Genomic DNA, 72,089 nt, shown 5'->3' with positions numbered 1-72,089 from the left:
TGTCATTCATGAAATAGGAACGTCCATATGATAATGAGGATTTTTTAATTCATTGGAAATAGAAATTTGTCCTTTTGTTAATATACATTTATTTAAGTCAGTTGTGTTATATTATATTTTGTAAGATATCTTACTGAGAAGATGTGTGTCTCTTGGCTTACTCATAATTAGGAGGGCATTGCACAATGCAATTGCCTGTCCAGATGACATGAATAAAAATTCTGTTTATAGGAGATCTTCTAAAAAGGCATCTGAGGGTTTTAAAAAGTATCCTGCATAGTGTCTTTAATATTTCCCAAACCAAAATAACTATTTTTGTTTCATTCAAGAGCTTGACAGAGGAGGGAAGAGTTGTATTTATTAGGTAAAAATCTCAGTTGGAATAGAACCAAGTTAATTTCTCTAAGCAAAAATTACTTTTCACATTATTCATTTTAATTTTCTGTTTACAGTCCCCAGTTTTTGAAAAAGAAAGTGAACAACTAATCCTACTTATGCTCTAGGGGAAATTAGAGAAAAGTGTAACTCCCCAGCAATATATTTTATTGGTTTTGTTTAGTTACACAGTACCCACATAAAGGGTAAAGGAGCAAATGGCTTCCACATTGTTGGCATAATGAGAAGTGAGGGAAAAAACTATGAATTTGAATTAAAAGGGCCAGGGTTCAACTCCCTCTTCCTCTATGTGTTATCTTATGACCTTGGATATGTCAACTTAAACTGTCTTGACCTATTTTCCAATTCATAAAATAAACTTATCAATATAATTGGTGTCTAAGGATGTTTCTAGTTGAGTTGAATTTTTATTAATTTACACTTGTGATCATGAAAAGTTATTTCCATTTCAGGGATTTGGAGATGGAAGGAGAAGTGCCATAGTAATGAGAATAAGGGAACTTTACCTGAAATAAAAAATGTGTTATTGTGTTAAGAAGCCTGAAAAAGTTGAGTGAAGAACATTATATATAAAATAAAGAATGTCTTATATTATCCTAGAAGCAGATGATGTGGGGGAATGGAAAAATGTGACAAATGCTATATATGTGCAATAAGCAAGATTTGACAGTTGATTGGATATGGAGAAGGAAAGGATCAAGGGAGAATGAGAAATGAAGAATTACTGTTAAACTCTTTTTCAGGAATGTGTTCAAAAAAACCTAGGAAGATTTATATGAACTGATGTGAAGTGAAGTGAACAAAACCAGTAGAACACTGTACAGAGTGCCAGCAATATCCTAATGATGACTAATTGTGAAAGATTTAGCTACTCTGAACAATATGATAATGCAAAATAATTCTGAAGGACTCATGATGAAAAATGCTATTCACCTTCATAGAGAGAATTGATGAATTCTGAATGCAGATTGAAGTATAATTTTTTCCACTTACTTAATTTTTCTTGTTTGTTTTGCAAAATGACTAATGTGGAAATACATTTTGCAGGTCTTCACATGCATAATTACTATCATATTTCTTGCATTTTTAATGGGTAGGGGAGGAGCAAGAGAGAAGGACAGAATTTAGAACTATTTTTATTTTAATGAATGTCCAAAAAAATGCAAAATGGCAAATGTTGGGGATGACGTGAGAAAACTGAAACAGTGATGCATTGCTCATGGAGTTGTACACTGATCCAATCCTTCTGAAAAAGTTAGAAATTATACCTAAGAGGCTATAAAACTTTGCATGTCATTTTATTCAATAATACAGAATTTTTAAAAATGGGGGAAAAAACCTATTTGTACAAAAATAACAGCTTTTTTGTGGTGGCAAAAAATTGAAAAATGATGGATCGCTCATCGATTGGGGAATGACAGAATAAGTTGTGGTATATGATTGTAATGGAATATTATTGTGCTATGAAAAATGATAAGCAGAATGATTTCAGATAAAGTTTGGAAAGACTTACATGAACTAATGCAAAGTGGAGTGAGTAGAATTAGAAGAAGACCATACACAGTAATAACAATATTGTACAATGAAGGATTGTGAATGATTTAGCTATTCTCTGTAACAAAATAATCCAAAACAATCCCAAAGGACTTATCATGAAAAACGTTTTCTGTCTCCGGAGAAAGAACTAATATTGTTTGAATATATACTGAAGCATTCTCTCTCTCTCTCTCTCTCTCTCTCTCTCTCGCTCTCGCTCTTGCTCTCTTCTCCCTCCCTCTCTCCCTCCTTCCTTCCCTCCTTCCCTTCTTTCTTCCTTCCTTTCTCTCTTCATTCCTTCCTTCCTTTCTCTCTTCCTTCCTTCCTTCCTTCCTCACTCCCTCCCTTCCTTCCTCTTTTTTCTTTCTTTCTTTCTTTCTTTCTTTCTTTCTTTCTTTCTTTCTTTCTTTCTTTCCTTGTTTCATTCCTTTCTTTCTTTCATGTGATTTGTTGCATAAAGGAATTAACATGAAAATATTTTACATGATTATATTTGTATAACAGATCATTTATCATCAAGGAGGAAAAGGAAGGATAGAGTTTGTAACTCAAAAAATTTAAAAAGAAAAGTTAAAAATTGTTTTTACAATTAATTGGGAAAATGAAATATTTTTTAAAGGAAATGAAAAACCACAGGGACTTCTTGTCCCAGCCAAAACAAAATTGATGTCGAAATAAATAAAACATAACCTTTTTAAAAATAAAAGAACTCCTCTTCAATCCATACATTATAATAAAGGTTTGAAAACTGAATAACAACCTAGGATTGATAGATGCAAGGGACAACCATTTCTTCTCAGTCCTAAAAACAATTTAAGACTTTCAATATTTAAAGACTTAATTTACATATAGGAATAACTAAAGGTAAATAAAAAATCTAGAGACAGTGAAAGGACCAGAGATTGTAAGAGCTAAATAGAAGGACTAGAAATATTCCATTACCTTTCTTGGGATGTAAGGAGCCAAGATAAAAGAGGTAGGAGGCACAGGAAGCAATAGTTAAAATGAGACACTGAGAGGAATTGCAATGAAGGGAGAGATATAGTTAGGTCAGTGGGACAAAAAAAACATTTTAGAAGCTTGTATTGGAGCTATTAGTTATATTAATCTTTTCAATGATTGAAGGAATTTCTAGAGGGGGGAAGTCTACTCTGTCCCCAACTTTGCCTCTCCAAGTATGTCCAACAATGGACAATATATTATACTTTCCTCATTATTAAATATTTCCTGAACCTTCAAATAAAAAGAAGCAACAAGGCATGCTGAAAGTGTCAGATCTCTATAGAGATTTTGCTAAGGATTGCTTCTCAATCGTAATGATTGTATCAATAACTTAGAGAAAATATTTACTGAATGAAAGAGAGACCACTTTGTTGATTTCTGGGAGAAATGCTAGATAAAATGAGAGAGCTCTTCATATGCTATGTTGATGAAAGGAGAACTGAATCTTGGTGCACACAAAGCCATCTGATATTCTTGTTTTCAGCTAGCATCTATGACCTGAGAGGATATCTTTCAAAGGTTCCTGGTTGCCTTCCATTGTACTCCATTTTTTTAAAAAGAGAAGCAGAGGAGTGAAGGTAAGTTTTGCATTTGGTTGTTTGACCTCTGAAGAAAAAGTTTAACTTTGATAAAAGTTTGTGAAAGAAAACTGAATCTTGTTGAAACGTGAGCTCGATAGGTTGTCTTCAATACTAGAAAACAAAATGGGAAGCTTTTTCATTTTCATATTTGAATGAACTGCTTGTTATTCTGAACAAATACAAATGTAATTATATTTATAATGTACATCTATGAATATATACATTTATGCCTTCATGTGCATATGCATATGTGAATGTATGAATAAGAATAGATATTTTCTTGAAATAATTAATATTTTCTCACCATATTTTAATTTTTAATTAATATCTATTTTATCTTTTTCTGACATTTCTTTTAGGGGAAAAGGGAATTCATAAGCCATGTCACTAATATGTCCGTGGTGCAGAGTCAAAATAGTGTTACAGTCAGGAACTCACCTGAATTATCTCACATTCTTCCTCAAACAACTTTAAAATAATGTCTTAAAAATGAAATAATAATAGAAAAAATTATGATGAAACAATTTTCCAATCCAAGACCAGTTAGGGATTGGTAGGAAACGTGTCACAATACTTACATGAATAAAATATATAAATACCTGATAAATGAATTGCACATAGGATTTTTTAAAAATAGAAAAAGAGTGAATGATTCTGGGAAGATGAGGTAAGTCAGCAAATTTCAAGCTCTCTAGGTTCAGGAGAGAGAACTTCTGTTGATTAGGAATGCCAGGTCTAACTGTGTTATAGAGAGTCCACCCTGGGTGAGATGGAATCAGCATGCTTAGTGAGGACAGAAGCAATGGAATGGGGCACACTTGCAGCACTTGTGAGAAGGTAGAGTTTTTGGTTTAGGGTTCCAGGTCAGAGGGGAAAGCTGAAATTGAGCTAGAGGCATCATCACCCCTTTCAAAAATTAGAGGTGCTTAAACTAATAGTTCTTATTAAAACACACACACACACACACACACACACACACACATACACAATAAACTGGAAAAAAGTAAGAACCCAACCATAGAAACTTTCAAAAGGGAATAAGGAAGACCAGGGTTCATCTTCAGAGAAGGACAGTGTAGTGTAGAAAAAAAAATTTTTTTTCTTCCTCTAAGAGTTAAATGGCTTCTTAGTCAGAAAGAATTTATAGAAGTACTCAGAAAAGACTTTAAAAATCAAGTGTGAGAAATTGGGGAAAAATTTAAATAAAAGCCATCAAAAAAAACCCAATAAGATTATTGGGAAAAAAAGTTAACCAATTAGAAAAGGAGATAAAAATTTTAAAATAAGAAAATAATTCTTGAAAATGATAATTAAGCAAGGAAAAGTTAGGGAAGTTATAAGAGGCGAAGAAATGACAAAACAAAATATAAAGAATGAAAAAAATAGAACATAAGTAAAACATTTTATAAGAAAAATAATAGATCCAGAGAACAGATCAAAAAGAGAAAATGTAAAAATAATTGTACTACCTAATAACTGTGACAAAAAAATTAATCTTCACACAATATTGCAAGAAATAATCAATGAAAATTATTCTGGAGTGATATAACAGGAGGGAAAAGTAGAAATATTAAAAATTCACTGATCACCACCTCAAAGAGACTCTTTGGGAACAACACATAGGAGTATTATTGCCAAATTTTGAAATCCTAGTTCAAAGAGAAAATTTGCAAGAACAAAACCAAAAAAATACAAAAATATTCAAATATGCTGAAGCTACAATTAGAATTGCACAGGGCTTATGAACAGCCACAATAAAAGACCACAAATCCTGGAATAGTAGATAATGACAATCAAAAGAACTCTGTCTGAGACCAAAAAATATAATATCCAGCAAAATTATTCATAATATTTCATTTAAAGAAATGGACATTCAATGAACTTGCAGATTTTCAGGATTTTGTCTCAACTAAACCTGAACATAACAGCAAATTTAACATATAAGAGCCAATATCAAAGATTAATTTCAAGGAACTTTTAACATGGACAAATCATTTATGTGTTGTATACCATATATTAGAGACTGATTATCGTAATTGGATAGCTCAAAAGAAAGATTGGAGCTGAGTTGAGCATGATCTGATTCTAAAAAAAAAATAATGTCTAAGAAAACTTATAAATAGTAATTATGTTATACAGATAAAGTACAGAGAAAGAACTAATACAGAGGTATTAGTGGAGGGAGGAGGGCTGTTAGTTCTGAAAACCTGCTCACATTCAGGAATGGGTTAAATAGGTACTAATATTACAGACACACACTCACACACACACACACACACACACACACACACACACACACCATGAAAGGTATAGCATCCTCCAAAATCTATAAAAAATTAAGGAAGGCGGGAATAAGATAAAATAGCAATAGGGTAAAGAAGGAAGGAAGGGTACAGAGAGGAAAGATAAAGGAGGGATCCATGGATGCGGGGAGATTAAGTAACAAGTTAAGGAGCAGAATTAAATTAGAAGAGTTAGCAGGGATAGAAAAGAAGAGACTTATAGAAACATTCCAAGAAGGATCAAGAGTAGAATTTATTAGAAAAAAAAAATAGAGCTAGTAATCATTGATCTTAGACAAACTCAAACTTATAGATTCAATAAAGAGAGAAATCTACATTACATGACACTATATTAATATTATTTTAGATTCATGTTTACATATGGGTAAATGCATAAGCATATATATGTATGTGTTTATATATAATATTGTGTGTCTGTGTGTGTGTATGAGTATGTGAGGGTATGTATTCATGTAAGTCTAGGTATGCATATATATATAGGTGGATCTGTGGGTGGGTATGAATATATATGTATATATGTGTAACTATATATGCAAATATGTATGTACATGTTCACACATATATATTTAATATAGCCTTCTTGGGGTAGATGGGAAGATGAAAGGGCAAAAAAAGAATAAAGCAAAAAATGCACAGCAGAAAACAAAAGAAAATATATACATTTATGAATATATCTTCTATTAGTATATATGCTTTCTTTATTATTTTTAATACTAGCTTTTTATTTTCAAAATGCATGCAAAGATAGTTTTCAACATTCACCCCCACAAAATTTTGTGTTCCAAATCCCTCTTCCTCCTTTCTTCCACCCCTCTCCCTAGATAGCAAGCAATCAATATATGCTAAACATGTAGAATTCTTCTGACATTTCGTCATTTATCATTCTACACAAGAAAAATCAGAATAAAAAGGAAAAAAAAATGAGAAAGAAAACAAAAAACAAGCAAACAACAACAGAAAGTGAAAATACTATGTTGTGATCCACATTCATTCCTCATAGTCTTCTCTCTAGGTGTAAATAGCTGTCTCCATCACCAGATCATTGGAACTAGCCTGAATCACCTCATCTCTGAAAAGAGCCACATCCATCATAATTGATCATGGCATTATCTTGTTGTTGCTGGGTACAACATTCTCTTGGTTCTATTTAATTCACTTAGCTTCACTTCATGTAAGTCTCTCCATGTCTTTCTGAAATCATTCTGTTGATTGTTTCTTATAGAAAAATAGTATTACACAAACACACACACAGGGAGATATGTATGTATGTGTGTGTATATATATATATTCTTTTTTGAAATAAAATTATTATTATATATTTTGAATCCCCTCTGATGTTCTGCTGAGTACATGGCAATATTTATTTTAGTTTTTTTTCCTTTTATTTCTTTTTTAAATTCTGTTTTTTTTTTTTAAATGGGTAAAGGAATTTCCACTAAATGATATGTAAATCTAGGTATTTCAGCAGGAAAAAAAAATAAAACTTGTTATGTGTACTGAAGGTCAATAAATAGGAAGAAAACAATTGGCTGGAAAAAAATAGAAAAGAAAAAATTAAAAATTCTTAAACACCAAGTAGGAAGTCCTGAAAATCAAAGGAGAGACTAAAATCAAAGGAAAGATTACCAATTCTGTATTTCCATCCATCCTATTTTGTCCCCTGCATATACTTTTGTTCTCTCTTTCCACCCTGTTTTTAGTAGTGTGTTTTTTTACTCATCTCACCCACTATCTTATCTCCTATCACTTCTTTCCCCTTCTCTTAGTATATTTTTAAACCCACTCCACCCCCTACCTTATCTTCTATTAAAGGTTTCCCCTTCTTTTAGCCTTTCCCCCTAGTGTTCCTGCCCTCCTTTCTATCCTGTCCTCCATTTTCTTTTCCTCTTTTTTCTCCTACTTCTTTATAGGATTAGATAAATTTCTATATACAGCTGTATAATTAACTCATTCCCTCTTAAAGGAAAACTGATGAGATCTAGTCTCATGACCCTCCTTTTTTTCTCTTGATTGTATCTCTTTTGTATCTCCTCATGTGAACTAATTATACCATTATATCTCCTTTTTCCTTTTTTCCAAAGACAGACCCTTTTCCACCCCATAATGCTTTTTAATCTGATGTCATCACATCAGAATCCATTCCTCAGTCTGTCTGTCCCAGTGACAGATACAATTCCCAAAGTTACATATGTGTTTTCTCATGTAAAAACATAAACAGTTTAACCTTTAAATCACACATATATATATGATATATATATATATATATGTATATATATATATATCATATATATGTCCTCTTTACCTTTCTATGCTTCTCTTCTGTCCTGTTTTTAAATTTTCTGTTTAAATCTGGTTTTTTTTTTTTTCTATAGAAATGTTTGAAAGTCTCTTACTTCGTTGAAGCTCCATGTCTTCCCCTGAAAGATGATGCTGAGTCTCACTGACTAGTTAATTCTTGGTTGTAACCCTAGATCCTTTGCCTTCTGGAATACAGTATTGCTGACCTTTCTATCCTTTATTGTAAAAGCTGCCAGATCCCAGGTAATCCTGACAGCTGCTCCTTGTTATCTGAATGATTTTTATCTGTGCTGAGCCATGACTGAGGGCCTTAGATGCTGATTTGCTGTGACTAAGACCTTCTCACCGTCTTTCCCACAGTCTGTCTGAGATGCCTGAACACCCTTTTCACCCAGTGAGACTAATCTTTCTTGAAGCTTTTCCAGTCCATCTTCAGCTGGAGAGGAGTATCATTTTCTCAGACTCTGTTCGATGGTTTCATGTGGTGTTTTGAGGGAAACTGGGACAGATGGAGCAGCCATTTTAGACTCCAGCTCTGGAATTCTGGGTGGCAATTCTTAATCAAAAATGCCTAATGGGGTTTATTCAGGTATGTCATGAGTAACCTGATTCATTTTCAGTCTTTGGTCACTATTGATCCCTTTGTCTTCTTGCACACTCTCTTATCCATGTGTTCATGACATTATACTTTCCTGATTCTCTTCCTATCTCCTCAGTCTCCTTTGCTGCTGCTTCATTCAGATCATGCCCACTAATGGTAGGTGTCCTCCAAGACTTTGCCCTGAACCCTCTTCTCTCATCATTCTATGCTGTCTCACCTGGTATTCTCACCAAATTCCATGAGTTAAATCATCATTTCTATGAGGATAATTCTAAAACACACACACTCACAGATAGAGACACAGAGAAGAGAGACAGAGAGGCAGAAACAGAGACAGAGACACTGAGAGACAGAAAGAGAGAGACAGAGAAAAACAAAGACAGAGAGACAGAGAGAGTGAGAGAGACAGAGAGAGAGAGAGAGAGAGAGAGAGAGAGAGAGAGAGAGAGAGAGAGAGAGAGAGAGAGAGAGAGAGAGGAGAGAGATTTGTCTTACTCTTTGCTGAGCTAGAGTCAGTCATCTTCAAATGCCTTCTGGATAGCTCCAAATAGACATCCTGTAGGTATTTCAAACTCAACATATGAAAACAAAACTCACTTTTCCCTTCCAAATGCTCCTTTTCTCTAAATTCCCTATTAACAAGTTTGTCTGGATTACCACCATACTCTCAGTCACCCAATCTGTACATCCTCACATTTACATATTCAATCCCTTGCTAAATCTTTTTTGTTTTTCCCTTAGCAATTTCTCTCAACATATGCCTCCTCTGCATTCATTCAGACACAACTATATCTCCATCCCTCATGATCTTTTACCTTAGCTATTCAAATAGCCTTCTAACTAATTTTTGGAGCATTTAAATGGCACAGTGAATTGAGCACAAAACCTGGAGTTAGGAGAGGGCAGTTGTTCAATTGTTTCAACAGAGTCATGTCCCATTTCTTGGGACTCTATTTGCTTTGCTGTTGTTTGTTTGTTTGTTTGTTTTTTTTAGCAGAAATATTGGAGTGGTTTGAAGAGAAGACTTAGAAAAATATGGTTAAGGGACCTGCACAGCTCACAGGGTTAGTAGAAAGCCAGATGTGAATGTGTATCTTCCTGACTCCAGTCTCAGAACACTGTCCACTGTGCTACCTGCTGTGAGGCTCTGAGCAAATCACTTAATCTCTGCTTGCCTCAGTTTTTTATTCTATATAGTGAGCATAATTATAAACTTGCCCTGCCCTCCCATTCCTCCCCCACACCCTCTGGTTGTTGTGGAGATCAAAAGACAATATTTTTAATTATTTGACACAGTGTTTGGCACAAAATAAACACTGCAGAAATATTACTTATTATTTCCTCTAGATAATACACTTTAGTCCATTTTTCTCTAATCTGTCAAGATTTTTTTTTTCAAAACTGTACAACTGGCACATTAATTCTTGCTCACTTAATACTAGTAGTTCCCTATTACTTTTAGCACCAAACATAAATTAATTTCCTTGATATTTAAAATTCTTTATAATCTTGTTCCTTCCTATATTTGTGGCTTTTTTATTTCTTACTTTAGTCAATATTAAAGCAAGATATAGCTTAAATAACTTGCTTGCAATTCTTCATTTGTAGTACACTAAAAATCTCTCTACTATCTCTGTGCCTTTTCATATGCTTAGTCCTGCCTGAAATGTTCTCTTGTTCTCTCCTCCTCCTTCCTCCTCCTCTTCCTCCTCTTCTTCCTCCTCCTCCTCCTCCTCCAAATCCTCCTCCTCCTCTTCCTCCTCTTCCTCCTCTTCTTCCTCCTCCTCCTCCTCCTTCTCTTCTTCTTCTTCTTCTTCTTCTTCTTCTTCTCTTCTTCTTCTTCTTCTTCTTCTTCTTCTTCTTCTTCTTCTTCTCTCTTTCTGTTTCTCTCTATCTGCCTCTCTTTATCTGTCTCTTTCATTGTCTCTCTCTCTGTCTCTGTCTCTGTCTATTTCTGTCTCTCTGTCTCTGTCTCTCTCTCTTTGTGTCCACATGTGTATATACACATGTGTACATATATGTATATGTGTATATATATTTGTGTGTGTGTGTGTGTGTATATATATATATATGCCATTAATTTGTACATAGTCATGCAATAAAGGTCTCTAACCTCTATATAAGAATTCCTAGAAGCTACACATTGACTTTGTTTTTAAATTGAATATTATCTATTTTTATTTATTTTGTTAAATATCTCCAATTACTTTATAATCTGGTTCAGAAAACACTCAGGAGTATTAGGATTCACATGTTTAATACCTCTGTTATATCTTATTACAATCTGAACTCCTTCAGGACAGAAGCCATATGCTCATGTTTTTACCTATCATTGTAACCCAAGTGCTTAGCACAATCCCTAGCAAATAAAAATGCTTAATAAATTCTTGTTTATTAATTAAATGACTGATAATCTGGCTTAAGGAGAAGTTCGTGGGACCAGAAGTCCTGGCTGCCCTTGGCTTTCCATGTCATTTCCTTAGAACACCCTTAAAAAGTCTATTCAAACAAGTATGAAAAGCAATAGTTTCTTGAGCTCAGTAGTTTGTTCACCAGTTTCAATGAGAAGATGTCTTAAATAATGTACCAAGAGAAGAGAAATGGGCTGCATTTTAGTTTTTAAAAAACATCATTGCAGAAACCACAGTGCTATCTCTGACCTGGCAGATTCTTCAACTTGTGTACATTGTATTTATTAACACCAAAAATCAGTTGTCTTTGAGGAAAAGAAAGACAAGATAATTTATTAATGTTCCACTATGTCAGAAACAAACCAAAATCAGAATCACTACTGAAACAACTGATGTATCCCTGTTTTATGCTAAATATAGTACCCTCTTATAAACTTAAAAAAAAATATTCTTCTACATCCCTTAATTATTCCAAGTCAACACTTGGGCCATTCAGACACCTGAGTATGGAACTGTTTTGTGAAGGTTCCTAGCACAAGCTCCTCATGCCAATAAAATCACAGAAGCAATCTTTTATATATATATATATATATATATATATATATTTAAGTTTAGTAATTCAGATAAAGTTATAAAGACTTATATGAACTGATACAAAATAAAATAAGCAGAAATAAGAATATGAAAAGGGGACATTATATTAGAAATGAAAAGGAAATTGGGTGATGCAGTATCATTATAATGATAAAGCTAGGCCTGAGAGAAGAGCTGAGAAAATGCATCTCTTCTTTGATTGCAAAGCTGGGGAACTCTAGTTGTAGAATATTTCATAGACTATTTCACAACTGATATAATATATACATACACACATATATACATATCTGTATATGCATGAATATATACAAAATATTAATTAAAAAGATAAGGTCAGTAGAGAGGGGATTAGATAAGATAATATCCAATATTATATGCGCTATCCATGCAAAGGGCTTCTTTAAAAATAAATACTTTAAAACCTTATAATAATAGTGCTGCTTTTATTAATCTAAGAAACAATTGTTATCTGAATTTAATGATTAATGATAATTATGATATGTATGCAGATATTAGTGAAAGTACTTGAACTAAATCCACGATTCATATTTGATTCCTTTTTATTTTTTAAATGTTTTTATTTCATTTTTTCTCAATTATATGTAAAACTATTTTTAACAGTCATGGTTTTATAATTTTTGAGTTCTATATTCCTCCCCTCCCACTCTGGAGAAATCAAGCAATTTGATTTAGATCATACATGCAGTCCTAGGAAAAAATATTTTCATATTAGCTATGTTACGAAAGAGAACACAAATCAAAAAGGAGGGGAAGGAAGGAAAGAAAGCAAAGAATATGATTTTATCTGTATGCAGACTCCAGTACTTCTTTCTCTGGAAGTGAACAGTATTTTCAGTATTGTCTTGTATCATTGCTGTACTAAAAATAGCTAAGTCATTTACTACTATATATATATTTGTATATATTATACCTAATTTGTCACTCCTCAAAAGTGTTTTGCTTATGATCATAGTTTCTCCTAATCTATCCTCTCTTTTATCAGCTGCTCCCCTTCTCTTATGCCCTTACCCTTCTACTTCTCTGCAGTATAAAATAGATGTCTATTACTAACTGAATGAGTATGTTTTTACCTCTTAGTCAATTTTGATAAAACTAAATTAGGTTAAAACCTTGGCTGCCATAGTTTGGAAGAAACTAGCTATAAACCAACATCTCACAATATATACCAAGATGAGATTAAAATGAATCCATGAATTCTGATAATCACAAAATATTGCTATTGCTATGTAAAGGGATCTCCTGTCTCTGTTGACTTCACTTTGCATTAGTTCCTGTAAGTTTCTCTAGGTTTTATTCTGAAACCATCTTATTTGTTCTTTCTTATACCACAACAGTATTCCATCATATCATCATTTAAGTCTAAATCATGGATTCATTTTAATCTCATCTTGGTATATATTGTGAGATGTTGGTTTATAGCTAGTTTCTTCCAAACTATGGCAGCCAAGGTTTTACCCTAATTTAGTTTTATCAAAATTGACTAAGAGGTAAAAACATACTCATTCAGTTAGTAATAGACATCTATTTTATACTGCAGAGAAGTAGAAGGGTAAGGGCATAAGAGAAGGGGAGCAGCTGATAAAAGAGAGGATAGATTAGGAGAAACTATGATCATAAGCAAAACACTTTTGAGGAGTGACAAATTAGGTATAATATATATATATATATATATATATACATATATATATATATATATATTAGTAAATGACTTAGTTATCTAGATTTTGATGATTGCAAAGGCCCAAGCTTTTTACTACTGAGAGAAAGGTATATTCTTTTCTATTCCAATTCGATTTTCTTTAGAGAGCTGTCATATCTAACGTTTCCATAATTCTATTCACCTTCTTAACTTTTTGTTTAATTTTTGGTTAGATTTATCTAATTCTGAGAGTAGAAAGTTGAAATCCTCCACTAATACATTTTTATTGTCTATTTCCTTTTGTTATTAATTCAATTTCTTCAAAATTTTAGACCATTGTCAAAGGATATGAACAGACAATTCTCAGACGAAGAAATTAAAACTATTCTGTTTTTTAAGGATTATTCATCTTCATTGAATTTTTGTGTCTCTATTAACATTTAGTCAATTCTGTTTTTTTTAATTGTTATTTCCTTCAGTATCATGCTCCTTTTACCAAGATATTGACATTCTTCTCATAATTTTCTTGAAACAATATCATTTCTTTTTCCCATTTTTCATTTATGTCTCATTTAATTTTTAAAATATTTCTTGAGCTTTTTCGATTACTCTTTTTTAGCTTATATGTTATATGTTTATATGTTTATTTCAAAGTTTTACATTTTGTTGCTTTGTTGCTTATTTATATTATAATATAAAACAGTTGCAAGATATAGTGCTATTTTCTTTCCTTAACAGGAGACAACCCCCTACCCTTTCTTCAGTGATAAACCACAAGTTTTGTCTACTTTGGAACTCATAGTTGCAGTAAAAATGACCAGGCTTCTGCTCCCTCTGTAGCTGCAAGTGTCAGGGTCTTAGTGATTCTTTTTTAGGGGAGAAGGAGAGAGGGACTACAGCACAGAACTTTGGGCAGTGCAACAGGGTCCTGAAAGCAGTCTCAGAAAAGAGTTTGCTATAATTTCTTTCTTACCATTTGTCCAACTCTTCTATCATTTGTGTGCTAAGAGTTTAGGAAGTTGCTGCCCTGTTTATTTAACTGTCCAATAGTTGCAATATGTGTTGTGCTTCCAGGGCACACTAAACACCAAAATGAGACAGAACTTCCATACCAACCTCCTAAATTGTTATAGGCTGGAAAATTGTTTCACCCTGGCCCTTTTCCCCGTTCCTACTCCACAATTTGTTATTATAAAGTAGTTTGGAGGTGAATTTGGGAAAGTAAAAGTGAGATCCTGTTACTTTGCCATCTTGGCTGTGTCTACAAACCCTAGTCCCTTTTTAAGCTAGCATCTAGGTAGATGTAGTTTGAGGTATAGAACACTGGTCAGAGAATGAAAATAATAATCAAATTGTCTTGGATTGGTTGCTTGGGCTAAGAAAAGGGAGGACTTGACTCCCTAAGTATTACCTAAGAGGTATTACCTAAGATACCGCAGGCTATCAACAATGTTTAATTTTTATTGTTCAAGCATCCTGGATTTGAATTTTCACTTAGCTTTATATTACTGGGTAAATCATCTCATCTCTCAGGACTTCACTATCCTCATCTATAAAATGAGGGAGTTAGAAGATAACCCTTAAGTTTCCTCTCAGCTCTCATTATCAATCAATCTATAAATCACCAGTCTCACACTCGTGATCAGACCCTACCCTAGAGGTATTATAATTGCTTGACTTTACCTTTTGACAGTTTCCATGTTCCAAAGTGCCCAAGTGCCTACTGGTCTGCACCTCTTCATTACTGGGCAATTAAACAAGGCTCCAAATATCACACATGGAAGCAATTCAGATGGCTGTCGCAGCAGAATGATTTATGGAGTAATGCACTGCTGCTCAAACAGGCCCTCATTTGCATGAGAAAAGGGCAAATTGATCTATCACCACTTCATTTTCAGGGGATTGTTTTCCTTGAGCGCTACTCTTGGTTTGAATTACTCATGTAAAAATATTTCCTGTAAGTGTACCTCTTGATGCTTTAAAGATGTACATATTTTCAAGTCATGACAAAGCTCTATCAGAAGGAAAAAAAAAGCCTGGGGAAGAAATATTTGGCACAACTTGTTTGAGTTTAACAAGTAAGATACTGTGGGTATCTGTCAAAATCTCATTTCTGAACCTGGTTTCTAGAGAGGTAGCATTTAGAGGGATAGAGAAATGAACTAGATTTGCAGTGAGAGAGGAAAGAGAATCTAGTCCTGGCTCTATTCTTTCTGCCAATGTGATCCTGACTTACTTATCCAACTTCAGCTCTCAGTTTCCTCCCTTGCAAAGTAAGGAATTATCTTGTATAATTTCTATGGATCTATACAAATCTAAATTCTAGTATGTTAATCTATGTGTCATGAAAAAAAGATGAGGTGAGAGAGAAAGGAGAGAAAAAGGAAGGAAAAAAGGAAGATAATAACTAGAACAATAGTCAGATAGATGATAGATATATAAATATTGCACAAGGCTCATTTTGTAGTAATACTATTTTTAAAAAATAAATCTAGGTACTGGATCTTTGGTCTCTGTCTCACACCCTTAAATTTTAGCTCATCAGTTCAGTGATATTCCACTTTTTTACCCTTGACTCATTCCCTAAAGCCCTTCTCCTACTCCTTTTTTACTGCAATCTTTCTCAACTCGATCATTTCCAATATCTCTCTTCTGTACTCATATTCCCAAACTGCAAAACATTGCTAGAATAAGCCAGATCCCATTTGGTTGTGTCCACCATAAATTCATATCAAATAATTACAAAAGGGATGTCAATGCTTCCTAGATTGACTTTCTGTCTCTCTCACATCAATGGCTTTCATTAACCTCTTCAGTGTCAGTTATGTGACACAGTGAATAGAATATTGTGTCTGAAGTCAGGAAAAATTGAATTTAAATTTAGCCAGAGACATTTGCTAGGTAGGTAATTTAACTTATCTCCCTCAGTTTCCTCAACTGTAAAATTGAAATAATAATGGTGCCTTCCTCCCAAATTTTGAGGAATAAGTGACATAATTTACCTTATCTAGCATAATAATCAGTGTTTAAAATGTACTTTTTTCCTTCCTTATATCAAACCTCCCATGGCAATTTTTCAGCAGATACCTTAAATTCCTATTATATTGAGAAAATAAAAACTATTTCCCATGTATTATCTCATTTCCTAAAATTCCATATAAGCTTTAGCCTTTCTTTCACTTTTTTCATTCCTATTGCTATGAAATAGGTCACCTGATCCTTGACAAAGGCATCCCCTCCATTCAATTCCATGCTTCGCATCTGATAACGTCTCCTCTATAGGAGATTGCCACATTGATCCTTTTCTCCCTCATATTTATTATGTTCCTATTTACTAGCTCTTTAGTCAGTGCCTAAAAGTATACTCAAGTCTACTTCACATTTTTAAAAGCTTATTTGGCTCTTCCATTCTTTAAACACTTTTCCTACAGTTTCCTTTCCTTTCACTATCAAACCTCCAGAAAGAATCTTCCTCATTCGCTCTAATTTCTGACTATCCCTTGCAACGTAACAACTAAACTACAACTCATTTTGCCAAGATTAGACACAAACTCTTGTTAAATTCAATTATGTTTTCTGAGTCCTCATTCTATCTGATCTTTAAGCACCATGTGATATTTATACTCCCCCCCCCCACCCCCGATCAATCTCTCTTCCTTTAGGTAGATGTCATGAAACTCTTTTTTTCTTGGTTTCCTTGCTATTATTTTTTGCCTGTTCCCTCTCCTTTGATGAATCTTTCTCAGTCATCATTTTATATGCACATCATAAAGTCATAGGATTTTGGACTTGGGAGGGACCTCAGACCTAAAATTTAATATAAATTTTAGCCTAAAAGAAATACTTGCTATAATATAATTGAGAAGTCTTTAATTAACCCCTGATTGAAGAGATCCAATGAGGGAGAGAGTACCACCATCTGAATGAGTTATTTTGTATAACTTTATTTGTTAGAATATTTTGTATTTTTTTTTATTATTATTTTGGAAGAGGTTTTGCGGGGTTCAGTTTGGTTTCATTGTAGGTGCTTGCTTTTGCTTATATTACTTTCAGTTTCCTGGCATTAATCCTAAATTTGACTCTGCAACTTCTACAATTTTGTTGTGAGGATCAAGTTAGATCATTTTAAAGTGCTTAGAAAAGTGCCGCTACATAACAAGCATTACATAAATATTATTATTGCTGCTATTATGATGGTTGCTGTCTAGGGTCAAATAAAATACAACAAATTCTTCTATATTATAGTCTTGTAAGCACTACAAGATAGATTCTTCTTGAGTCTTCTCCAAATTCAACATCCTTGATTTCTTTCATACTATAATAAACACTCAAAGATTTTGTTATCCTGATGTTCTTCAGGAGAAACATCAAAGATGCCAAAGTGATTCAGTGCATCTCAGGAATCACCAGTTGTTTAAACCTTTGTCTTGCTACTAGACTTTGATGACTCTGGAAGAAATCATGAGATGGGTAACTTTGTGCAACTTAATCTCACTTGATTCCAGTTCATAAATGAATAAATAAATTACCTTCATGATTCTACTGTTCTCTTCAGAAAGAAAGGATAAACAACAAACAAATAGTAAAGTCATTACCTGTCTTGCTCTTATTCCTGGCATCTACATTTCACTTTTTTGTAACTCAAGATCTTGTTCACTATTTTGACTTTCATATTACTCTGCTAACTTGTGTTCTCCTAAAATCTTTAAATTACTTTTTTTCAGACAAACTGTTGCTCAACCATTCCCCTCCTTAACATTTCTGGCTTATATTTTCTGGGTCATCATTTCAAAAGGAAATTGATTCATGGGGAGAATTCTGGGAAAATGGTGGAATAGTGTGGTGAGCTTTTTCTTCTCAAAACGCAGCCAGGTGATAAAAGTTTAGATCTTTTATTGTCCCAATATAGCCTGGTTAGCTTAGAGCCCTATCTCTCTGCTTGGTTCCAAGAGCTCTCTCCAAATGTCACCAAATCCAAAGGTCTGGTCCTTCAGCCTCTGCCTCAGTTTTCTTCAGCCTCCAGCCAGCTCCAACTCTTCATGTCATTCCGCTGAAATCTCGACTTGTAGCATCTTCACTCTCCGAAGAACACTTCTGCCACCAGCCAGCCAAGTGGAAAATATTCTGCCTTGCCTCGGAGAGAGGGCTTCTGGCGTAACTCTACTGAAATCTGACCGAGAGCTTCTGTCTGTTTCTTTTATCCAAGAGGGAGGAATTGTGGGATACGAGAGAGAGGGATTATGGGTTTTCTCCCATAGTGCTCTCTGGCCCAACGAGCTTCAAGGGAGGTGTGAACTCATTGAACTTAGTTCTACTTAGTACCTTGTTTCAGGTTCTGCCCAAAACATCTTCTTGTAAGATTAGATCAACTCTAATTAGTTAGCAGTTAGTAAGGATTCCAACATCTCCCCCTTTCTTTTGTTTTAAAACATAGGGGGTTTCTGAAGGGGTACACATAAATCCATCAATATGGGCCAGAACTTTGTAACAGATATACATGGTATACATAAATCCATCAATATGGGAGGCATTATACATAATTTACAAAAGCACACAGCAATATAACACAGGCTAGTGGTAATGTAACAAATAACATGAATCAACATGAAAATTTAACTACTGCAAAAGTCTCATCAACAATCTTTCATCTCAAGAAATCCAATGATTCTTGCAATTGCTTAAAATACATAAGCACATAGTAATATAACACAGGCTAGTAGTAATGTAACAACATAAATCGACCTGAAAATTTACAAATGTCCATAAGTCCTAGAAATAGTCCATAAGGAATCCATTGTCCATTAGTTCATGTGCCAGGAATCTAATAATTCCTGTAAGCTCTGAAGTACTGCAAAAAGTCTCATCAACAATTTTTCATCTCAGGGAACCCAATGATTTCTGAAGATTTTAAGAATCCTTTTGACAGTCTCATTGTCAGCCATCTGATTCTTTCTTCATCTGTGGAAATATAAGCAGATCCTCTTCCCCAAGCACTTAACCTATCTAATTCTCTTCTATTTACCACTTTTGGGATTTCTCCTCATCATCTGGTAATTACATTGGAGCTGTTTGCATTGGATATTGTCTTGTTGTCTTAAAAGGCCTGTATTCTTCCCAACTGTAATCCTGATTGCTTTTCTGTTGGTTGATGACATCAGAGTTCTGAATTTCTAAAGTCTCTCTGGGTGTAACCTCAGCTGCTATCATGCCCCACCTGTCCTTTGATTGATACTTTGGAGCTGGGCCCTGCCTCTCATTCCTCTGGGTCAATATACATTTAGAGGCCCAATGAAAGCCTCGGTTACATTTTGGACATGGGGTTTTGGGTTTTCTCTCACCCTGTCTTCTCACTCTATCTCCATATCTACAATGAGCTCTCAAATGTCCAATTTTTCCGCACTGAAAACATCGACGAGTTTCTCTAGAATTCCTCTGCCAAGAAGGACCTTGTCTTTCCAAGTTCACCATAGTCTGGGCATAATAAGCATTTGTGCCCACTGTGGCACAGTGTCTAATGATTTCTTCTAAAGGAGCATTTTTGTCTAGCCCCCATATAATTCTTTTGCAAACCTCATTGGCATTTTCCTTAGCCAAATGTTTAGTCATTATTTCTGTTGCTGCATTGTCTCCAATGGTTCTTATTACAGCTGTTTGTAAACGTCCCACAAAATCTGCAAAAGGTTCATTGAGACCTTGCTCTATTTTTGTGAAAGCATTATTTCCATCTTTCTGTCCAGGGAGAGAATTCCAAGCTTTTCTGAACTCTCTGCATACTGACCTTCACCAGCTAGTTGGTCAAAAGTGATTTGTACAACAGCTCCTTTTTGCCTATTGCGTCCCAAATTAAAAGGAGTGTATTTTTTCTCTTTTTGACCTGAGAAGTTGAGCTCTTCAATCACAGGATATGCATTTATAAAATCAGATATATCTTCTCCTTCATTTTTTGCTTTAATTAATGCTTTTTCTAATCTTGTCAAATTCTGCTTTACAGGAGAAGCTGACTGTGTTTCTGTCTCTCTCCCTCCCCCTTGTTCTACCCATGAAGGGTTAATTGTGGGGGGAGGGTCATGAGATGTGGAATCACCTAATTCCTCCTTCTGTGAAGTATCATACTCAGAATTGTAATTAACTCCATTCTCATCTGATTTGTCCTCCTTTTCACCTAGTAAAGTTGGCACTTCCTCCTGTACTTTCCTTTTCATCATTCTATCACTTAAATAACTTCTTATAGCCAATTGTATTACATTATATGTATTAATTATTGAGTTAGGCCCATTTTTATCATAGAATTGACAAAGATCCTCTCCAACCAATTTCCATTCATTTAGATCTAATTCCTTATCAAGAGAGAAACAAGGACATATGTCCTTTACAGTTTGTAAAAGTTCATTGATTTGCTGTAAACTTATAATTAAACCTTGGCTTTCCATAACTTTGACAATGCTCTCTAAACATTTTCCTTGAACAGAAACAGACTGTTTTCTAAATATCTGTCCCATCTTAGATGAAATTCTACTTTAACTCTTCTAACAAAATTTCTTTGTTGCACTCACCCTAATTTCTGGGTTGAAGTTTTTTCCATTGGATCAGGATCAGAGGCTTTTCCACTTGAATCAGGATCGGAGCTTTTCCACTGAAATCCACTGAGGGGTCTGTTTGTCCCACGTTCAGGGCGCCAAAGTGTGGTGAGCTTTTTCTTCTCAAAACGCAGCCAGGTGATAAAAGTTCAGATCTTTTATTGTCCCAATATAGCCTGGTTAGCTTAGAGCCCTATCTCTCTGCTTGGTTCCAAGAGCTCTCTCCGAATGTCACCAAATCCAAAGGTCTGGTCCTTCAGCCTCTGCCTCAGTTTTCTTCAGCCTCCAGCCAGCTCCAACTCTTCATGTCATTCCGCTGAAATCTCGACTTGTAGCATCTTCACTCTCCGAAGAACACTTCTGCCACCAGCCAGCCAAGTGGAATATGCCTTGCCTGGGAGAGAGGGCTTCTGGCGTAACTCTACTGAAATCTGACCGAGAGCTTCTGTCTGTTTCTTTTATCCAAGAGGGAGGAATTGTGGGATACGAGAGAGAGGGATTATGGGTTTTCTCCCATAGTGCTCTCTGGCCCAACGAGCTTCAAGGGAGGTGTGAACTCATTGAACTTAGTTCTACTTAGTACCTTGTTTCAGGTTCTGCCCAAAACATCTTCTTGTAAGATTAGATCAACTCTAATTAGTTAGCAGTTAGTAAGGATTCCAACAGAATAGGTTAGTAAATTTCAAGCTCTTCCGATTTCCCCCACAAATAGAAAAATTTGCAACTCAGGGTGAAGATTGATTAGTGAAAAATCAGGAAGATTTGGGGTAGAACAGGGGTCCTCCAGATACAACCTGAAAAAAATCTGAAGAAAGACCTGGGATCAAGATTAACTTGTGTAAAATGGACATACTTCCAGGTTAGCTTGGTAGAAATACCAAGGGGGGATGAAAGGGAGAAAAAAAAAGAATAAAGTTAAAAAAAAAAAAAAAAGATCTGCAGCAGAGAACAAAGTAATAATTTACCAATAAGTAAAGAAAATATAGACATTCATGAATATAATTTCTTCTACTAATATATAGATATAGATTTAGTTATAGATATAATTATAGATACAGATATACTTTCTTGAGCTAGTATTTGTTATATATTTGAATCCTCCCTGATGTTCTGCTGGGCATGTAATAAGGACCTCTTTTCTTTTGTTGCATTTTCTTTTGTATTCCTTTTCTGTTTTTTCTTTTTTCTTATTCTGTTTCTTTAAATAAAATAAATTTGAAAAGAAAAGATTTGTTGGTACCCTTTTCCCCCAAAAAAAGTTGATTCTCTTGTATTTTGTATTATTTATTGTAATGGGCTGAGGCTTGAGTTGATGCTGTAATGGGCTGAGGTCCCAAGCATGTGAGCCTAAATAATAATTGAACCATACTCTATTAATATATAAGCTTGGAGAAAGAATGGCCCCGGCCCACTCTTTGGGCAAGTCCTGATGTGTTGTATAGGAAATGACATTTTTGGTGGGTGGAGGCAGGGGAGTGGGAAGGGAAGCAGAAGGAGAGACTGTTGGCTGGCGTCTTGACACAGCTGCTCACATTGCCATTGCCACGGCCTTTGATCTCCAATCCCCCTCTGCTAGCTGGTTTCCTGTCGCAGCTGCCCATATTGCTATCGCAATCTTTCTTGCCCATATTGCTATCACAATCTTTCTTGCCTATATTGCTATCATAATCCTTTTTCACCTCTTCACTTCAATAAAGATTGAAGATTTTTCCCTTAACCTGAATTCCTGACTCCGGCTGATTTTAAATACTCGGTCATAACAATTTATCAATATAAAGGTAGCTTCCCTCTATCAAGAACTATTTGAGTTTCCACTGGAACTAAGAGATGACAGGGTAAAGAGCCAACCAACCCAATTGTCTCTCAGGGTGGTTGTTCTCATAGTACATAAAATAGTAGGAAGAACTCCTAGTACCAGATCAGATCTCCTCGACACATTTACAGACATACTTTTTATTTTTTTTTCTTTTTAAATCTTTTTGTATTTTATCAAATACATGCAAAGATAGTTTTCAACATTCACCTTTGCAAAAGCTTGTTCCAATTTTTCCCCTCCTTCCCCCCATTTCCATAGATAACAAGCAATCCAATATAGGTTAAACATGTTCAATTCTTCTACACATATCTCCATATTTATCATGCTTTGCAAAAAAAAAAAAATCAGATCAAAAGATGAAAAAAAAAACACAATAAAAGTGAAAATACTATGGTATGATTCATATTCAATCCCCATAGTTCTCTCTCTGGATGCAGATGGCTCTTTTCATCACAAGTCTGTTGGAACTGCCTTGATTGACCTCATTGTTGAAAAGAGCCAACTCCATCACAATTGATCATCATATAACCTTGCTGTTGCTGTGTACAATATTCTCTTGGCTCTGCTCCCTTCACTCAGCATCAGTTCATGTAAGTCCTTCCAGGTTTTTTTTCTAAAATCAGCTTACTCACAATTTCTTATAAAACAATAATATGCCATTATCTTCATATACCATAACTTATTCAGCCATTCCCCAACTGAGGGGGTATCTACTAAAATTCCACTTTCTTGCTACTACAAAAAGGGCTGCTACAAACATTTTTGCACATGTGGCAGACTTCCTATTTCAAGGATTTCAATTATAAATATCAGCATATATTTTTATGAATTACCAAAATCCGTACAGTTGACATTTTCCTTTGAAATTCTTATTGCATTTCCAACTATGTGATACTAGAGATTATACACACATAGGGATAGCAAAGTTCAGCCTTATTTCCCAGTTACAGTGAAGAGAATATTTGGTGCAACCAGGAGCAATCTTATCTTCTGCTGTGCCTTCCCTTGAAGGAAGAAGAAGAGGAGTTAGTTGGGAGAGGAAGTTTCTTTTCCTGCTGTGCTGGTTTCCCATCTATTTCATGCGGCACTGTTTCCTGACTAATCTCCAGTCTTCAGAGAGTAAAGGGGTAAGGAAATAGGACTCCCATCTGATGATGTATCTTCCATTTCAATCCTATTTTTTTTTTTTTTTGTCTCCGGATCAATCTCCAGCCTCCTCCAAATGAGAAGTGATGCCATCCACTCAATGACAAACCTTCACATATGCAGTCATACTCTATACATCCCAGTCATTCTGAATCCTGATATGGTATCTTGAGAATTCCTTCACTATCCTTCACTAACCAAATCTTAACCTCAACCTTAAAGTAGTTTTCTGTTACCATCTCCTATTTCACTTCTACTTTATATGATGAAAAGCCCTTAATTTTTTTTAGGGCTAATTTGTTTTTCTGTTCAACTAGTCCCCTTTCCCAGTATCTCCTGCAGCAGATTTCTCCCTCAGCCACCCACATTTTATTAGTAATTTTCAATACTCTCTATTAAATCATTCCCCAAAACCTGTGCACATGTATCCCTCATCCTCAAAAAAAAATTAATCCTTCTATCCCTACAATTATTTTATATCTCTTGTACCCTTTGTGACTAACCATCTTGCAAAGGTCATCTACAATAGCTGCCCCTATTTTTTCTATCCTTTTTTTCCCCTTAATCCCTAACAATCTGTGTTGTAACCTCAACATCCTATTGAATCTTCTTTCTCCAAAGTTAGCAAAGATGTCTGTAATTTCCAAATCAAACTGATTTTTTCTCAATCCTTATTCTCTTTGAACTCTCTGTAGTTATTGACACAGGGCATTTCTCTTTTCCTTGATCCCTGCTGCTCCCTAAATTTTCAGGGAACTACTTTTCTTGTTTCTACTTCTACTTCTATAACATTTTTTTCCAAGTTCCTTTGCTGGATTTTCCAAGTTATTTCTTCTAACTGTAGATATCTCATAGAGTTTGTCCCTTTATAATACTTCATCCTGTGATTTCAGCTCCCATGGACTTAATTACCATCTCATCTATGTTACCAATTCTCATACATATTCATCCTGACATGATCACTTTGTTGACCTCCAATCTTGTAAATCCAAATGCCTTTCAGACATCTTGGATCTGGATGTTCAGGAAATAACCTCAAAATGTTCAAAAATAAGCTTATCTTTTACTATAAAACTTTCATCCCTTCTAAACATAAATATTATTGTCAAGGGCATTAGCCTCCCAGAATCACAAGCTAGATGTTATCTTTAACTATTCACCATCTCAAACTACCACCACCCCATATCAAACCTTTTACCAGGACTGCCCTTTCAATTTCATCTTCACAACATCTCTCAGATAAATCTCTTTCTCTCCTCTTAAAATGCTATTGTTCTAGTACAGCTCCTTTTTATTTCAAAGCAAAACTATTACATTAGCTTGTTGGTAAGTTTGCCTCCTTCAGGTCTCTTTCCATTCTAAACCATTCTTCATTCAACAATTAAAGTGATTTTCCTCAAGCACAAGTCCAACCAACTCACCCTATTTAGGAAGTTCCAGTGGTTCCTTAGGATCTTTAAGATCAATTACAAAATTCCTTTTTTTTTGCCTTCCAATCCCTGCATAATCTAGCTACTCGGTACATTTTTAGTTTTTTAATATCCTCCTTCTCAGCAGATACTCTTCAATCCAATAGCAATGGTCTCTTTTCTTTGACAGTTCCTTATGTCAAGATAGTTCTTACCCTAAACCCCTGCTTACTTACTTCCTTAGGGTCCTTTACGACCCATAAAATCTCATCTTGTATAAATTTTTCCCAATGTCTGTTAATTATAATGCTTTCTTAAGCATTAAGATTATTTTAATGTATTAATTTAATTTAAATTTAAAATAAATTTAATTAAAATAATTAAGAAATTATTTCCTATATATTCTGTGTATATCTTTTTGGTACCTATTGGTTTGCTTTTTATAGTCTCCATTATATATCCTTGAGGGAAAAGGACTCTCTTTTGTCCTTTTTTGTATCCTCATATATATGTGTTTGTGTGTGTGTGTGTGTGTGTGTGTGTGTGTGTATGTGTATGTATGTATATGTGTATGGTACTGATATATAATATATAAAAACATATATTATATGTATATCTTTATCTCTAATCTATCTCTACATATAATCTCTATCTGTATATTTCTATATTAGCATATATTTATATATATTTGTATGTGTATATGCATGTATGTTTATACATACACACTTGTGCATTTGAACATCTGTGGATTTATGCATGAATACATACATGCATATATGTAGATAGGTATATATACAGTTATACATAAACAAAAATTGTGTATATACCTATATACATACACATATAAACAGTTGGGGGTGGAAGGAAACTAAGAGTCTATTAGCTCTTGCAGGGATGGAAGAAAATAATTTTTCACCAAAGATGAAGATTGATCTTGAGGAAAAGTGAAAAAAAAGAAAGAGTAGGATAGAAAAGTAACAATACTTAAATTGCCTAGTGTTCTTTCTTTAGGCAGCTAAATGGTATGCTGGATAGAGAGCTGGGCTTGGAGTGAGGACCATTCCTTTTCCTGACTTCAAATCTAGCCTCAGACTCTTATTAAATGTGTCACCTGGGCAAGTCACTTAACAGTTTTACCTCAGTTTCTTCATCTGTAAAAAAAAAATGGACAAGGAAATGGCAAAACATTAATATCTTGTCAAAGAAAACCCCAAATGGTATCACAAAGAATTGGGCATTATGGAAATGTCTGGACAATAGCCTTTTGCAACAGGAAGCTGAGACAGCACAGGGAGCCTCTGAAAAGAGAAGGGTTGTTCCTGGCAAAGGACAGAATAACTCTAAAGCCAAGCCTTTCCTTAGAGAGTGCCTTTTTATTTGTGCTGTTTCACTGGGTACCTAAGGAGCCATTTCATAAATGAAGAATTGCTACAAATATTGGCTCTATTGCATAATTTTACATTACAGACATGAGCAGAATTTACAGATATGAAGCAAAATATTTGACTTGCAAACACTACAAACAAGAGAAATATGAGAATGTTGAATAAGTACAATTGTCAAGAAAAGGCAAAATAACAAAATTAATGTTACTTGTGCATAAGCTGTTCTATACAAAATGAAATTAAGGTGTAAGATAAAAATGACAAGGCTTATCAAAGGATAACAGAAATCTAAAGAACTATGTGCAATAGTGTCATCAAAATTGTTTAAGAAAGAAAAAATGTTTTCAAAAATATATTTTCTACATTTCTAGTTAGTATAAAGGAAATAAAGGAATGTTTTAAATATGCTAACTTTCTACAAAATTTGTAATTAAAATTTGCATTGTATCTTTTATGATACATCCTATGTGGTCCTGAGTTTTTCTCTTATCCATGGTTTCAAAATGCTTCTCCTTGATGGCTTCTCTAATTTATTTATTTTTCAATTTAATTTAATTTAATTTTCAGTCCTAAATTCTTTCCCTTCTTTTTACCAGTCTCTTAATGACTGGGAAAGTAAGAAAAACAAAACTCTTTACAAATATGTATAGTCATAAAAAACAAATTATTGCACTAGCTATGAACAGGAAAAAGAAGAGAAAAGAGGAGGAATTCTTAGTGTTTCAGAATTATCTTTACACTATTATTGTTATTGTCATTATTGTATAAATTGTTCTCGTTTCTAATAAGTGCACTTTATACTATTCCATAGAATTCTTCACAGTTTTTTTTATTTTCCTGAAACCATTCCCTTTATCATTTCTTACAGTAAAATAATATCTCATAATAATTATATATCAAATCGTTTAGCCATTCCACAACTGATGGACTTTTCAGTCTTCAATCATTTGCTACTGCTAATAAGAGCTGCTATAAATATTTTTATATAGCTGCATCATTGATTCCTTTGATATTTTAGATCTTTTGTTCCTAAGAATGAAGTTTATTTATTTTTTTTTTAGCTATATAATGTAAACCCTTGGTAGTTTAATATAGTGCTGATAAGCAAGTTAATCTAGATATTGTCACATCAAATTGGCTTAGCTATGACCAAGTGATTTTTTATATATATATATATATATATATATATATAAAATGTTTCATAATTATATTCAAACATTTTCTGAAATATTCAAATATATTCAAATATTCAAAAATTTTCAAATAGGAAATTCAAATAAATTCTGTACCTTAGTTTTCAAACATCTCTTTTTTTATACCGTCTGTGATGTTTAAATGGATTTTCTCATCTATCTCTTCTTGCTCAAATTTAATGGTAATATACAGAAACAATTATTTTTTTTCTAAATAAATTTTCAAATTTTCGAATTGTTGCTATTGCTAATGATTTCATTACAGCATTGCTTTTCCTAGTATAGATAATGGTGGATTTTGGTTAAGATAGACATGTTACTTAACATTTTGAAGGAAGCTTCATATAGAATCATACAGACATTAGCAGAACTAAGACAGGACAGCTAATTTTTCTAAACATGTAAACTCCTTCATTAAGTGAAATATAAAGATATGTGTATGTATTTCTTTAAAGTTTACCAAGTTCTTTGCTCATAGTAATCCTTATGCTATGAATCCCTTTCTTTTTTTCAAGAAAAAATAATGGAGTTAAAAGGAGAGTCACTGACTCAGTAATATATCCTGACAAATTTTCCTGAACTCTAAGTCTAATGTTCTTTTCCCTAAAGTAAAAATGCTGCACTGAAATGGAAATGTTCTACTTAAACACATAAGTTATTGTCCCCAAGAACAGAAACATCAAGACAAGAAAATTTTATGAAGATACTGCTAGTCCCTGTTATAAGAAGGAATGAATTACAACTTTCTAGCTATATCCACAATAGATATAGTATTAGAATAAAGTCCTGAGTTTGAACACAGGTTCAAAGCCCAGATTGTGAAAGCTGTTTGATTCTGGGCAAGAAATCAGTTAACTTTTCTGAACCACAATTTCTTCACCTCTAAATCATCAATAATAAAAGCACCTACCTCACAGGGTGATTGTGAGGATAAAATGAAATATTTGAAAAGCATTTTACAACTCCTAAAGCACTATTCAAATTTTATCAGTTATTATTAGTTATTATCTTTAAGCATTATGCCTTCATATTTTAAAAAAGGAGAAACTGAGTATGATTATCCATTAGTTTAATATATCTTTGTAGTTGAACTTGATCATTGTTCTCAAAATAGATTTATGAAAATGATAAGATGGGATTTTACATCATACCTCTCAGTCTCTTCCAGGGGTCCTCAAACTTTTTAAATAGGGGGCCAGTTCACTGTCCCTCAGACTGTTGGAAGGCCGGACTATAGTAAAAACAAAAACTTTGTTTTGTGGGCCTTTAAATAAAGAAACTTCATAGCCCTGGGTGAGGGGGATAATCGTCCTCAGCTGCTGCATCTGGCCCACAGTGTAGTTTGAGGACTCCTGTTAAATTAGACAGTTGTTTTTTGGTTAACCAATTCTTTTTTACTAGTGAAAATAGAATCCAGTGATATTGAAGGACATATTTAGAATTAATTTATAAATCTGGGGTTCTTAACTTGGAATTACAAAAGGAGCCTTGCATAGAATTCATAGAGTCCATGAATTTAAATAGGAAAACTATTTATTACTGTACTTTAGTATGATTTATTTTTTAACTCTCTGAATTAATTTTACTCTATTCATTCAAAAATATTATTTTGAAATAGATCTATACATTTCATCAGAAAAGACCAGAAAGATACATGATGTGGTAAAGCAGATAAGATCCCTTATACTATTGTTATTGATGATATTCCTCCTCCTTCTATACAAATCATTATAAACTAATTATAATTCTATACATTAACTAATAAGATTAATTGTTAATACTTCTATTCTTGAAAATATAATCATCAATGTAGATAGATGACGAAATGCATAGCACACTGGGCCTGAAATTTGGAAGACATGAGTTCAAGTCCTGGTCTCAGATATTTATTAATTGTATGATCTGGGTAAATTAGTTAGATCTCTGCCTCAATTTAAGTATAAAATGTGTATTATTAATAATAGCACCAAGTTCACAGAATTATTGGGAAAATCAAATGAAAAATTTGTAAATATTAGTTCAAAATGCCTGATTCATCAGTATTAATGACAATAGCAGCTGACATATATAGTTATCGCTAACATTGTAAAAATGGTTTCCATCTCAATCAGATTCTGATTACTCAACTAAATACAGAAACTTTTGATCATGAAGAAGTACAGAATAATATTTTCATGGTAGTCCATTTCCCTGGGTCCTTTCAATGAATGTGCTCTGGTGTAGCACACACAGAAGTATAATAAAAACCATAGCTATCTTTCAAGAAAGTCCAATGGTATCTGAAGCTTTATTTTTGTTGTTGGTGGTTTTAGTGTGTCATAAAAAGTCTGATAAATCATAATAAAAAAGAAACCCCAAAACTAGACAATGAGAGCACAGTGCCCTCCAGAAATCATGTTGCCAAAGATAGCTCTCTGGATCTGGCTTGTACACACTACCCAGGATATGCTGAAATTTCAGGTGAGTAAGGAGAAGAGAACATGGGGAAGAAATTATGACTTATAGGATTAAAGTATCTGCAAGACCATCACTAGAAGCCCCCTCATTTTACAGAGTGAGAAACAGACCATAATAAGTTAATTGCCCACAGTTTGTTTAGTATCACAAGTAGGATTTGAATCTTGGTTATTCTGATTCTGAGTGTAGTATTCTATCAATGTTGCCATTTCAAAAGAGATTGTAAAATCTGTGTTTTGGTTCTATTATCTATGGCAAATATGCAAAAAAAAAACCCCATCTATTTCTTTATCATCCAATATTGCAGGGATTTGATATGATATCCTGGAAAACTTCTACTTTTCTACTATCATTGCAAAGATGCCAATGGAGCATTCTGGTTGTCATCTTTATCCCTCTCTTTCATTACTAGAATAGTCCATCTATCTTCTCTGTCATACAATTCTTTGATGATATTCTTTATTCCTGTTCCTTTTCAAAGTTTCTCTGAAATATGTAAACAAATACTTGAAGAAAGTGCGATTGAAAGACACATAGGAGATAAATTTCAAAATATATACATTTAACCAAATCTATAAATACAGATTAAATAGATATATTTTTCAGCTTGCTCACACCTTGGTTATTCATCTGTAATCCCTCTCTTTCATCCCAAACTCAATATATGCAAAGCATTAAGTTCAGATGCCCATTATTGCCTAAGTCAGAAGAATTTTATAATCCAAAAATTGCACGTGAAATTCTTTGTTGAGGCAAAACATTGTAGAAATAGAACACAACATAAGAGAGGAAATGAGTTTAATATACTGGTAAAAGCATAGTTTTTTTTTTTTTTAATATGGAAACAAGAAGTAAATATAATTTTACACACATGATCTAGCTTAGGAAGAGTTTCATTTCTGTATATGTTTCCACTTAAGTAACTTAAAATCATGCTAGGCAGGGCAGCTAGATGGCACAGTAGGTAGAGCACCTGCCCTGAAATCTGGAGTACCTGAGTTCAAATTCAACCTCAGATACTTCATACTTACTAGCTATGTGACCCTGAGCAAGTCATTTAACCCCAATTGCTTCAGCAAAAAAAAAAAAATCATTCTAGGCTTAAGGAAACTGTTATTTTCACCCTGTGTGGTACTTGCATTCTACCAATACAAACAAAAGAAAAGAAAATATAGTTAATTACTTTTCACATATGGTTTTGTAGAGTCTTAAGTCATGATGATAGTAAGAAGATTGGAGTAAAGGGAGTAAAGGGACATTTGAATAAGTTGAAGGAACCGTGATATTTAACTTCCAGATTTACATATGTTTTGCTAGTCCTCCTAGGATAGACCAAAGAACAATGCATGGTTGCAGAAAAGTCAGTCAGCTTAAGGTAAGTTAAAAAAAAAAGGAAAAAACTTCTTACCATTTAGAACTGTTTGAAAGTAGAATGACTACCTTAGAAATTGGAGAGATGTATTTTATTGGAGGCTTTTGAACAAAGTCTAAGTGGCAAACTATTGCGGATCATACATTTTATTAACTGATTTCTAAGATCTCTTCATGTTTTAAGAGGCTAGCATATTTCTTTCATTGCTATTTATTACAGTGAAAGTATTACTTTGCATTACAAAAACTTTTTGCTTCTAATTTTTCTGAATCACTGACCTTTTTATTCAATTATGTTTTAGCTTCTAATTTCAAATGATCAGGTCATTGTGTCATATCATTTTCTATGAATTTCCAAAATATGCTATCTACAAAATATCTTCCTCATTCTCTTCCCTCTGAAACCTGAACCCTTTCTGGAACACCAAATTCTGAACTTTCACATTTTCTTGTCTAAAACCTAATACTCCATTTCACTTCTAGGCTATCTCCCCCCTCTAAAAAAAGTCCATTCTATCCAGATTCTCCCTATCTCTATTTCCTTTCTAAATCCTGTTTTTGTGTCTTCTTTGTCCATTAGAATATAAATACCTCCAGAGGCAAAAACTGTCTTGCTTGATTATATTTGTATCTCCAGTACTTAGCACATTCGTTGATAAATATTAATGGAGAAATTTTTTCTCATTTATTTTTCATTGGGTTTTTATTTGTCTTTGTTGTATATGTGTTTTTCTTGTAGGCAGAAAATTGCTGTGATTTAATGTTCTTATCCATAGTCCAAATATGGATTATTTCATGACTTACTGAACTCCTTCACCTCCATTTCAGCTCCATGTCACCAACATTGGCAAGGCCTCCATATCTAACAGGCTCTTTTGATTGATAAGTTTGTCTCTGAACCTCTGTTGGAGGAAGCACCCATGATAATCATGCTCACTCCAAATCTGCTTCAGTTAATTTATGACTCCTCAGACTTTTAAAATTGACTTCACTCCTGGGACAGCTACCCTATCCCACATTTTTAGCTGTATCTTTAAGTCATCTTCCTTCTTTAAAATATAAGATTCTTAAGGGTAAAGAATATATTGCTTTTTTGTGCCCCACTTAATACAATATTTGGCCATAATAAATATAAATAATAAATACTCAATAAACATTTATTAAAAGCCTATTGTATTCTAGAAATTGTTCTAAGCTCTGGAAATATGAGAAAGATATAAAATAGCCCTCATTGTTAAGGAATACACAATGTAATGGGGGGGAATACAACACATAAAAAGAAAATTAAAAGTGGATATGAAAAAGAAGGGAAAGGACATGATAAAATCCTGCAACCAAGATGGCAAATGATCTAAAAAGATATAATTTACAGAAATAATTTCATTTTATAGAATGAGTTTCTTGAGATCATGAAGTCTAGGAAAGGAGTTAGTAGGAAATGATGTTCATAATAAAAGATTATCTACCTATCTACCATCTCTGTATTCAACTATTTTATAGGATTATTTAATTCACTCACATTTCAAGGTAGAGTTATCAGTTTTTTGTTTACTTTCATTACGTTGGTTTTTATCTCCTTCCTTTGAAGAAGGCAATTTATAGTTCCTTTGATTATTTTTGCTTACATTATTTTGATAGTAGTCTAGATTTTCAAGTCCTTTTCCCTCTCCATTTATCTCTACTAATCAAAGTTCCCTATTATTTCATACATTGGTCATTTATCTTTCTATTTATGCATTCCTTTGCTAACTTTCTTGTATATCTATGCGTACACATATCTATCACCATCAAATATAAATTCATTTAAGGAGGGAATATTATTGCTTTTTTTTTTTTTTTTTTTGGTTCCCAGCTCTTAGCACAGTACTTGCAGTACTTGTCACATAGTAAATATAAATAAATATTTGCTATGGGATAATAATAGCAATGGTATTTGGGGGTCAAAGGGTTTTATACCCCTTTTGTAATAATTCCAAATTGCTCTATGAAATAATGACTCTATTAACAACCCCAATAAAAATGCAGTAGTGTCTCAATTTTTTCATACCTCCTCCAACAATTGTCATTTCCCTTTGCCATCATATTGGTCAATCTGATAAGTGTGGGGTGGTACCCTAAAGTTGTTGTAATTTGCATTTATCTGATAATAATAATTTAGAACATTTTTTTCATACAACTTTAACTACTTTGAAAACTGCCCATTCCTATCCTTTGACCATTTATCTAATGGGATATGACTTTCATTCTTATAAACCTGGAGCTGTTGAGCTAATGAGAAATTAGCCTTTTATCAAAGAAACTTGCTAGAAAACTTTTCACATTTATTTCTGTACGTTGTATTCTCCTCCACTCCACCCCCATTTATTCTTTCTCTGTCTTTTCACCCTGTCCATCCTAAAAAGTATGCTATTTCTGACAACTGCCTCCTCCAATCTGTTCTCCTTTCTATCATCTACCCATTTTATTGTATCCTCTTCCCATTCTACTTTCCTGTACAGTAAAATAGAGTTCTAAATCCAACTGAGGTGTATATTATATCATGTTTGAGCCAAATCTGATAAATAAGATTAAAGTATCCCCTCCCAAATTCCCCTTCTCCTCCACTATAAAAGTTCTTTTGTGCCTTTTATGTGAAATAATTTACTTCATTCTACCGCTCCCTTTTTCCTCTCCTTGTACCATTCCCTTTCTCATAGTTTAATTTTATTTTTTTAAATATTATACCATCATATTCAACTCACACAAGTACATTCTGTTTCTGTATGCTCCTTCTAACTGCATTAGTAATGAGAAAGTTAAAAGTTATGATATCATTTATCCATCCATGTAAGAATGTAAAAAGTTTAACCTCAGTGAATTTTTAATCATTTCTCTTTCTTTTTTTGCCTTTTTATGCTTCTCTTGAATCTTCTATCTAAAAGTCATTTTTTTTTCCTTTATTCTGGTCTTTTCATCAGGAATACTTAAAAGTCCTCAAATATCCAATTTTTCCCCTGAAGGAGTATATTCAGTAAGTGATTCTTGATTGAAATTTTTGTTCTTTTGCTTACTGGAATATCATAATCCAAACCCTCTTATTCTTCAGTGTAGAAGCTGTTTAAATCTTGTACAATTCTTACTGACTTCATGATACTTGAATTGCTTCATTCTGGCTGCTTGCCCTATATTCTCCTTGAACTGTCAGTGAGGTCAGTTGTATCAAATTTTTCATGACCCCATTAAACATGGGAACAAAAGTGATTGACATTTTCATCTCCAGCACATTTTTCAGATGAGGAAACTAAAGCAAACAGAGTTAAATGACTTGCCCAATATAAGACATTTAGTAAGTAACGGAGGCCAGATTTGAACTAAAAAAGATAACTCCTGTTGAATCCGCCTCCAGCCCTTCAATATTCTTGGTAATTCTTTTGATTTTTATTTTGTCTTTTTCTTCTAGAATATTAGGGCAGTTTATGTTGATAAATTTTTGAAAGATGAAGTTTATGTGCATACTCTTTGATCCAGCAGTGTTTCTACTGGGCTTATACCCCAAAGAGATACTAAAGAAGGGAAAGGGACCTGTATGTGCCAAAATGTTTGTGGCAGCCCTGTTTGTAGTGGCTAGAAGCTGGAAAATGAATGGATGCCCATCAATTGGAGAATGGCTGAGTAAACTGTGGTATATGAACGTTATGGAATATTATTGTTCTGTAAGGAATGACCAGCAGGATGAATACAGAGAGGACTGGTGAGACTTACATGAACTGATGCTAAGTGAAATGAGCATAACCAGGAGATCATTATATACTTCAACAATGATACTGTTTGAGGATGTATTCTGATGGAAGAGGATCTCTTCAATAAAGAGAGTTAATTCAGTTTCAATTGATCAAGGGTGGACAGAAGCAGCTACACCCAAAGAAAGAACACTGGGAAATGAGTGTAAACTGTTTGCATTTTTGTTTTTCTTCCCGGGTTATTTCTACCTTCTGAATCCAATTCTTCCTGTGCAACAAGAGAACTGTTCAGTTCTGCACACATATTGTATCTAGGATATACTGTGACCTATTTAACATGTAAAGGACTGCTTGCCATCTGGGGGAGGGGGTGGAGGTAGGGAGGGGAAAAATCGGAACAGAAGTGAGTGCAAGGGATAATGCTGTAAAAAAAATTACCCTGGCATGGGTTCTGTCAATAAAAAGTTATTTAAAAAAAAGAAAGAAAGAAAGATGAAGTTTAGTTTATTTTTTAAAATTATGCATTTTAGAATGTTCAATAATTCTTAAATTCTCTCTCCACAATCTATTTTATAGGTCAATTATTTTTCAGGGAGATATTTGATATTATCTATTTTTTCCATTCTTTTTAAAATGTGAATTCTACCATTTAATTTTTGTATGTACAAATTTTATTTTCTTTATTTTTTATTAAAGTTTTTATTTTTAAAACATATGCATGGATAATTTTTCAACATTGACCCTTCCAAAACCTTATGTTACAAATTTCCTCCCTTTCCTCCACCCCTTCCCTAAATGGCAAGTAATCAAATATGTGTTAACATGTTAAAATATATGTTAAATCCAATATATGTATACATGATTATTCAATTATCTTGCTGCACAAGAAAAATCAGATCAAAAAGGAAAAAAAAAAAGAAAGAAAAGAAAATGTAAGCAAACAACAACAAAAAGAATGAAAATGCTATATTGTGATATACTCATTTACCACAGTTTTCTATCTGGGTGTCTATGGCTCTCTTCATCACAAACCCATTGAAATTAGCCTCAATTATATCATTGTTGAAAAGAGCCGCGTCTATCAGAATTAATCTTCATATAATCTTGTTTTGGCCATGTACAAGGATCTCCTGGTTCTGTTCACTTCACTCAGCATCAGTTCATGTAGGTCTCTCCAGGCCTTTCTGAAATCATCCTGTTGGTCATTTCTTACAAGACAATATTATTCCATAACATTCATATATCATAATTTATTTAGCCATTCTCCAATTGATGGGCATCCATTCAATTTCCAACTTCTAGCCACTACAAACAGGGCTGCCACAAACATTTTGGCACATACAGGTCCCTTTCCCTTCTTTAAGATCTCTTTGGTTTATAAGCCCAGTAATAACACTGCTGGGTCAAAAAGTATGCACAGTTTGATAACTTTTTGGACATAGTTTCAAATTGTTTTCCAGAACAGTTGGATCCATTCACAGTTCCACCAGCAATGTATCAGTGTCCCAGTTTTCCCACATCTCCTCCAACATTCATCATTATCTTTTCCTGTCATCTTAGCCGTACTGAGAGATATGTAGTAGTACCTCAGAGTTGTCTTAATTTGCATTTCTCTGATCAATAGTGGAGCACCCTTTGTAGCTATAGTATAAGACCAGTGGTTACTCAGTTTCCCTGAAATAGTTTTCCCCCCAAAGCCACAATGATCCAAGGAGAGGTATGCTTATTCCTCTCCTGGACAGTACTTTGGTCTGTGAATGACAACCCTTTTTTGCCTTGAACCTGTGATTAGGGTCCCTGCTTCTCTCTGACTACAAGTTCTGGTGGGATAGAGCCCCTCCTTATCCTGGGATCATAATCTACAACTGTGACACAGCTTCACATATTGTCAATGCAATAGAGTTCTACATGCAGTTTTAGCAAAGGAACCTTACCAATCTCCTCTTCAACAGTAGTCTGACACCCCTGTGCTAAGAGCCTTGGAGATTACTCTTGTTACTACCATTGCCCCCAATGCCTGCTGTTGTCTTCCTCAGGAATTATCTGTGCTGGATTGTGCTTCATTCTCACTGTAGTGTGGCAGATCTTTCCTGTTGACCTAAGTTGTCTTGGGCGGGAAAATTGTTTCATTCTGTTCTTTTATAGATTATGCTACTTAAGATTTTTGTTTTGAAGCATTACTTAAAATTGTCTTAGAGGGGAATTCATGAGAAATCCAGCTAGTCCTTGCATTTTCTCCACCATCTTGGTTCCCTTGGGTCTTATTATCAAGAATTTTCAAAGTATCTTATTATCCAGAATAATGTACTGGAGTTAGAAGTTCTGTATCTGATAAAAAAAAAAAAATGTTTTTGTTTTTGTTGTTTTGTTTTGTTCTCATTTTTTTTTTTTTTTGTATTTAAAAGTTCTTAGCACTTTTTTGTTTTTATTCTTCTTTTGGGAAATATAGACGTCATCTTTTATATCTGCATAGTCTGTCTCTCAATTCAATAAATTTACATTACATGCTTTTTTCATATATTTGTCTTTTATTTTGCTTTTGCTCAATTTTCATCTCTATTCATTTCTATTCTCTTCCATTTGTTTTTTGTTTTTCAGTTCCAAATATGTCTTTCTTGTTTTTTTTTTTTTCTAGAAACTTTACTTTAGAGAGATTCTCCATTGTGTATTCGAAGCACTATACTATGTTGTTTGTCTTCTTTACTACCATATTGAGAGTTTTGGTTTCTGACCTAATTTTCATCATAATATCTGCTTTTAACAGTTTTATTTCTCCACAAGCTACTTGGGGAAGACTTTTATATTCAAAAAGAACTCCTGGGAAAACTGTAAGGCAGTTTGTTTCTAATTAGATTTAGAATGTCTTCAAAAATCATATCCAAAAGAAGAAAAAGATATAAGCCAAAAAGTAATAACCTTTATAATAATGAAATTTCAGGTACTACTAATAACAACAACAATAGCAACAATAATAATGATAATGATAATAGTAATAGATTATGCCAGGAGGTACCTTTTGCAACTATGATATGACAAGACCAGTGGTTTCTCTGTTTATCTGAAATAATTTTCCCCTAAAGGAAACAAAACTATTTCTGTGTCTTTATTGGTCCTTGTCCACTTTGACATAGTTTTTTGGCCAAGTAAAGATACAAAAACATCCATGTATGTATGTATTTATGTATATGTATGTATATATTTCCATTCCTCAGATTTGTAAGACTTCTGGAGACCATGTAAATTATCATATTAAACCTTTCCAGGTAAGAACAAGAAGGAAAAAATACAGAGAAGTCAAGGGTCACTGTATTTTTCTTTTACATCTGTGCTTTTAGAACAAAGTACATCCAATTTTGTTAACTATTCAATGACTTGGTAATGCTTTATTTCATCCCAAAATCAAACTTGAAATAAAAGGATGCAACATAAGACTGGCTTGGTGGTGGTGATGGAGAATATTAAATTAATATGGCATAGAGATAATCACATACATAAAAAATTGACATTTTAGTATATTGAATTTAAAAGTTATAGAAATAATTAAGTTAGAAAAATAAGGAAAAACAGTGGATTTATTAAATCGTTAATTTTACAATAATATTATCCTGCATGTATGTGCTTAAATTAATACAAATATATAATTAAGATTGATTCTCTAGTGAAATAAACCTCTAATCATATAAAAACAGAACAATAATTTTCAAAGGGACTGTTATCTTTAAATAATTATATCAAAATTTTTTCAAATCATTAATAATGAGAAAAAAGTATATAAAAACTGACATTTACTGACTAAAACATATATTTTGATCAAAAAGAGGATACAGGCAATTAGTCCATGTTAATGGGCCTGCAGGAATACAGGAATGCATATACACTCTTAGTATAAATGTGAAGTGGTCTGTCTATTCTTCTAATTGTTCATTGTAGTCTTCTTTTTCACATAAATATGCAGCACCTGGGGATCTTCTCACTCATAGTCTCCTGGTTAGGTGTTCCAGGTTTTATTTACTTTTTCCTGTAAGAATCTAATCAAAATCTTAACTCAAGGCTCCCCCAGCAATGTTTTTATTTTTACAAATAAAATTTATAAAATAAAGTTTATTTTTATATGTGATCAGTGAGAATCGCTGGATCTTAATAAGATATTCACATATGGGGAATATGTGTGGCCATTGCATCTGCATTAGGAGGAGCTAATACACATAGAGGAAACTTTTTTTTTTTTTTTTTCTGAGGCAATTGGGCTCAAGTGTCTTGCCCAGGGTCACACAGCTAGGAAGTGTTAAGAGTCTGAGGTCATATTTGAACTCAGGTCCTCCTGACTTCAGGACTGGTTCTCTATCCACTGCACCAAGTAGCTGCCCTATATAGAAGAAACTTGTAATGACTAATATCCATGAAGATGATTCACATATCTCAGCAATATTTTTTTCCCCTTTCTAGGTTAAATGAGTGGCCTTTTTGAAATTTTTTTTATTTTCAAAACATATGCATGGATAATTTATTCAACATTGACCTTGCATAGCCTTGTGTTTCAGATTTTCTCCTCCTTCCCCTTACCTCTCCCCAAGATGGCAAGCAATCAAATATATATTATACATGTTAAAATATATGTTAAATCCAATATGTATAAACATATTTATACAATTCTCTTTCAGCAATATTTTAGAATGATGTCATCATAATCCTTTCTGTTGTAACTCATTCCTACCTAGAATTTCAACTCAGCTCTTTACTACTAGATATCTAGCTCTATTGTTCACTTCAAATTTTATATCTCTGCTCAAGCTAGTCTTCAGGTTCACCTATTATCCTAATCTTGAATTTTGTTTTGCTACTGGGCTTCAATGACTATGGAAGAAAAAGTGAGGATGAGAATTCTGTGAAACACTGATTCACTTAAATCCAATTCACACACAAGTCATGCTGTTATTGGTTCTCTTTGAAAATGGAGAACGAACAAGAACAACAGGGATCCAACTCTACATTGCTGCCTGAACAGAATAAAATCTATTATTTAACAAAATAAACAAAAAGATAACATGACATAGATAATGTTAATTTGTGGTTTTTTAAGTCAATAAATAGAAATCGTGTATTTGAATTTGACACCACTGAAAAATCTACTAAGGATTTTGTGGATAGTAAACATTTCTAGTTCAAGGAAAGCTAACCTAGGTTTTTATTTTCCTCCATCTTCCCCTGAAGGGAATACTGGTTAATAAGCCACTTCTCCTCAGGGAGTTTTACAAAAATTTCTGTCTTCTCTTCTAGCTTGTTTTTTCTTACTTCCATTGTACTTCTATAGTAATCCTTGACCAAGCTGATACTTTTGGAGCCATTTGCAAGTCTCCTAAATCTTCAGAAGGTACTACAACCAATACAGCTTTACAAGTTCATGTTAAGGAAATGTGGTTAGCAAGGGGTTTGTCTGGAAAAGATTTTAGTGTTTTAGTGAATTGAAAGCTCAATATGAATAAGTAGTATAATGTGATAATGCAAAAATGTCAGAGGATTTTAGGCTACATTTCAAATACATAGAGATCTAAGACCTTGCTATCCTAATAATACTTATTCAAACAGCATTATAATTATGTTCATGTTTTTTAAAGTTTGTCAGGTGGAAGGGGATTGGCACCTACTCTTTTCCTTCTTCTCTTCCTTCCTTCCTTCCTTTCTTTATCTTTTCTTCCATTGTTAAATTATTTTCTATTCAGTTTGAGAAGCAACAGTAATTTGAAGTCGCAAAAAGACAATTTCTGGTTCCATATGGAATAAACAAAACAAATTAACAAAAATTCTTTCTTAATAATTTAAGGTATTCAATGTGTTAGAATCTTAATAATTTAAGGTATTCAATGTGTTAGAATGGTCTGTTTTAGGAGTCAATAACTTCTCACTGAATGTCTTCAAGCAGAGGACAGAAAGCAAAAAACTGGATAAAAGGGAGGCCAGAAACAGTAGGAAAAAAAAAAGGAGAAAAGAAGAGGAAAGGGCTGATAGAAGATAAGATAGTGGGTGGAGTGGGTTAAAAAAACATTATGATAGTAATCTAATTTTCAATAAATTCCCAGACAGCTTCTAGAATAAGAAGTCACTATTTGATAAAAATATATAGAAAATTGACTCTAATTTATAATAAATCAAGCCATTCTCCAATTGATAAATGGTCAAAGGATATGAACAGACAATTTTCAGATGATGAAGTTGAAACTATTACCACTCATATGAAAGAGTGTTCCAAATCACTATTGATCAGAGAAATTAAGACAACTCTGAGATACCACTACACACCTGTCAGATTGGCTAAGATGACAAGAAAAAATAATGATGAATGTTGGAGGGGATGCAGGAAAACTAGGACACTGATGCATTGTTGGTGGAGTTGTGAATGAATCCAACCATTCTGGAGAGCAATCTAGAATTATGCCCAAAAAGTTATCAAACTGTGCATATCCATATCCTTTGATCCAGCAGTGCTACTACTGGGCTTATATCCCAAAGAAATACTAAAGAAGGGAAAGGGACCTGTATGTACCAAAATGTTTGTGGCAGCCCTGTTTGTAGTGGCTAGAAACTGGAAATTGAATGGATGCCCATCAATTGGAGAATGGCTGGGTAAATTGTGCTATATGAACGGTATAGAATATTTTTGTTCTGTAAGGAATGACCAGCAGGATGAATACAGAGAAGCTTGGAGAGACTTACATGAACTGATGCTAAGTGAAATGAGCAGAACCAGGAGATCATTATACACTTGACAACGATATTGTATGAGGATGTATTCTTATGGAAGTGGATTTCTTTGACAAAGAGAAGATCTAACTCAGTTTCAATTGATCAATGAGGGACAGAATCAGCTACACCCAGAGAAAGAACACTGGGAAATGAATGTAAACTGTTTGCATTTCTGTTTTTCTTCCCGGGTTATTTATACCTTCTGAATCCAATTCTCCCTGTGCAACAAGAAAACTGTTCGGTTCTGCACATATATATTATAAATAGGATATACTATAACCTATTTAACATATATAGGACTGCTTGCCATCTGGGGGGGGTGGAGGGAAAGAGGGGAAAAATCAGAACAGAAGCGAGTGCAAGAGATAATGTTGTAAAAAATTACCCTGGCATGGGTTCTGTCAATAAAAAGTTATTATGATAATAAAAAAAATTAATAAAAAAATTGCTGGGAAAACTGGAAAATCAGAAACTCTGCATGGACCTACATTTCACATCTCATACCAAAATAAGGTTAAAATGAGTACATGATCTGGGCATAAAGGACGATAACTATAAACAAATTTGGAGAGTAGGGGATAATTTACTCATGAGATCTTTGGAGAAGGAAAGAATTTATGAACAAAGAAGAACTAGAAAACATCTTGAAAAATAAAATGAACAATTTTGATTACATTAAATTAAAAAGTTTTTGCACAAACAAAACCAACAGAAACATGATTTAAAAGGAAGTATAAAGCTGTGAAAAAAAATTTTACAGCCAATATTTCTGACAAATGTCTCATTTCTAAAATATATAAAGAACAGTATCAAATGTGTAAGAATACAACATTCCCCAATTGATAAAAGGTCAAAGGATATGAACAGATAATTCAGATAATTAAATTAAAGCCATCTATAGTCACTTGAAAAGGTGCTCTAAATCATTATTTATTGGAGAAATGAAAATTTAAACAACTTTGAGTTATCTCACATCTTTCAGATTGGCTAATATGACAGGAAAATATAATGATAAATGTTGGAAGGGATGTGGTAAAACTGGAATACTAATGCATTGTTCTTAGAGTTGTGAAATGTACAACTATTCTGGAGAGCAATCTGGAACTAAGCCCAAAGGACTATCAAATTGTATATATCTTTTGACCCAGAAGTACTATTACTTTAGTCTGTAACCCCAGGAAATCATAAAGGAGGGAAAAGGACCCATATGTGTAAAAAATATCTGTTGTAGCTCTTTTTGTGGTTGCAAAGAATTGGAAAAGGAATGGATGCCCATCAATTGGAGAATGGTTGAACATATTGTGGTATATAGAGATAATGGAATATTATTGTTCTATAAAATGAACAAGTTTTTTAGAAAAGCCTAGAAAGTTTTACATGAACTAATGCTGAGGGAAACAAGTAGAACCAGTACACAATAACAGGAAGAATGTGTAATGATCAAATATGAAAGTCTTAGTTCTTCTCAATAGTTCAGTGATTTAAAAAATCCCTATAGAATTTGGACAGAAAATGCCATCTTCATCCAGAAAAAGAACTAAGGAGACTGAATGCACATCAACACATGCTATGTTCACTTCTTTAAAGTGAACTTCTTTAAATCAAGTAAAGTAAGTTGTTTTGTCTGCTACAGAAGATTGAAAAAAATGTGTGAACTTTAGCAGCCTATCATTATTTAGTGTCTTCAAAGCTTTCTGTACCCCAATTTTCCTAATGACTTTGTGGTAAATTAAGATTTCTAAAGCCCAATTCCCATCAAAACAACATGAAGTATAGCAGAGAGAGTACATATTAGATTCAGGAGACAATGAGAATCTTTATCTGAGTGGAACAGATTTAATAAATTCAGTAAAACTAGAGTTGGAAAGCTAAAATCTAGAAAGACAATTTGGAGCCTTTGAAGGCTAATCTAGGGACACTACATTTTTTTCCCCATTATTTCAAAAATCTCTGATTTTTAACATAGTTATTCTTTCAATGAACCCCATATTACCTTTTTGGCTTAGTGAGCACTCTTCATTAGCTGGTTTGGTCCCAAACATTCATTTCCTGGGGGGAAAACTTCCATTTATTAGTGCCTCTGTCTAACTAAGGCAGGGTCCCAGGTAACAATTCAATTACACTGAGTTTTTTTAAGGACTTTCTATAGCCCCAACATATGCTAGGATGAAGATAAAAAACAAAAACAAAAACAAAATACCCTCTGGCTTCAAAGAACTTATATTCTACAGGAAGTAGAACAACATGGAAATGAGTAGACCAAATATTAATGAGAATAAGTTAACTTCTCAGAGGTCAGAGTGAATGGAATCAAGGGCATAAGAAAAGTTGTTGGCAGTGATGAGAAGGACCAGTCCTCACATGAATTTTTTTTCATGTTTGCAGTAATTGCCAGAAGTATGCTCCTTTAGATTAATCTTTTGGAGAATTACCCCAATGGGGATTACCATTACGGCAAGGAAGTCATCAGAAGACAACCACAGAAGTCCTGTCATTGAGATTTTTTTTGAATGAATGGAGGGTCATTTACATCAAAATTTTACTGAGGAGGAAGACTTTTTTAGAAAACATTTGAGAAATAACACAGAGGGTCAATAATCTGGAGTTCAAGGGAAATAGCGAGGAGTGTATTATAATATTTCTGTTTTGAAAAAAATGATAATAAAAATTAATAGTAGCATAAGCATTTATATAGTCTTTTTCATTTATAAAACTCTCTACATTTGCTATTTCATTTGATCCTCCCAAGTAGTCTGTAAATTAGGTACAATTATGACCTCCATTCTTTTAGAAGAAGAGATTTAGATATTCAATGATTTGTCCAGGGTTGAATAGCTGTTAAGTGTCTAAAGCAGGATTTGAATTTATACCTTCCAAACTCAAAGTGTGACTATTTAGACATCTACATGAAGGTAGACTATCTGAATAAACTGTAATAAACTGATTGTTCAAATAAAGGTCAGGCAGCTATGCAGCACAGTGGATGGATTATTGGACCTGAATTTAGGAAATGTATCTCTGTGTGTTCAAATCTGGCCTCAGACACTTATCAGCTAGGCGACCCTAAGCAAGTCACTTAATCCTGTTTTCCTTAGTTTTGTCATCTGGAAAATGAGCTGGAGAAGGAAATAACAAATCACACCATTATTTTTGTCAAGAAAAATTTAAATGGTATCACAAACAGTAAAACAAAACAATAAATAAAAATCTGGATTAGATTAGTAGTAGTAGTAGCAACAGAAAAGGAAGGATTCTTATGGTCATTCTGAAAGAATAATCAGCAAATTTTGTTGACATGATATAGAGAAGATACATTTCATTCAAGACCTGAACCCAGCAAAAATGTAATTGGAAACTATTTTAAAAAAGAGAAAAATAGAATTCACATGATGTTCATTTCTGGTTATCTAAGTCAATACACAAGATATAGAGATTCTTATTTATGATTTAGTGGTCCCTATTTCTATTTTGAATTTAACCAGATTGATGTAGAGAAAGACAAGGACAGAAGAGAAGAGAAAGATGGATGAAGGCCTGAACAGCAGCAACAGTTGGGAGAAGGGGTAGTAAGAAGATAAGAGTCCTATAATCCTCTGCTTGCAAAAGATCTCTTTTTCAATCTAACTGACCTCAAGAAACTTAGAAGCAAATATCTTCTGCACTATTTCAACTAAGGTGGGAAGATTAGTCTGACTCGATTAAAACATCTTCCACACTGGCTTGGTGTAGGTGGGAGCCTTGGGGCTCTATCAGTGACCTGGAAAAATATAAGAACAACTTTTTCTGATTAGAAACTCATTCCCTGAAATCTGCAGTTGAAGACATTCTCTGCCTATCTAGGACAATGCATCATATTTCTCCAATGTAATTCAGCTTATGCATTCAACTTATAAATGAAAAACCAGTCTCTAGGGAAAAGTAGGGGAAAAACCCAAAGGGGAAAATAAACTAAACCAGGCATTTTCTGGTGAATTGACTTGCTTGGGAAATGGAAAACTATTCTTAAAGTTCTTTAACTTGGTTGTAAAAAATTATTCTTGCTATGAAATATGATTCTATATTCCTAACTTAGGAAATACATAATAGGTAACATGGAGATCCTTCTTTCTTGATTTCCTTCTTGATTTGGATCACCATTCTTTAATCCTTTGACCTTTCACTAATATTTTTTCACTTCATATCCCTCTCAGTGTCTATTTTACATCACAGTTATTTGTGGTCCTATTGTATTTCATCCTCACTATCATAAATTTGAAAAGAAAGCTCATATCTTCTTTATCTTTTGTCAAGACATAAGGAGACACCATGTTTTACAGAGCTAAGGCTTAGCAAGCAAGTCATGTCCTGAAATATAATGATAATGTCTAGTCAATAAACTTCATTCAGTCTCTATCACCTGGAGAATCAAAAACAAAAACAAAACAAAACAAACAAAAAAATTCTCTATTGGATTTTTAAAGTCCTCCATAATCTGCTGCTTCCTATCTTTGTAGCCTTTTTACATATTACATTCTTCCATTCTATTACCTACTGACCCTCATCATTTTGCTGTTCCTTGCACAAAATTTCATCGCCAAAATCAAATATTTTTGCTCACTGCCTGCCATGCCTGGAACCCTTTCACTTCTTGTCTTTGCTTTCTCGTTTTCCTGCTTTTCTTCAAGTCTCATCTAAAATTCCATGTTCTACAATTTCTCCTTTCCTAGTCCTATAAAATCTTAATACATTTCCCTAATATCAGCTTAAATTTCTCTCTGTCTCTGTCTGCCTCTCTCTCTCTCTCTCTCTCTCTCTCTCTCTCTCTCTCTCTCTCTCTCACTCTTTCTCTCTCTCTGTGTGTGTGTGTACATACATACATACATATATATTTAAAGTTTTTCTCTCTCTTTTTTAAGTTATATAATAAATATTTCTCTCTACTACTTTGTTCTTCATAATTAAGTATGCAGCATCGATTTAAATATTAAATTTGTGTCAGTCTAGATGCTAGACAATGGAAATAAAAGACAAAAAAAAATGAAAATCTTTTCCCTTAAGGAGTTTACATCTAAGCAGATGACTCCAATGTCCATATAGCTCACCTTAATCTCTTTCTTGACTTCTAGTCTTTTATCACCCACTCCCTGTAGAATTTATTATAAGAATTTCACAATCAATATAGGGCCCATTATTTTGTGCTCTAAATTATTTTCTGCCCCAAACTTTCATATTTCTTCTAAATAAAAAATCATCATCCTTCCATTTATGATGCTCATAATTTCAAATACCTGTTCTCTCTTTCTGTCTATCTCTCTCTATTACCTCTACCCCTATATCCAAAACAGTTGCCAATATTTTATTTTACTTTTACAAAATGTCTAAGATCTGTATCCTTCTATCAAAACATGTGATCAACATGCTAATTTCAGGTCCTGATTATCTCTCACCTGTATTAGCATAATAGCTTCCTAGGATAATGGATCTAGAGCTGGAAGAAAACTTAGAGGCCATCAAATCTATTGCTAGACACTCTTCCCCTTCACTTTAAAGATAATGAAACTAAGGCTAAGAAATGTTAAATGATTTATAAATCTCTGAAATAGATTTTAAACTCAAGTATTCCTAATTTCAAATTCAGTACTCTATCTCCCAAGCAATGTAACTAACTGACCTCCATATTTCCAATCTCTCCCTTGCTCTAACTATCATCCATATAAATGTTACAATAATCTATCTAAATCACATTTCTTACTAGGTCATTCCACACCAAATAAATAAATGATAGATAAGTAGTAAAAGCTTTTATTAAGTGGTTACTGGTGCTAAACATTATGCTTTACAAATGCAAGCAAAAAAGAAAGTCTGAACTGAAAAGGGAGTGATAAAGTAAGGGAAGTCTTCTCATATAGAGACAAGAGGGAGAGGAGGTAGTTTGGGGCAGTAAGTGCTTGCCCATGTTGAAAGAGAATGCAATGGCTGACATGAATGCTTTCTCCAACAATAGTTTAAGAGAAACTTTTCAATTAAAGGAGCCTTTATCACCTCCTAGTTGCTTCTAGAATTGAGTTATACTTCTTTATCTTGAATTTAAAGTCTTTTACAATCTGCCTCTTGTCAAGTTTTTCAGACATTACTTTGTTCTGCATGTTCCATCCAAGATAATTGGTCATCTTACTGATTCATGATTTGAATTTTCCATCTCTAATCTCTGTGCTTTGGTGTAGGCTGTCCTACTTTCAGAATGAATTTCATATCCCTGCTTTATAGAATCCTTAGGGCTTTTATTTCGAGTTTTAACTCAGCTAACATCTTCAACAAGAAATATTTTCTAATATCTCCATTTGTCTCTCCAACTTCAAATTCTCTTCATTTTACTCCTCTGTTTGGGTAATATAGTCCACCAGCAATGTAAGTTATTTGAAGTAAAGGATTAGTTTTTTCCCCTTTGTTTCTTCTGTACAGTGTAGCACTATGCCTACCCCTTAATTTGGAATTCTGTGGAATAGTATTTCTTAAGTAGAAGAATTCTTATAAACTGGGCGGACCCAACTGTAGTTGTGAAATTCAAAGGTCAATTTAACTCATGAATATCTTTCTTATAATGCCTTCATTTTATGAATGAACATAAATATTTTTCTACAGAATTTGCCATTATTTAGGTTAGTGTTAGTTTCCTACTTTACCTAATCCAAATCATTAAACTTTTTTTTAAAATTATTCATTATTTTCATGACTCTATTTTAGGTGTTGAATACATATAGAGATGAATTTACACAGATCATATGCTCAAAGAATATAGAGTCTAATAAGGGAATAAATTCTTTATATAAATAACTAATGTTTATTTTCCAGTAGAATGTGTGGTATGAAGAGGATTTGAACTTTCAAGATCTGTTATTTAATCCTTGTTCTATTCTTTACCTACTATGTAATTTCAATAAGGTCATTTAGTTCCATTTGACCTTAGTTTTTTCATCTGTTAAATGAAGGTTTAGACTGTCTGTCTTCTAAGATTACTTTCAGTTTTAAATCTGATCTATGAACTATCCATGGAGAGGTTCAGAAAACAAAATATAGAAACAAATGGAAAAATAACCATAACTTCATGGTAGAGGTAACATTTGAGTTATCCCTTGAAAAAAGGAAATTCAAAAATCAGAGATATCAGAGGAAGGATTTCTAGGAATAGGAATCATAACTAAGAAGGGAGAATAAGAGGAACGAACAGTCATGTTTATGTGAAGACAGGAATAGAATGAGAATAAGGGGGAGTTAATAACTTTGTTTAATAAGAATATAAAGTCTCAAACTTGAAAAAAAATTAAGAAAAAATAACTAGCTGAATTATGCCAGATTGTTTTGGGGTCCTGAAAGCCAGAAGAAATGGTTTATATTTTTCTTGGCAGTGGATAGTCATTAATGATTTTAAATGAGAGAATGAGTCTTGTGTGAGGATTATTCAAATAGTACTGTAAAAGATTGATTGGAACAAAGAAAGATTAGAGAGCAATTAGGAAGTTACTACAATAATCCAGACAAGATGGGATGAGGGCCTTAATATATCATGAACAGTGAAAGTAGATGGAGGAACTAAACATTTAAAAATTGTAGATATAGAATTCATAGGATTTGACAATGGTTTTAAGGGAAAGGGAAGAGTTGTTAGTGATTGAATCAGAGCTTTTTTTTTTTTTTTAAGGATAATAGAAGAAACGTTGGATTTGGAGGCAGAGAATCTAGGTACACATTCTATCTCAATTATTACTTGTCTACATGATCGTTGGCAACTTCAATGGACATCATTTTCTTTACTGTAAGTTAGACAAGTAGGGCTCAAAGGTCCCTTTCAGTCTTATATCAATGATCCAAGTTTGGAAGTTTGTGGGGATGGGCCTATGATGGTACCTTAATAGAAATAGAGTAGCTAAGCTTATATAGGGATTGGTAATACCATTATATCAACCTTAAATATAATCTTATAATCACTTTATATTAAAATACTATCTCTCTTCCAAAATACAGCTGAAATTATATTTCTTCCATTAAGACTTCTATTTTCCCCATCTGGGCATAAAAATTTCTTCACATGATCTCATGACCCTTTGTATTATTCTTATGCAAATAGCACATTCCAATTTGAGTTATCTTTAGCTTTGTGAATTCCCTATATTCTTAATTTTAAGTGCTTTGGAGGCAGATTCAATCCTTTATTATTATTTTAATTTTTATATCAAGTTTTGAGTTTCAAATTCATTCCCTCTTTCCTTTTCCTCTCCTTGAGATGGTAAACAATCAGATATACATTATACACATGCAATTATGTAAAACATTTCCACATCAGTCATTTTGTACAAGAAGATTAAAATAAAAGAAAAAAAAAGAAAGAGAAGAAAGAATAGCATACTTCAGTCTGTATTCAAAAAATATCAATTATTTCTCTGGAAGCAGATGTTATACTACACTTTAGATGTTATATATAGTCCTTTGGGATTATCTTGAATCATTATATTGTTGAAAATAACTAAGTTATTTCACATTTCTTCAATGAATAATATTGCTTTTACTGGTTCTGTGTACTTCACTTTATATCAGTTCATGTTTTTTTTTTTTTTTTTTTTTCCTGAAATCATTCACTTTTGATTCCTTTCAGTACAATAATATTTCATTATAATCATAAACCATAGCTTGTTTACTCATTCCCTAATTAACGGACATCTCTTTGATTTCCAATTCTTACCCCTCACAGAAAGTGTTATTATAAATATTTTTGTGCAAGTAGGTCATTTTCCCAGTTTTGAAGTCTTTGAGATATAGATGTAGCAATGATATTACTGGATCAAAGGGAACACACATTTTTACAGTCTTTTGAATATAGATTCAAATTGTTCTTCAAAATAGTTGAATCAATTCACAATTACATGTAGTGTATTAGTGTCCCAGTTTTCCAATATTTTCTTTAATATCCAATTTTCCCCTTTTTAATTATTTCTTTGTTTGATAGTTCATTTATTTATTTATGGTTTTATATTTATTTGTATATAATTATATTATTAAATAAAACATTTATATTATTTACTCTGATAGATGCGTGGTGGTACCTTGCAGTTGTTTTAATTTTCATTTCTTTGATTTATAGTGATTTAGAACATTTTTCATAGGTCTATCGATAGCTTTGATTTATTTATTTACAAACCACCTATTCATATCCTTTGACCATTTATCAATTGGGGAATGACTTGTATTTTTATAAATTTGACTCAGTTATTTATATTTAAAAATGAGGCTTTTATCAGAAATAATTGTTGCAAATATTTTCCCAGTATTTTTACAATGTTGTTTGCATTGGTTTTGTGATTTTTTTTCATTTTAGAGAATTGAAATTATCTATTTTGCGTTTTATAATGCTTTCTATATCTTCTTTGGTCCTATTTTTTCCATTATCCACAAATCTGACAGAAAAAAATATCCCATGCTCTTAATTGGTTTATTGCATCACCTTTTATGAGTAAATTATGTACCCATTTTGTCCTTATCTTGGTATACAGTGTGAGATGTTTATATACACCATTTTTATTACTATTGAGAAAAACAGTCATTGTAGTGGACAAAATGTTGGATTTGCATTCAAGATCTAAACTTAAACATTTGTCTCTGCAACTCACTACCTTTAACCATGGGTAAATCATATAATCTCTCATAGACTTAAGTTTTTTGTTTTTATTTTTTTAATCTGAAATTAGGTAGAATTATAGCACCTAACTAACAAAATCGTCTCAAGGATCTAACAATTATTTATTAGAGTTAGAGAGCCAAAAATATTTATTAAATAGATATTGTTGTGATACACTCTGAGGGCATAAAGAAAGGTGAAAGATAGTCTCTGTTCTCAAAGAGTTCCCAGTCTAATGGGGGAAACAATATTGAAACAACTATGAACAAGTAAAATGTATACAGGTCATATTATAAGTAATGCCTGTGAGATGACAATAGAAGTAATTTGCTAAGGATTCTCATGGGAAGTGAGATTTAATTAGGATAGATAAACCTTAAAGTATTGTTACTCCTACTCCTACTCCTACTCCTACTGCTACTACTTCTACAACTATTACTACTACTACTACTACTACTACTACTACTACTACCACTACTCTTACTCCTACTCCTATTACTACTCCTGTTGCTTTAATACAATTTTTGAAAAACATGTGCTTAAAATAAATTTTATGAAGAAAATGGAAATTAAGCAACCAGTTGACCAATGGAGCCCCAAGCAGTTGTTCTAAGCTTGGCTCATCTATGTACCTATTAGGTAACGCTAGTGCATTAAATTTCTACGAAACACATGAAATCAATCATTTCTTACTTTCTTAGTGAATCAAGGATCAAGTTATTCTATGAGCTTGTCCAGTATTTGTCTTTATTTGGTTTAATCATCAGAACCTTGAGTACTTGCATATTCCATCCTATCTTCTGTATTCAAAACATCCTGAAAAGTTGTTTTAGAATCTGTTTTAGTTCTTTTCACATTGTCATTAAAGCTGTCTTCAACCTGCCTACTCATTTTTTGATCTCCTAAAGATATTATTAGCCACACATTTCCCCATTCCCTTGAAATATGCACTCAGACTGGTATAATCTTAATCTAATTAAATCTCATAACCTCTAACTGAATAGCATAATTACCTGCCTGTAGCTCAGAAGGACTTCATTAAGCACTACAAGGCTATAAAATGACCTTTCATGTCCAAAAGGTGTCAAATTTGTGAAACACACTCTATCTCATAAATTAAACTCTACAAAGTCAACTGGATTCTTAAATTTCTATTTACTTGTCATCCAAGTCTATATGTAAGTAGACTCTAGGCAGTGAGAAGAACATGTGAATGAGAAGAAGCCAGTATGTTTTTCCACATTTATTAATTTGGTGCACATTTAAGAAAACCATAGCTTCCTAAGTGTCTGTGGTTCTGACAATGAAAGACATGAAATAAATACATAAAGCTCAGTAGAAGAGGCATCATTTTAATAAAAAAAAAATTGTCAAATAACACTTCTTGCTAGCTAGCATTTATTTATTGGTATTTTGCCTTTGGAAATAAAGATTTATTTTATTTTATTTTTGCCCTGGGGATAATTTTGTTTTGCAGACAGGATACCTATGTATTATAGAGCTGGCATCTTGGTGTTGCTCTAGAGTGAGTGGAATGGCTTTTGTATGTGTTGATTATTATTGTCATGACTGTTATAATTTCCCATTACTAGCTGTCTTTCAGCATATTCATATTACAATCAGCAGTATGTGAAAGATTTTTCACCATTAGTGAAATGTTTCCAGGAGAGGATGTGTTATCAATAGGAGAAACTAAAATTCTAGGAAAATATTAGGGGAGTATAGGCTAATCCCAAACACTAGAGGAAATTTTGGGGAGGGAGTGATTGGGCTAGTCCTAAAGCTAATATTTAAAGAGTAATATAGATTGGGAAAGAATACACTCAGAAAATTGCGGAATAATATGGATGGATGGGATCCTAGAAGGCAATTAATGTTAACTTTAGAGGAATATTCATCCCCTTTATGACCTACCTAATAAGTGGTCATCCACCCTTTATGGAAAGAAAAGGAGGATGCTTCAAAAGGAATATTCTTCAGTAAGTATTATTTTTAAGGACTTTTAACATTCTTTCAAACTCAAAAGTTCAAATTCAAATATGTGATTTCTTTGCTCCCAAAAAGTACTCATACAGTTGTAAATCTGGTGAATATCTGGTGAAGATATCCAGGTATGGGGAATTTGTCTTATCCCTAGGCATAACAATCAATTTATGTAGTTATTCTGTTGATTTATTTTGACTTAATTTAATTAAAAATCATATTTCATCTTTATTATGAGTCAGGTTCTGGATTAGGTGATGAAAATACAAAAACAAAAATCATAATACTGCCTTCCTTCAAAGAGTCCATGTTGTACAGGTTAAATAAAAATATTGGAAAAATTTTCTCTTTGGTTGAAGAAGTTAAAATCAAAGTCTCTCTCTCAGTAATAGTCTGTGTCTTATATACAAACAACCATACATTCTTCTCTCTCTCTCTCTCTCTCTCTCTCTCTCTCTCTCTCTCCTCTCTCTCTCTCTCTGCTTTTGTCTCTCCATCCCTCCCACCCTGCTCCCCCCACACACACACACAACCTATGGGGTTGTACAAAATAAGACAGCTTCTGCTTCCACCTGACAGCCCTTCATAATATTTAGATCCTTGGTTCCCTGGACAGTTGTGAGAGAAATAAGCTTGGGGCAGAGGACAACAGATGGTGTGATGAACCAGATATGATTAATGAGCACAGAGATGGAGGTATTCAGGTGAGGCTATGTAATATAGATGGTCATCAGAGATTCAACCCAGATCAGTAAGTGCTTAAATGTCTGCTTTTAGTACCACTAGTCCCTGCTCAGGCTGTCTAATTTTTGTTAGAGTTTTTGTGCAATATATGAAGTAATTGGAGGAATAAGATATATAGTATGTGATATATGGCAGTTCTGTGGACTATATGTGACAGTATATGTATAATGTGACTTTTGTGGTCCTATAGGTACTATGTATAAGTACAATGGACACAGATATTGTCTTCTTACCCTAAAACTAAAGTACTACAATGACATGGGGGAGAGGGTAGGGGGAAGGAGGGGAAAAATTGAAACAAAAGGTTTGACAATTGTCAATGCTGTAAAATTATCCATGCATATAACTTGTCAATAAAAAGCTATAATAAGAAATGCAACGTGTTTCTCTATGTTAATTATTGAGAAAGAAAGTATCATATCATAATTCTTTGTTATATAAAACTTAACTCATACCACTAACCAAGTGGTTTCATTAAAAATCTCCAAACATAGTTAATTTATATGTATCAGAATCTCCTATCTAGTTATGTTACACTACTCCAAACAAGGTAAAACAGTTTAAAACTCCAAATTACTCTCTGCATTTAGAATTTAAACTGGGAATGATCTAAATTATTACCAAAATATATAACAAATAAAAACATTTGTGAATCCATCCACTACTAACTGCCTTCTAATTTGAATGTCTTCTCTCTTCTTTTTTGTGATACAAGTCACAGAACTCTACTATTAAATATATACTATATCTACATAGTTTATTTAACATGGAAAAATAGAATAAAAAAGTGTTCATATTTTAAGTCTTCTTCCTCCTCCAACCAATTCCTAAAATTCATCCCTTTTACTTTTATAATCCCATAGAGTAGTGGGGAAACAGGCCTAAATACTTGAACACACATATATCACAAATAGGAATAAGGAAGTTGTTGCAAATTCAACTCTTGGAGTTAGTGATAAAAACCAACATTAATTCAAGAGAAGTATAGATGGAAAAAAATGTTGTTTTATACTTCATTTTAATAACCAGGAGGATTTTCAATAAATGATAATTCATTCCTCTCTAGATTCAACTCCACTGTATTGCTCTCTATTTAATACTATGGTTACCATGGATTTAAAGAGTGTTCAATTCCTCCTCATCTAATGTGTTTCTGACAGTTCTCTCACCAAGTCTCAGGCTATGGAAGTCACAGAAATCAGAGACTGATGTAGCACAACTGCCTAAATCAAAAATCTTAGTCTGCTCCCCTTGGTGCCTTACTGCCCCTGCTTATGTGATAATCTAGAAATCTCTCTTAAGAGATGAAGAATAAAAGAAAGAACATGCACAGAGGTTTTATATGCTCCCCATGTTTCACAATTTTGTTTCTACTGAGATCCTTAAACTCCCAAGAAATAGAATATGTTGCTGCAGAAACTCTCCCAGAAAGGTAAGGCTCTGAAGAGCTTGTAGCTGCTTAGCTATGCTGGTCTAGGATTTGCCTTAATCTCCTGTCTGGGAGTGGAGTCTATGGCACTATATACTGTATCTATGGGAGGTTGTTAGTTAGCAGCTTTAGGAGATTCTCTTTTTCTGTCATAATCATTTGTGGTCCACAGGTGAATAATCTCTTACTTAGGAGCCAGGGCATGGAGTGAATTTAAGAGAAGATCTGAGCAGGAATAACATAACCACCAGAGTCTGAGATCTATGTACTAGACATTTCTTATTTTATCTGGCATGTCATCACTGGGAAAGATAGATTAATGACAAATATATAAATATATAAACAAACAACAAATGCACATATACTCAAAAGCTGACATAATAGAGTGATAGAAATAGAAAGGAAGGAATGAAGGGACAAGGAAAAGAGGGAAGGAAAAATGTAGGAAAGAAGGATTTAGAGTTTAGGTTTTCTTAAGCCATTCTTTACTACTTTGTGTACTCTGTTCCATAATTTAAATATTTTATTTGATTTCTCACGTTTTTCTTTTTGAAGAAACCTAAAATTGCCTGTTAAGAATTTAAACCTATTGTTCCTAGTTCTGCCCTCTGGGTACAAGCAAAACAACTTAATCCCTCTTCCACCTGAAAGTGCTTTAAATGCTTAAAATTAAAGATCTTGCCTTTTCTTCCCCAGTTTAAATATCCTCAGGTTTTAGTCAGATGATTTTTATATCCTCTGACATTCTGGATCAAATCCTTCTTCTGGACCCACCAATTAATGATTATCCTTCCTAAAATGTGAATCACAGAATGGTAATACTATTTTAGGCAAGTTCTGATCAAATCAGAAAAGACACAGTTATCATCTCCTTAAGATCCTAACACTGCTATTTATGTAACCTAATAGTACATTAGTTTTCTGGAATACTATATCAGGCTCATTATTCATATAGATTTTGTAGTTCCCTAAAATTTGGGGTTTCCTTTCAAATGGAAATATTCACACCCACACCCCAAATATTTTGTTTGTCATGCTGCTAAAAACACCTCTCAAGTATAAGATTTTCTATTTATCCCTATTAAATCCTATACTATGAGAATTTGATCCCTGTTTTATCTTGTCAAAGGTTTTGAGGATCTTGACTGTATAATATGTGTTAATATATCCTTGGGCTTTTAGAGAATGAAAATATTTTTAAAAAATGAAACCTTATTAGTTTGGATTTCAACAGGAGCTCTGGGGATGCTGAATATATGAGTAGAGGGAATCTAATGTCTTAGCTGTGAAGAATGATATTCTGTGAGAATTTAAGTCGATTATCTATGCCATTCACTTTACTAATCACTAGAGTTACAAAAAAAAAAAAGGAAAAAAAATAATACTTATTTACAGAAACTCACATTTTAATGGGAAAGAAAACATATAAATAGGTATTCATAAGACATATACAGAATAGATTGAAACAACTTTGAGGTGTGAATTTATTAGTATTTCTTGGAGGAGGGTCAGCATCCTACTTAACTTCTTGAAAGACAAAAATTAATTCTTAAAGTTATACAGGAAAACTATCCACTAGATTCTTTAAGCCATTTCCTGCCAGGTTTCAGCCTTTGATGAGGATGGAATCAGGTAAATTCTAGAGTCAAGGAGAGTTAAACATGAACAGAAGCAGTGCTATATAAATGATGCTAAGTGAGATAGACAAAGTAACTTGATTCTGACAATCAAACGCTGGCACCATTCTTTGCTGAGAAATCAAAGCTATATTGTTGGAGTATTTATGTGACCGATTGCTCTGGATTCCAGTTCTCAGGTGGGAATGCAGCAGTGTCTTGGCAAATTCTCTGTAATTCTGCACATCAACTGAAGAAAGGGAACAGTTCAATCATTATAAAAAGTCTCTTGCTACTTACATGAGATGTTTGGGTAGAGATAAAGGATTAGGCGGTATACAGGCCATGAAATCCCCTAAAAGCTTATATATTGAAGTGTGATGTCTAAAAGACTGTGGAGAATTTGAAATTGATGATGCCAGTTCAGTTTTATTGGGGGGAAAAGTCAGTATTTTTTACCTAGATGGAAGTATGAACAGTTAATCATGCAAGACATCAAGTTCTGTCATAAACAGCATTCTGAAAACCTTGACAGAATTTCCTGGTTAGTATAGTGCTGGGTCTGCCCCAATTTAAACATTCACTCCTTTTTACTTTAGTTCTTTGTGTTCCTAAAAATTAGAAAAAAATCTTTTCAACAAAATTTCATAAGATTTTCACTTTTGTGATATATGGTTTACTAACTTTGAGAATTCAAAGATAGTATCATATATATATGATATATATGTATATGTATCTACTTATAGATATAAATTATATGTGTATGTAATAATTGTATGTTTTCTTAGTATATACATACATATATGTATTTGTTGTACATAAATATACTTATATATTTATAAACACATTCATGCAAATACACACATATACACTGTAATGAATTAATTGGTTATCTGCTCTTCTATGGACAAAATAATTGTGGTAAATAATCCTGGTACAATTCTCTCTCCATTTTATTTCATAAATAGACAAATTGCCTCGTCTTAGGGTAGCTTTTCATCCCTGGTCAGAATGAAAGCAATTTTTCCTTCTCTTTTTTAAACATATAAATCTGATAGTATACACTATATAAGTCCAAGAATGAAAACCACTGGTTTCCTAGTTGACAATCCAGAACATCTTGCATCTGGGCATAGTTTTTTGGTTCTTTTATTGAAAGTTCAGGAATCTACACACAACTGTATCTGTCCATTTTTCTTAGGCACCACCACTACAAGTAATTCAGAAAGGCTGCTGCATTCTGTGATGATGCAATTAATCAGCTTTAAAAAAAAAAATAAAGCTTTTTATTTACAAAACACATGCTGAGATAATTCTCAATATTCACCCCTGCAAAACATTTTGTTTCAAATTTTTCTCTCCCTTCTTCTTTCCTCTCCCCTATATAACAAGTAATCTAATATGTGTTAAATGTGCAATTCTTCGATACATATTTCTACAATTATTGTGCTGCACAAGGAAAATCAGATCAAAAAGAAACAAAATGAGAAAGAAAACAAAACGCAAACAACAAAAAAGTACAAATACTATGTTGTATTCCATACTCAATTCCCATAGTCCTCTCTCTGGATTCAGATGTCTCTCTTCATCATAAGTCTATTAGAACTGGCCTGAATTATCTCATTATTGAAAAGAGTCCTGTCCATCAGAATTGATCATCGTATAATCTTGTTGTGGCTGTATATAATGATCTCCTGGTTCTACTCACTTCACTTAGCATTAGTTCATGTAAGTCTCTCCAGGTCATCCTGTTGATCGGTTCTTTTAGAACAATAATATTCTATAACATTCATATATCACAATTTATTCAGCCATTCCCCAGTTGATGGGCATCCACTCTGTTTCCTTGCCACTACAAAAAGGGCTAATACAAACATTTTTGCACATATGAGTCCTTTTCCCTTTTTTATGATCTCATTGGGATACAGGCTCAGTAGAAACATTGCTGGATCAAAGGATATGCACGGTTTGATAGCTCTTTGGGCATAGTTCTATATATACATATTTTATATATATATGTCTCCAGATTGGTTAGATCAGTTCACAACTCCTCCAACAATGTATTAGTGTCCCATTTTTCCCACTTCCTCTCCAACATTTACATTATCTTTTCCTGTCATTATAGTCAATCTGAGAGATGTATAGTGGTACCTCAGAGTTTTAATTTGCATTTCTCTGATCAATAGTGATTTAAAGTGATTTTTTCATATGACTAGAAATGATTTTAATTTCTTCATCTGAAAATTGTCTGTTCATATGCTTTGACCATGTATCAATTGGAGAATGGCTTGAATTCTTATAAATTTGAGTCAATTCTCTATAAATTTTAAAAATAAGGCCTTTATAATCAGCATTTTTAAGACAACTTCTGAGACATTCCAAGAGATACAGAGAATTTCCCCTAGATCTTTATTTGAATGGTGGTCAATTAGCAAACTAGATTCTATGAGTTGTACTTCTAGCTCATCCCAAATCTACTCATGCAATAAGAGCACACTTGTTTTTTCTTTTCTTTTTTTTTTTTTCTGAGTTCCAACCTCAACTATCCTGTCAACTTTTATGCTACCAGGAAGTCCAGTTCCTGAAGTATGGCCAGTGGAGCTTGTGCATGCTACATTGAAGTCACAGGTGAGAACTGAATAAGTCAGGTAGACATCAAAGTTGAAAAGCAGATCTGAAAAGGGCTGGCAGCCCTCACCCCAGAAATGCTAGTTTTCCCTGACTACCCCTTCACCCAAGCTTTTTAGTACTGTGTTTTCAGTGATGTTGTCAGACACTTTCAACAAAGACAAAATAGCATCAAGGTAAACTACTGCACTGAAGGTAGATTATTTGATTTGAAAAAGGTTAAAAGAAAGATTAAAGTGGAGGAAGAGTTAGTGCAGCTTTTGTTTCATAGATGATTGTGTACTCAATGTGGCTTTTGAACTAAAATATAAGAAACTATGAATTGATTCTCTGCTACTTGTACTAATTTTAATCCAACAATGAAAATACAGGTTCTCTACCAGCTAACAATTTACCTTCCATACGTTGAGACATCAGTTATAGCAGATGGAGAAATTCTGAATGCTTATGGAAATGTTCATTTACCTTGGCAATACACTTTGCAAGGCTGTCCACATAGTGGGTAAGGTTACCATGCATTGCCAGAACTAATTCAGTGTTTGAAAGGCGATGAAAGAAAGTGTGGGAGGGAAGAAGTGTTAAACTGGGTCTATAGTTGTCCATAGAGCCATTTTGCTAACCTCATTGTTATATGCCTATGAAACCTAGACAATAAATCTCCCCCATGACAAGAAAATGAATAGCTTCCATTTGAATTATCTTGGAATATGCTAAGGTTCCAAACACTGAAGTTCTTTCTTGAGCCGAATTGCAAAGCATTCAAATTTTGCTGCAGAGAATGCAACTCCAGTGGTTGGTCATGTAGCCTGAATGCCCAGCATGTGTTTGCCTGCAACACTGTTTTACAGAGAAATCACACAAGGCAGAGAAATCAGAAGTAGTTACAAAGATACTTTCAAAGCTTCACTGAAGAACTTTGTAATCTATTGTGAGATACAAGAAGCACTGGCATAGGACTGCCAGCATGTGTGATCGCATCAAAAAAGGCATTATGTTCTATGAACAAAGTAGAATTTCAATAGCTCAAAAGAAAGGTGAAATGTGCAAATTGGAAAAAAAAATATCCACTCCAAAAGTTCATGGATTTTTTTTTTTTATCATGACGAATAAAGTTCTGATTGGTCTGATCAGCCACAATCAGAGACACTGTACTTGGACCCCAGCAGAATGATGTCATTTTAGGTCCCCAAAATAAAATATTGAAGGAACCTGTCCAGATGACGAAGAATTATTGATTCTATGAGGTTCATTGGAACCTCTTGACTGTATTTTAGAACCCTCTACACAGCCCCTGGATGATAAAAAATGTGCAGACAATGGGTGCTAGCTTATTGCTTGTAGTACCCTGCTAAGATTTTTAAAAAGGAAAAAAAGCACCTAGTTTCAATAAGTGAGTTTTGCAGGGTCTGGATCTATCAGAGCCACAATTTTTACTTTTCTATTGACATCACCTTCCTTGAGAAATTTCAAGTTAATCAGGATGTATCTCAGTTAGGGGTATTTCTTATAACTCAGACCTCCAAGTTCAATTTCTGTCATAGACTTTAAAGGTATTTTATCCAAATATTTATCATTAAAAGTTTAGAAATGAAGATAAATTAAGATTGATTGTGCAAAATAATTTGCAGCCCACATTCTTAATTTTTACCATCTCTTCTGCATGAGGTTCTATGAATCCAAGTAGAAAAAACTTGTAAGGAAATGATGATAACCTCAGTGTCCATATCATCAGTGTTTAGGATAGTCTTGTTCCCCAGACCTATTTTCATTTCTTAAAGCTGGATCAGAAGATTTTAACTGTTATATGATCAAAGCTTCATTTTTTTTGCTAGTACACCCATAGAAATATTGCCATCTAATACATAATTTTACCAAAATATGATTCTTACTATGCTTTGTAATTGATGAAATTGTTCTTATATCAATCTTTTTATGGCTTCCCTTCCCTTAGTTCTATCCATGTCCAAGAAGAACAGGATTATACATCAGTCTATTTCTCACTGTTTTTTGGTTTCTTTACCTACAGCTCAACATTGGTAATATTATTGTCCAGATTTGTATCTATGGTCCTAATTTGAAAACTAGAATTTGCTGAGATGGCTCAGTGAAACATATTGATCCTTGAAGCTTAGGTGTACAAATGTCAATTCAACCATTGTTGGCAATGTTATCTATATCTATATAGATCTGATATCATTGAATACATGAGAAACATGTACTAAGATGACTCAATTTTTGCAGTGAAAGTTTGATTTCAGTTTTTTTTCAGTATTCACAGATCTTAATAATTAAAAAGAAGTCAATCTATCCCAGTCTCTGCACTCATTACTCTACCAAGAGAAGAAAATCCATAAGCAAAATTATCTAGGAGTTTACTAATCTGCCACCCTCCAACATCTTAGCTAACATTTATATACATTCGTGTTAGGTAACAATTTGCCTTCCTATATGAGACTATTCAGGACCACTAGAGATACACGTCTTATCTTAGGCTGTCTATCAATTTTTTTATTTTATTTGATTCAGGGACTTTCTTATTCACTCTTGCCTATTCAATCCAAATCTCCCTAGGACATATGGCCCACATCCAGAGAAAGTTTGCAGGCCTATGGTATCTGTCTATGATAGAAAGTATGGCCTGAAACTTACTCATAGATGAAAGAGATCCTAAATTTAATTTTGACATAAAAAATAGAAATATCTCTTTTAGTTAAGACTTCCTTCTCTTAAAGAAGTTCCTCATCCTCAGAAGTTGGATAAGTATGAAATTCTTAGAAATAACTCCTCACTATAACTCTTGAGGTGAAAACTCTCAGGCAAAAACAAAATTAGCTTTTTGAGTTGCCTCAACTATCTTAATATCAGTGATCTTAATTGATATACTCTGATATTTTCAATTTGAAACCACTATACCATTCCATTACAAAAGAAAAAGTGTAGTACTCAATTATCTTAGCTCCTTTCTTTTTAGAACTTGTTTCATATATGTCCATATTAATATATGCATATTAATGTGATTAGAAAATATGAGAATTATATCAGTAATGATATCTTGGGTGATATATGCAATATTATTGTGTGTACACACATATTTCTACCATCTTCATTCTTATACATTCATTATATACATGTACATATACAACTACACCCATTCATATATATGATGTGAATCCCAAAAGCTTATTCTCAGGAATTGCTAAAATGAGCGCATATGGTTCCCATTATCAAATCATAATCAGATCAGTTCACTTAAACTGTCCTGTCTGCCTAAAATAAGGTAAAGCTAGAGTCCATTGTTCATCTATCCATCCTGTCTTCAAATTCTGAGACTGTCTTGATTACTATATTTGAGACAGTCTTGAAAGGAACTCAGTTTTCCCAGAATATCTTTAAGATAGTCTCAGCATCTCAATACACAAACTTGTCACTCCCCAGATCCTGCCTTTATTTCCCCCTCTGAGTCACTTCTCCCAATAGCAAGTTGCTTAATCCACTGACTCTACCTTGCTCAGTGACAATTGATTAAGTCCCTGAAGTTATTTCATTGATATAGATAGCAAATCTCTGTTCTCTGTGCTGGATGTCTTCTCGTGGTTGTTGCATATCACTAATTATTATATTCTTCTCCAATCTATTTCATATTATCACTTCTGGTACCTTTAATTTCACTTTATATGTAATACAACAGTATTGCAAAAGACTGGACTGTTTCAAGTCATGAAAACAATGTCAAAGATTATTTTACATATCACCATATAGTAATTAATAATACATATTATAACATTCGGATTTTTAATAAATATACAAAAAATTCAACATTCGTATTTTTTTTTCATGGAGTCAAATCAGTTTGGATAAACTTGTTCTACCCAACCACTTTTTGTGGTAGCAAAGAAGTGGAAATTGAAGGGATGGCCATCAATTGGGCAATGGCTAAACAGGTTATGCTATGAATGTAATGAAATTTTTTAAATGATGAACAGGCAGATTTAAAAAAAAATCTGGAAATATTTACCTGAACTTATGCTGAACGAAGTAGGCAGAACCAGGAGAACATTGTACACAGTAACAGCAACACTGATGATCTAATATAGTAGACTTAGGTCTTCTCAGCAATGCAAGTTCAGTACAATTCCAAAAGATTCATGATGAAAATACTGATCACAAATAGAGAAAGAACTATGGTGTCTGAATGCATATTGACAAATACTATTTTCACTTTTTCCTTAGTTTTGTGTTGGTTTTTTTTCCCCCATTGAGGAAATTGGGGTTAAGTGACTTGCCCAGAACCACACAGCTAGGAAGTGTTAAGTGTCTGAGACCAGATTTGAACTCAGGTCTCCTCCTGATTTCAGAGCTGGTGCTCTATCCACTGCACCACCTAGCTGCCCTATTTTTTTCTTTTCCAAGAATGAAGGACAGACCTAAGGCCAGATGTATCACATCCAGGAAAACTAACCATAATATTGAAAGAAAAATTGACATTCAACAAACTTGGAGATTTTCAGGATTTAATCTCAACCAAATCTGAATTTATAAGAAACTTTAGCATATAAGGGTCAACATCAAAGATTAATTTCAAGGGCTCAACAAGGACAAATTGTCCATATTTTTACTTAGAAATGTATACCATATGTTTAAGATTGACATCAGTAATTGGGTATTTCAAAAGAAAGATTGGGCAGAACTCAATGTGATCTGACTCTAAAAAGCAAAACTGTCTAGAAAAAGATAAAAATAGTAATTATGCTATACAAATGAGGTATAGAGGAAGAACTGAGATAGAGGCATTAGAAAAGAGCTGATAATTCTAAAAAAAAATCTACTCATATTGGGAATGGGTGAAATAAGAATTTATTTATATTATGATATAGATATAAATATGCCATGAAGAATACAGCACATTACAAAATCTAATAAAGCAATAAAGACAGAGGGAATAAGAAAAGGTGGGGTATAAAAGGGTATACACATTTATGGCAGTGAGAAAAGATGTGTAGACTAATGGGAAAGGGATAAAGAGGGAGGGAAATAATGGCATAGGATAAAGTGGGGTACAGAAGGGTGTTTGGATTAATGGGAGAAGCAAAAGAAAAAGCTGGGGAGAGAAGATAAGGAAAGAATCTGTGAGTAGCAGGAAGCTAAATAATAGCAAAGAGAGTTAAGGAATAGAATTAAAGTAGAAGAGTTAAGAGGAATAAGAAATAAGAAATATACACAAATACTATAACAAGGATCAGGAGCGGAATTCATTAGGAAAAAAAAAAGTAGATCTAGTAATCATTGGTCTTAGACAAAGTCAAACTTAGATTCAATTAAGAGCAAAATCTACATATATCAGTCATGTTAATATCATTTTGGTGCATGTTTCCATATGTGTGAAAATATATATATATGTGTGTGTGTGTGTGTGTGTGTGTATACATATATATATATATATATATATATATATTACTGGGCACATGACAATGTTTTGTTTTGTTTTCTCTTTCTTTTTCTATTTTTTTTAAATTTTATATTTAGTTTCAAATAATACTAAACAAAGAAAAAGAAAAGAAGAATGGAGGAACCACAACAATAATGTGGAAATAGGTTTAACATGATTGATTGTACATGTATAACCTATATCAGATCATTTGCTGTCTTAGAGAGCAGAAAGAGAAGGGAGGGAAGGAGAAAAATTTGGAATTCAAATTCTTACAAAAATCAACGTTGAAAAGTATCTTTACATGTAATTGGAGAAAAATACAATTATGTGTGGAAAAAAGAAATTCAAGAGGACTGGAGTGCAGTGGATAATCTTGGCACTCCATAGTGCCTACTTCAGGCACCCTCATGGCCATTGAAATAAACTGTTTTCATCTGCCCATTCCTCTGGGGGAAATTTTCACATGCTTGGGGTAGACATCCCCCTAAGGCATTGATTGGATTTTTAAGTGCTCTTTGCCTGATTTAGTGTCAAGATGATTTACTAAGGTATGTCAGCTACACATGCTACAGGTTCTTGTACTACAGGTGAGAGTTGGTTGAAGGTTAAACACCAAAAGTGGGTGAGCAGCCTTGAAAAGGGCTCAGTAAGCCTTCACACCAAAGGTACTAGTCCTTCCTGAATACTGCCTACAGCATCCCACTTGTTATTATACTGGAAATTCCTTGATGAGAAAACTCATTCTATTAAAGCAGCCTTAGAAAGCTGCTCTCTATATGTGGATCCTAGATGCCAGGGGATGCCCCAAACTCTTCATTCTTCAGATTCTCAGTGTACTACTTTCACAAAAGTTAAAGAAAAGAAAGATTTATAATTGCATGCTTCTTTCTATGTCATAAAAGCTGGGGGGGGTGGAATTTAAATAGAATCATAATTTCATTCAACTCATAAAGAAAGAACTCTAGTTAAATAGAATTTATTTGTAAACTAAATCAGGTTGCAGGTTAAGTTTTATTTAGAGAATTAATAATGGACAAATTAAAGGGGAAGGTATACATGTCACCAAGATAACCAAGAAACTTGCTTCAGATAAACCCCATCTTACACAATTAGGGAGGAGAAAGAATAAATAACTGAATCACTTAGTTGATCTCAAATTTCCCTTAGGTTTCTATGTAAAGAATGCCAGTTTTCTGTTAACATCATTATTCTGTGAGTTAGGTTTTGGTAATTGAGGTTAATATCAAGAGAAAATAAGTTCTCAGTTAACTAAAAGTTGCAGTAAGAATGGCTTTGAGTCCTGAATAATAAAAATGAATAAAATAAAATCAAAAATTCCCACAACAATATACTCTATGTTGGCTTTCATGAATCTTGTTATTGACTACATCCACATATGAAACAAAAATTATAATCAAATACTCTTCTATCCCATGTATATTTGTTCTACAATAGGTACTTAGTATAGACATGCTTTCTAGCAATGTCTCTGGCTTAAAGTATTGAAATATTCTTACATGGCTTAAGTCATATAAGCTGATAATTAAATTAATTCCAAAGAGGCTAAAAGCAAATGAGCAATTTGGTAGTGGAAAGTCAGTTGTTTGGATAAAGAGATAAAATAAGCTTCCCTAGAGAGAAGATACAAAATTTTCTACATTTAAATGAAAAGTCTTCTCTGAATAATGTTTTCCTCTGCCTCTATATAAAGAGAAAGAGACCTACAGAAAGAAGTCTGGAAATAGCTATTAATTTATGACTTCTTCCTGTTGTAATAACAAAAGATAGAGATTTCATAATTTGTTATTGAAATATTGAAGATACCATCATGCTATTATGTTGTAGATAGGGATGAATTTGATGTTACAGACTCCCAGGATCTAATGATGTAATGAAACTGAAGAGCATCCAGGATGTTTAAAACCTATGGCATATGATCATTATAACCAGCATTTACATAGTGCTTTTGGAGTCAAAAAGACCAAAGTTTGAAATGTGTCTCCAATAGCTAGGTGATGCTGGGTAAGACTCTGTGTTCCAATTTCCTCATCTGTAAAATGTGGATATTAGTAATATCTGTAACACAGATTTGTTGTTATTAACCGAAGAGTCAACTTGGTAAGCATTTTGCAAACCTAAAACTCCCTTTTTCCTTTTTTCCTTTTTCTTTTTCTTTTCTTTTCTTTTTTACAGCTAGGGAAACCAACAGTAATTGAGGCTAAGTGACCCCAGCACAGATAGCTCAGTCCTGGGGCTGTGCAGTGTCCATGTAGTGGTACAGACACTGTGTGGCAGAAAACCTATGGAAATAATCAAACCAGAAAAGGTCTGTTTCAATCAGAAACAGGAGGGAAGCAGCTAAGCACAAGTAGCTGGCACAAACACCAGCTCAGACAGTGCAAAGTCTTGGGGTATTAACTGATTCTGTGGGGTGGTGCAGACTTTGCAAAGCAAAGAATTTACTGGGAGGAATCCATAGGAGTGTGGATTCTTTAGCAGGGGTCCTCAAACTTTTAAAATAGGGGGCCAGTTCATTGTCCCTCAGACTGCTGGAAGACTGGACTATAGTGAAAACATAAAACTTTGTTTTGTGGGCCTTTAAATAAAGAAACTTCATAGCCCTGTGTGAGAGGGATAAACATCCTCAGCTGCCGCATCTGGCCTGCAGGCTGTAGTTTGAGGACCCCTGCTCTACAGCAATGTTGGCCACTCTGCTCTGGTCACAAGCCAGTAGATCAGCAGGGAAGTTATAAGTCATCCAACACAAACACAAAAGATCAATAGTGAACTCCAAAATGCCAGAATCTCATAGTCCTTGGCCACGCCCACCAAGTAGCAGGAGTGAATCAGCACTGACCCAGTTCACCAGCAGCTCCTTGGAAAACCTCCCCAGCCCTAACAACAGACTTTAACTTTAAAGAAGAATGAGTAAAAAAGTAAAGATAACTGATGATAGCTTTTATGGTGAAAGAGAAGAATACATTTCAAACCTTGAGGAGACTGAAGGCAGATTGTCTCCAGATGAAGTCCTAAAAGGTGATATAACCTGGTCCCCATCACAAAAGGTTCTCCTAGAAAAATTTAAAAAGGATCTTAAAAGAGAACTAGAAGAAAAATGGGCAAAGAAAATGAAAAATTTGAAAGAGGATTTGGAAAAAGCAACACAGAAAGTATCTGAAGAAAATTCACTACAAAATAGACTTAGTGAAATGGAAAAAGCATATAACTCATTAAAAGATAGATTTGATAAAATGGAAAAAGAAAGCAACTCCCAGAAAAACAGAATTTGTGAAACAGAAAAAGAAAAGAACTCCTTAAAAACAGAATTTGTGAAATAGAAAAAGAAAATAACCCTTAAAAAACAAAATTTGGGAAATGGAAAAAAAGTCCACAGGACAAAATAACTCAATTAAAAATTCAATTGGAAAAAAAAAATTCAATTGGACAAATACAAAAAGAAATTTTAAAAGTAAATGAAAAAAAATCACAAAAATTCTAAATTGAACAAATTGAAATGAATGACTCAATGAGACAAGAAGAATCAGTCAGGCAAAACAAACAAAAAAAAAATGGAAAAATAGGGAAAAAATGTAAAATACCTAATTGGGAAAACAACCGAACTGGGAAATAGATCTAGGAGAGATAATTTAAGTATTATTGGACTCCCTGAAATACATGATGAAAAAAAAGAGCCTAGACATTACCTTTCAGGAATTCATAAAAGAGAACTGGCTGGATATCACAGAAATAGAAGGTAAAATGACCATTGAAAGAATTCACCAGATATCTCCTGAAAGAGACCCCAAAATTAAAAACCAAGGAATATCATGGCTAAATTTGAGAACTCTCAGACCAAGAAAAAAATATTACAAGTAGCCAGAAAGAAACAATTCAATACTGAGGAGCCACAATAAGGATTACTTAGTACCTAGCAGCTTTGATTTTAAAGGATTGAAGCACCTAAAATCTGATATCCCGAAAGGCAAAAGAACTTGGAATGTAGCCAAGAATAAATTATCCTGCTAAATTGAGCATTTTCTTTCAGGGAATAAGATGGACATTCAATGAAACTGGTGAATTCCATTAATTTTTGATGAAAAAACCAGAGCTAAACAAAAAAGTTTGACCTCCAAATATAGAATTCAAGAGAAGCATAAAAAGGTAAAAAGAAAAAAAAAAACTCTTGAGAACTGTATTTCTGTTATGGGTATACTTTGAAAGTATATGTATAATCTGATTTTACTGTTATAATATAAAAAAGAAACTAAAGACAGAAAAGGGATTGTAACAGAATAAAAGGGGGAAAGTGGAGGTAAAATGAGAGAAATTTCATCTCAGGAAGAGGCAAAGATAATATATAATTGAGGGAAAGAAGGGAAGGTGACAAATAATGTGTGATTCTTTCTCTCATCAGATTTGGCCCAAAAATATTCACCAAGAAACATATCTTATCTTATAGAAAAGTGGGAGAAAAAAAGGAGAAAAGGGAAGGGGTAGGCCAAATAAAAGGGAAAAGAGAAATAATAGGGGAAAGGTATAAAAAAGAGGAAGGGTTTCTAAAGAGGGAAGACTGCTTGAGATAAGTACTGCTCATAAGTAAAATACTGCAAAGGATGAAAAGGGAAAAAGGAGAGAGAAAAGTATAATTTGGGGTTAATAAGATGGCAGAAAATACAAAATTAGTAGTTTTAATTGTAAGTGTGAATGGGATGAATTCTCCCATAAAACATAAGTGGATAGCAGACTGAATTAAAAAAACAAAATGCTACAATATGTTGTTTACAAGAAACACATTTAAAGCAGGGAAAGACATACAGAGTGAAGGTAAAAGGCTGGAACAAACTCTATTATGCTTCAGGTGAAGTAAAAAATAAAAATAAAAAAAAGCAAGGGTAATTATCCTGACCTCAGATCAACAAGGCAAAAATTGATATAATTAAAAGAGATAAGGAAGGAAACTATATCTTGCTAAAGGGTACCATAGACAATGAAGCAATATCAATATTAAACATATATGTACCAAGTGGTATAGCATCTAACTTCCTAAAGGAGAAGTTAAGAGAGTTGCTAGAAGAAATAGACAGCAAAACTATAACAGTGGGAGATCTCAACCTTTCACTATCAGAACTAGATAAATCAAACCACAAAATAAATAAGAAAGAAGTTAAAGAGGTAAATAGAATACTAGAAAAACTAGATATGATAGATCTTTGGAGAAAACTAAATGGGGACAGAAAGGAGTACACTTTCTTCCCAGCAGTACATGGGACCTATACAAAAACTGACCATATATTAGGGCATAAAGACCTCAAAATCAAATGCAGAAAGTCAGAAATAGTAAATGCATTTATTTTGGATCATGATACAATAAAAATTACAATCAAGAAGGGGCCAGGAGAAAATAGACCAAAAAGAAATTGGAAACTAAATAATCTCATCCTAAAGAATGAATGGATGAAACAGCAAATCATAGACACAATCAATTATTTCATCCAAGAGAATGACAATAATGAGACAACATACCAAAATTTGTGAGATGTAGCTAATGTAGTAATAGGGGGAAATTTTATATCTCTAAATGCTTATTTCCAAAAAAATAGAAAAAGAAGATCAATAAATTGGGCTTGCAACTAAAAAAGCTACAAAAAGAACAAATTAATTTTCAGATAATATGATGGTATACTTAAAGAACCCCAGAGAATCAACTAAAAAGCTATTAGAATAATCCACAAGTTTAGCAAAGTTGCAGGATACAAAATAAATCCACATAAATCATCAGCATTCTTATACATCACTAACAAAATCCAACACCAAGAGATGCAAAGAGAAATTCCATTTAAAATAACTGTCTATAGCATAAAATATTTTGGAATCTATCTGCCAAGGGAAATTCAGGAACTATATGAGCAAAATTATAAAACTCTTTCTACACAAATAAAGTCAGATCTAAGCAATGGGAAAAATGTCAAGTTTTCTTAGATAGGTTGAGCAAATATAATAAAGATGACAATAGTACCTGAACTAATCTATTTATTTAGTGCTATACCAATCAAATTACCAAGAAACTATTTTGCTGAACTAGAAAAAACAGCAACAAAATTCTTCTGGAAGAACAAAAGGTCAAGAATTTCAAAGGAATAAATGAACAGAAAAGCAAATGAAGGTAGCCTAGCTGTACCAGATCTAAAACTATGTTATAAAGTGGTATTCATCAAAACTATTTGGTACTGGCTAAGAAATAGAGCAGTTGATCAGTGGAATAGGTTAGGTTTACAGAACAAAATAGTCAATGACTATAACAATCTAGTATTCAACAAACCCAAAGACTCCAGCTTTTGGATTAAGAAGTCACCATTTGACAAAAACTGCTGGGAAAATTAGAAACTAGTATGGCAGAAAATAGGCATATACCCACA

General features: G+C 33.4%; 1 pseudogene; it reads left to right on the top strand.

Moving 5' to 3' along the window:
* The first annotated feature begins 30,275 nt into the window (after positions 1-30,275).
* Positions 30,276-58,171, top strand: LOC127547828 (DNA replication complex GINS protein PSF1-like; annotated as a pseudogene).
* The last annotated feature ends 13,918 nt before the right edge of the window (positions 58,172-72,089 follow it).

This window comes from Antechinus flavipes, chromosome 1 (genome assembly GCF_016432865.1).
Source record: "Antechinus flavipes isolate AdamAnt ecotype Samford, QLD, Australia chromosome 1, AdamAnt_v2, whole genome shotgun sequence".
NCBI lineage: Eukaryota > Metazoa > Chordata > Mammalia > Dasyuromorphia > Dasyuridae > Antechinus > Antechinus flavipes.
The sequence above is the reverse complement of the archived record's forward strand: the minus strand, read 5'-3'. Positions and strand labels throughout refer to the sequence as shown.